The 72,089-nt window shown below is 37.0% G+C and overlaps 1 protein-coding gene, 1 long non-coding RNA gene and 1 pseudogene across 3 annotated transcripts; 2 read left to right on the top strand and 1 right to left on the bottom strand.

Moving 5' to 3' along the window:
• The first annotated feature begins 12,139 nt into the window (after positions 1-12,139).
• Positions 12,140-70,709, top strand: LOC149210417 (uncharacterized). Of its 2 annotated transcripts, XM_089396718.1 has the most exons (10): positions 12,140-12,917; positions 64,699-64,836; positions 64,941-65,254; positions 65,375-65,541; positions 65,643-66,679; positions 66,782-67,054; positions 67,197-68,402; positions 68,554-69,177; positions 69,293-69,790; positions 69,902-70,709. In XM_089396718.1, exons 1-10 carry the CDS (start codon positions 12,330-12,332, stop codon positions 70,451-70,453), a joined length of 5,397 nt encoding a protein of 1,798 aa, XP_089252844.1. In that variant the 5' UTR covers positions 12,140-12,329; the 3' UTR covers positions 70,454-70,709. The 2 variants fall into 2 exon arrangements, with proteins under 2 accessions (XP_089252844.1, XP_089252845.1); XM_089396719.1 differs by lacking the exons at positions 12,140-12,917; positions 64,699-64,836 and having other exon boundaries at positions 65,096-65,254; positions 65,371-65,541.
• Positions 18,481-22,515, bottom strand: LOC149210419 (uncharacterized; annotated as a pseudogene).
• Positions 22,811-24,442, top strand: LOC149210418 (uncharacterized). The gene is made up of 3 exons (XR_016252948.1): positions 22,811-23,731; positions 23,837-23,913; positions 24,026-24,442. It is a non-coding gene; the product is annotated as an uncharacterized LOC149210418 (long non-coding RNA).
• Positions 70,710-72,089: the final 1,380 nt, after the last annotated feature.

Genomic DNA, 72,089 nt, shown 5'->3' with positions numbered 1-72,089 from the left:
TAAACACGTCATTGCGATCGTACGCATCTTGCCTTGTCACCCTGGTTTTTTTTCTCGAGAAAATCTTCCTTTATCTCGTCCTCCAACTTCTTGACTTTCGCGTCCACCAGAGCGCTTTTCTTCCTTAATTGTATCCTTTCTTCTTCAAGTTCTTGGAGTTTGAGTGATCCAGGTGGATGTTGGTGGTCACCCACCTATCCCATTTGGACCCCCATGACTGTCTCTTTCAGTTTTTCAGTTTCTGTAATTGTAGCACAATTTACTTTTTTAGCATTTTTCCGAGTCCTGAACTTCCAGAGCCGTTTTGAGGCCCTAAACGGCGTTTTTTGGGAAATCTGGGAGACACATGCATCCACGGACCGATGTTGTTCTACCCAAATTTATATTTCTCGGATAGATCTTTCTAACGAGCTATTGTACGCGTCAAACAGAGATCGGGTGCCAAAGTTATGACCCCGGGAAATTGATGTACCAATTTACCCAAACGGGGCCCACAATTTGGCATTTCATATTCTAGGGTTAGGTTTTGGGATGTTAAGGGTTTTCCATCGTTTCTCAACAATAAATAGGCCTTCGAGCCTCATTGTAACACAGTTCAGAGGCATGTAGCCGCCACATCTCTTCTCAAAGATAGGCTACCATCGCCCTAGCTGGTTTATTTCCATTTCTGTTTGTAAGCATATTTCAGTATTTTACATTAATGAAATGAAGTATTATTTTCGCTGCATCTCTGTGTTTATGGTTATCTCTGTAATTTGTTGTGTTCCTGTTTAAATCCGGATCACTGAGATTTCCCTGTTTGATTTCTGCTTCCAAAGTTCCGCGAATCGTCATATCTACCAGTGCTTTCATGTGCGGTCTAAGCTCTCCAAGTACTATAGGGATTCCTTCAATTACTTCATACTCCAGCCTTAGCAGTGCCTGCGTGGTCAAGTTTTGGCACGCTATCCTATAAGCCCAGAGAACCGTTGGTACGCATAGTTCCCAGTCAGTCTGCTTCACATTGTGGACCTTGTTCAGCGCTTCGCGTACTTTGTTAAAAGCTTCTGCGTGGATATTCTTTTGCGGACTTGGTCTTTCCATACTTCGTGGTCCCATCCAGAGGGGTCATTTGCACCATTGCCTTATCCACACCTACTTACTGATCGCGTCTCATATCGCGAGGACTGTGTGCATTCGTACAGGTTTCACGCCATATGCTTGTATCTTCCTAGATAGGTGGGTGTGCGGTCCGGTTCTACTGTCATACTTGTCTTTCAATTGCCTCTGAGGCTTCCCAAACCACATGAGCATCATTATTCTGCATTTGTGCTAGTCCTCAAACTTCTTTGGTGCGTCCCCCACCATCTTGCGAGCGTAGCTCGCAGTACCCATTTTAGACGTCGAAACGCTGCTCTTCTGGTACTTCTCCTTCAAATTTGTTCAGGAAGTCATCCACTTCACTCAACTCGTCATACGTAGGCAAATCTCTTACCTCTGTTGCTACGTAGCACAGGGACCTTGTCATCATGTTACAGTTGAGCGTGGTTACCTCATGTAACCGGTTCTGCCATCGCTCTAACTCCTCGTCAAAATCTGAGGTGCACGAGCTTTCACGCTCCCATGAGATTCGACCATCCGTGATTCGATTTACTCAATCTTTCTCCCGCGCGGTTATCTTGTAGATGCAGTCTCGATCGTCGTCGTTTTTGTAGTCACGCACTGGCTCTGTGTAGCGCGATCCTTCTGCATGGTCTAAAGGTACCACTACACGTAGAGACGTTTTCTCAAGAATCATCTTGCGCTTCTTTATATTTATCACTCCATTCATGTCAGTGGCCCAATCTATTGCCAATAGCACGGGGTAGGGATTGTTGTCATCAACAATCTCTATCACTTCGAAATCCGCTAGCACGCTTGCTCCTTCGATCTCCCCATAGGTAGGATCTTTTGTTGGTTCACCATTCGCAGTTGGATAGGAGACCATTGCAACGCAGGCCTGCCCATGCGCTCCCATGTCTGCTTTGGTAGGACGTTCGCATCTGATCCTAGATCCAGAATCACTTGGTCCATCTCGTATTCCCCGATCTGCGCGGTCAATCTCATCTCCCTTCTTGTTTGCATCGTGTGCTTCCCGAGCTTCCAGACTACGTGCGGTTCTCCTAGTGCGGTCCCAGTGCATCTAGTTATGAGTTCTTGTAACCCCTTTATAGCCTTGTTGTCGCGCAACAGCTTCATGCATGTTTCCAAAAACGTAGTGAGCATCGATGGGTCCATTTCCGACTCTAGTTTGTCTTTACTTCCTGAAGTGGAGGCATCAACGAAGCTCCTCTTAGCTTCCATGAAGGTCTCCTTAGCGCGCTCCAAATCAAATTCTGGTTCCTTCGTTGGAGCCTTGCAAACCCAGGTACTTTCTTCAGGCTGCTTGCCTTTGTCATCCCCTATCATAATACCACTCCGGAGCACGATATTTACATTAGGGTCTTCCTCGCGTGGCTCAGACCTCATCATTTGCAGGTTCTGAGTCGGGGGAGGTTGGAGTGCTCCTTTATCGCGCAACCTCGCTATCAGTGTTGGACAGTCCTCTGTCTCATGATCAAACAATGTACAATACAAGCATGATGGCCGTGTTGGATTCATACAATCGCAGGCATAATGTCCTAGCCCTTCGCAATTGTAACATATCAACTGTTCGCGACCTCTTCCTGGTCCCATTCCACCTCGGCCTCGTCCGTGCCCCTGAAATCCGGTTCGTGCCATCCCTACGTTCTGGTCAAGGGGCCGTGTTTCGGCCTAAACTCTGTAGGTAGGAGTCTGATCCATCATCAACTCATAACTTCTACAAGTGCACTCATCATGGCCTACTAATCTACAGAAATTACAGAACAACTGCTGTGAATTCTGCGTATACTTCTGTAATAGATGGCAGTTATCTGTAGCATGCTTTCCTCCTATCTGACAAATTGTGCACCATAATGCAGGCGCCGCGCTTGGTCCTACTTGTTCCTCTGGTCTCAATGGCATTGGTCTTAATTCACGAAAATCGAGCAGTGGTCCTTGTCGTGCCCTTGGCCCTTGCACTTTATGCACCATACCTCGTCACGCACTTTTGGACGAGCCGTCTTGTCTTGTTTCAAACTCTGTATCTCAAGGCACAATTTTTTCAATTGCACATGGATCTGCTAGACTCCTAGGTTAGGATCTTGTATCAAAGTCTCGTGCAATCTCATTGTGACATCCAAAGCCTAAGCCTGAGTGGTTAGCCTTTGTTGCGACAGCGCGTTCCGTAGATGTGGTGTCAACGAGGCTACAAACCATTCATGGTGTTTCCCATCTGTTAAGGTCATGTTTGCTTCTCGAATTGTGCACTTCAGTCTTTGATCCAACTTCCACGGGGTTTCTCCTTGTAGCATTGTGATTTCCTTGAATCCAATGATCGATTGTGCCTCAAATTTTGGCCTGCTAAATTCCTTGTTTAGTGCAACTTGGATATCCGCTATCCCCACATTCAGACTGTCATTGGAATGCTTAATGTACCAGGCCATCACGCGATCCTGCAGAGCGCTGACCAACGTTGCCTTCTTTATATTGTTGTCCATGATACCCTGTGCTTCCCATACAGCTTTTACCACAAACAAAAATTGGTTCGGATCTTCATTCCCTACTCCCTTGAACATTGGTAGCTTTATCGCACTGGCCACATACTGCTTGGCGGTGGTGGCGAAGGTGGTATGGGTGAAGTCGGGGGTGAAGATGGTGAAACTGGTGGTGGTCTGGTATGCGCGGAATTCTGTGCCTTATCAGATTTATCGCACTTCTTGGCAAAACCTTCGCGAGCTCTTCTTTGCCTCCTCAAGGAGGTGAAATCAAGGGGCTAGTTTCTAGTTCGGTGCTACCTTCGTTTCTGTAGATTCTCCCACTCCGCATAGCCCCAAACATCAATTTATTCACATAAACCGCTTTTCAAACAGTAGCATTTTAATCCAAGTGTTCAAAGATTTAACGTACTTACCTTGCGATCCCTTGAGGAAGCGTCGTTCTGCCTCATTATAGCTTATTGAAGTATCTACCGCGAATTCCGTGATGAAGCCCCCTATGATTCGATCGAGTCAGTGATCGATAGCGCGCGCGATCTTATCTTCCGATGCTTCTAGTCTGCGCACCAATTCTGGAGTTCACACAATAGGTTTGTCGAGTTTACACGTTCCTTGACTATTTACTAGCTCCGCGGTCCACTCATACAACTCAGCACGAAAGGATGCAAAGAAAATTTCGTGGACCTCCGTATACAAGTAGCAATCTAACCACTCCTCCTTTGATAGTCGCAGATTCCTATTTTCCTGCGCCGCGAACTCGTGAACCTTTTTGTCCAACCAATATTCAATTCCTTTCTTTGTCGGATTCCAGTGATACAACATCAGACATCTCTATGCAGATCCCGGTTCCGACAACAGAACCATTTGTTGGCTTATTGGGGCCTGACCTAGGTCGGAGTTAATTAGCCAAACAAATCCTTGTACTACTGGCCCTTTCGGCAATAGTCCGCGGAGCGCGAACTCAGGTCTCACCCGAAGAAGTAGGAGAGGGTGCCAAAACTAGGTTTCTGCACCCTTGAGATCTTTGAGAGGTTCGACTAGCCCTTTGTTTGTTCCTACGAGCAGGTGGCTTTGCGCACCTTCCATTCCTCGTGGCCTGATACACTGCTTCACGCAGCCCTAACCAGGGGATCTGTTGTGCTCTACGCTTACTACCTGAGATCTTACTTATCTTCTAGTGTTAATTAACTACCTTTGCCTACTTGAATGTTTTATAATTAGCAGTACAAAGCATTCAACAATACAAAGCACTCCTACATGATCGCGTAGTAAATAAATAATGTATTTGCAAATTATATCCAATCATGCATTAAATCAGGAAAATATAGATAGAATTATAACAAAACTTCTCTTTATTGATTCTTCTAATGGTTACAGACTTGACCTGCCTTGCGCACTCAGCTGCAGGGGTCCGTGCACTCAACTGCAGACTACTAGGCCTCTGGGCACTCAGCTGCAGAGCCTTCTCCTACTCTACGACCCACAGAAACACTTTACACTTCGACTCAATCACTTAGACTTCTCATCCTTCTATTAGTTCCTTTCTTCTTAGTTCTCTTCTACACTTAGAGCCTCGCTCTATTTATACAATCCCATGGTCCACGGACCCTGGGTAAGTCTATTCAGTCGACATTACATTACAAAAACTAGGGTGGACAACCCTGTGACTCTATCATACTTTCGCGCCCCGCGCCCGCAATTCGCGGAGCTTTTACAACAAGATTCAGTCAAAACTTGGGCTTTAAGCCCTAAAACATGCCTTGGGGGGATTCCATGCCCAACACACATACCCTCACAGGAACGTAGCATTGGCGACATTGAGTCGTGGTCAAAAGACAGATAGACGAGCGTGACACACTTGGGGCAAGGTTTGTCAACACTTTGTACTCATGCATAGGTTGTGAGCAGTGGGAAATCTAGGATTAAGTTGATCCACTATTACATATACACTTTTTTAAGAAAATCCTTGGCATGGGTGAAATTAAAAACTGCCACCCTCACTAAATTTGTTGTCGCTACACATCTATGACACTTAATTGATTCTTTAGAGTCCACTTTGCAATAAGGTTAACATTATCTGCTAGAGATATTTGACATTCATTGAATCCACTTTATCTCAATGCAATACATGCTACACCAAGTTGCATTCATATATTTTATATATCTCAATTCTTTTTCAAATAATCTTTTTATAATATTTATTTTATTAAAAATAAAAGTTTTTATATTTGGAGTTGTCTTTAGTGCGATTTTTTGTAGTTTCCTGTGCTAGGCAGGAAAAAATTGTGGTGAAAACTTGATTTATGTTATTTAAACTAGTTTTTTTACTGTATATATGGATTCAACACCCTCGAAAACCCCTAGAGCACTTCTATTGTGCAGGGGTTACCCACCAAACTTGTGATTTCAATGAATTCTTGTCGGATTTTAGAGAAATTAGACTAGAGAAATCCACAAGAAAAACTTCCAAAAAATCACACTAAAAATAACTCAATTATATTTAATGATTTAATTTTTCAAGATAATCTTCTCAAATCTTTTATTCCTTTATTGTTCCTTGTATTTTTAAAGACCATTACTAATTATACTTAGATAGAAAAAAATAAACTATTAATTAATAATATAAAGTAAATAAACATTTTTTATTTTTATTTTGAGCTTGATTGAATATTTATTGACCCATGTTGCAAGATAGTATTTTATGCAAGATTTTTGTGGACACTTTAAACTTCCGTAAACTTTAGTATTTAATGTGGAGTTTCCTAACCTATTAATAACTTTTCATGTCCTATACTTACGGCTAACTAGAAACGTAACTATGTTAGCCTTAGTTTCACGACCAACTAAATTTAACATATTTCCTGTGGCACATTAAATTCCAGGCAACGTACAGCGTTCGGATAAACTGGATCCATCCTTGATAATGATATGTCCTTTTGCTTGGCAAAACTTAATGGATTACAGCTGGTTGACAGGACAAATACAATTTATCGTATGAATATGGGTGGATGAAACGTTAAGTGTAGTTGGTGGCGTGATGTGTTTTATTAGCGAACTTAATGGAATACAACTGACTGACGTGATATATGTATAATTTTCGATCCAACATTGAAGCGAGGTGTACCTATATAAATTAAATAAATTATAGGTATATACGACTAATAATTATCAATACTTATTCTATCCGTTACTTTATTAAAAAAAATAATTCATAAAAATTAATTAAATTATAATATTATTATTTTTGTGGTTCAAGGTATAATTTATTGAGTAATGTATTGATTTTTAAATTATAAATTAAATGATGGGTATATACAATTAATTATTATCAAACTATTTATTTTATCACTCATTTTATTAAAAAAAAACATAAAAATTAATTAAATTGTTATATTATTATTTCTGTGGTTCACTGCAATTCATTGGATAATGTATTGATTTTCAAATTAATTTAGGGTTGACTAAAAATCAAATTTACAATATACATTGTCTACTTTACATTTTTATTTTATTTTATTTATCTGTGTTTTGATTGGTACAAAAGGCTTGTCTCTTATTTCTCAATGATGAATTCTCTAGTTGGATTGTACATTTATAATTGTGCAATTTGTAATAGTGTACGTTTACAGTAATTTACCTCTACCTCCTTTGCCTTGGTCGTAGTTGTTTAGACGACCCCATGCAATTTTTTGACTGATTATTTTTCATTTGTACTCATCTCTCGATTCAAGAAATCAAATCTCTAAACAACATTCCTCTCTGCTCTTCTCCCATTTGTAATGATGTCAACTTCTTCTCTTCCTTTGGATTTGTCGTCACATGCTCGAATGTTAACATGCACCTTGTTCCAATGTATCATTACGCACCCCATGGAACTCGCAAAGTGATTCGCATATCCCCATCGAGAAACACGGATAAATATGGTTCCACATCATCATCGTTGATACTTGTTTGATTAAAGTTGAAGTAAAATTATTTAAAAAGTTAAAAACATTAAAAATTTAAATCATAAATTATGTAAAAATGTTTGTTAGATATCATTTTGGGATTCAATTGCGTTAAGTAAGTCATTCACGTATGACCATTTCCATGAGAGGTAGTCGTAACTCACTAATTTCTCATGATTTTTGAATAGTTCACTTAGCACTCATTGCATCGGATGATGCTCACAAGGGTGAAGAAGTGGGATTGAAACTAGTGAAATGAATCACATAGCGTCAATCATTACTTTCGGGGCTTGCCCCCGATAACCAGGACTTCCCGAGAGGTCACCCATCCCAGATCGCCTCTGGCTTAAGCGAGCTTAACTATGGAGTTTTCCCCACTATCAAGCCCACTTAACTTGCTACCCCATTTGCAAAACCTTAGCAAGTATTGTGCCTCATGAACCATTCAAGTAGAGATCCCTTCACTCTTTTTAAATTTAAGTATGGGGGTTTACGTAGTGAATTATATTAGATATCATTTTGGGATTCAACTGCATTAAGCAAGCCATTCACGTATGACCATTTCCATGAGAGGTAGTCATAACTGACTAATTTCTCATGACTTTTGAATAGTTCACTTAGCACTCATTGCATCGGGTGATGCTCACGGGGGTGAAGAAGTGGGATTGAAACTAGTGAAATGAATCACATAGCGTCAATCATTACTTTCGGGGCTTGCACCCAGTAACCAGGATTGCCCAGGAGGTCAACCATCCCAGATCGCCTCTGGCTCAAGCGCGCCTAACTATGGAGTTTTCCCCACAATCAAGCCCACTTAGCGTGCTACCCGATTTGCAAAACTTTAGCAAGTATTGTGCCTCATGAACCATTCAAGTAGAGATCCCTTCACTTTTTTTGAATTGGGGGGAAAACTCCATAGTTAAGCGCGCTTGAGCCAGAGGCGATCTGGGATGGGTGACCTCCCGGGAAGTCCTGGTTACCGGGTGCAAGCCCCGGAAGTAATGATTGATGCTATGTGATTCATTTTAATAGTTTCAATCCCACTTCTTCACCTGTGTGAGCATCACTTGATGCAATGAGTGCTAAGTGAACTATTCAAAAACCATGAGAAATCAGTGAGTTACGACTACCTCTCATGGAAATTGTCATACGTGAATGACTTACTTAACGTAGTCGAATCCCAAAATGATATCTAATATAATGCATTGTGTAAACCCCCATACTTAAATTCAAAAAGAGTGAAGGGATCTCTACTTGAATGGTTCATGAGGCAGAATACTTGCTAAGGTTTTGCAAATGGATTAGCAAGCTAAGTGGGCTTGATTGTGGGGAAAACTCCATAGTTAAGCGCGCTTGAGCCAGAGGCGATATTGGATGGGTGACCTCTCTAGATGTCCGATCTTGGATGGGTGACTTCAATGGAAGTCCTCGTTACCGGGTGCAAGCCCCGGAAGTAATGATTGACGCTATGTGATTCATTTTACTAGTTTCAATCCCACTTCTTCACCCCTGTGAGCATCACCCGATGCAATGAGTGCTAAGTGAAATGGTCATACATGAATGACTTACTTAATGCAGTTGAATCCCAAAATGATATCTAATATAATGTACTGCATAAACCCTATACTAAATAAAAATGTTTGTTTTATATATATATATTAATTTTTTTACATCGTTTAAAATTTTAATTTTTTTATGATTTGAAATTTATATATAAAAAAGTTTGTTTTATATATATATAAAATATTTTTTTTACCTAGTTTAAAATTTTAATATTTTTATGATTTGAAATTTATATTTATATTTATGAGAAAATTAAATTTTTATTTAATTAAATATATTTTAAATTTTAATTATTACTAATAACTAATTTTGATTTTAAAAAATATTAATTTCTATTTTAATTATTATTATTATTATTTTTTAATAAATTTATATCTTTTTTAGTTACAGTGATTTCAAACATATTCTAAATTATATTAATAATCAAGTCTAATTTCTTATTTAAAAAATATACCATAATTATATGTGAAAATTTTGATATTTAGTATCTAAAGCTAATGATGACTACCTCTCATGGAAATGGTCATACATGAATGACTTACTTAACGCAGTTGAATCCCAAAATGATATCTAATATAATGCACTGGGTAAACCCCATACTAAAATAAAAATATTTAGTTTATATATATAAAATAATTTTTTTACATCGTTTAAAATTTTTATGATTTGAAATTTATATATAAAAAAGTTTGTTTTATATATATATAATATTTTTTTACATAGTTTAAAATTTTAAAATTTTTATGATTTGAAACTTATATTTATATTTATGGGAAAATTAAATTTTTATTTAATTATATATATTTTAAATTTTAATTATTATTAATAATTAATTTTAATTTTAAAATATATACCATATTAATTTCTATTTTAATTATTATTATAATTTTTTTTAATAAATTTATATATTTTTTAGTTACAGTGATTTCAAACATAATTCTAAATGATATTAGTAATCCGGTTTAATTTCTTATTTAAAAAATATACCATAATTATATGTGAAAATTTTGATATTTCGTATCTAAAGCTAATGACTAATTTTTATAATATTCTTGTTTTATTTCCATCCATATCTCAACAACATTATAGACCGTTGGTGTTATTTCTATTCACATGTTAACATTATCCTAGATAATTGTTGGTCATAGGCACTTTTATGGGAAAAATAAAAAGGTTACATACATACATAAAAGATGTGACTCTAATAGAATAGTATTGTTTGGCTTGGATGATAGATTGATTTGTAATTATTGATGAAAACAATAAATGATTTGTTTTTATCTATTTCAAAAAAATTAAGAAGAGATAGAGAAACTTAACTAACAATTTATTATTGGATAGAAATAGAAGTTTACTTGAAGTTAGGGTTGTTGCTAATACACATTTTTTTCCTTTTTTATTTTTAAATAATTATTTGTAAAAATTATATAGATATATATATATATATATATATATATATATATAACCAAAAATTTTGAATAAAGGTAGATTTGACTTTATTCATGCTCTAATTTTTAAGTCACAATACTTCGTCAGATAAAATGGTCATTGGATATACTAGATAACAATTATACCAAAACTCCATAATATCTTTGTGTGAGACTTTAAAAATATGAATTAATTGTAAATAACTATTTTTTTTTTTTAATTATATATTTTTTTTATTGTTGCTCAAAGTGTGTATTTGAAGATAGACATGTAATTTCCCCATAAAATTAATCAAAAAAATAATTTTAATATAATCTGTTTTATAAAATTATAACTTAATATGTTTTATTATGATATATGTTTGATTTATTGTTATTATTTATGAAGGATTTATACATTTTTTTTAATATGAAATTAATATGTTCAAAAATAAGGAGTAAAGTTTCTTTAAATATTTTAAAATAATGATTGAAAAATTGTAATTTAACCATATATAATTCAACCATGATTCAATCATTTAATTTATATAGGTAAACTAATTCATATTCTGAGTCGTCCATCTTTTACTTTTTTACCTCATAAATCGATAACTTCTAAATAATAGGCTTACCCTCTATTCTACCTCTTTCATATCTTTAATTGGGATACTTGATAACTTCAACATTGTCATGGAGTCCCTATCTATTTTACTATGGTCCCCATTATTAATTATTATTGTTGGTGCCTTGCCTATTTGTCCCTTTCACCAGTGAAAAACAAAATCAGATTCTTTCATAAATCCATTCTAATTTGCTAGAAATGAATTAGACTAAGTGTAAATCTCCCATCAAAAATCTTTTAAAATACCTATTATATCATTGATTAAAACCTGGCCAATCATATGCTTCTCATAAATCACCACGCACTATTATATTAATTTTTCTCACAATATATTTTGGTGATATTTTATATTTATTTTTAAATAAAAAAATATTTTATTATCATTGAAATAAATAGAATAGTCTAACCATGCGGAGGAATTGCACGGAACGTCAGCCGATCAGAAAATTTTCTGACTCCGGCCACCGGCATTTTTTCTCTCAAATTATGCGATGTCTTTTTACTCGACAACTTCTGGTTGATATGACCCATAGAATCTGTAGCATGAAAACAGCGGGATGAAATGTTAAGTGTAGTTTGTAATGTGACGTCTTTTATTATTAGTCAAACTTAATGGAATACAATGATATGACATAAATATAATTTTTGGTCTGAACAAGCTTATCTACAGCTAATAATGCGATATGCTTTTACTCGACAAACTTTGTGGATCACAACTTCTGGTTGTCATGACACATGGAATCTTTCACTTGCGAAAATCTGAATGCAGTCTAGTGAGTTAGTTAATTAAACATATATATTAAATCAATAATGGTTTTTTTTATTTAATATTATAATATTGAATGAATAGAAGGAAAAGACAATGGGTAAGTAATCAATTTACCTCTAAACTGTATTAGAACCTTGAATATATAACTATTACTAATAAAAATTATTTTATTGTTTTTCCATTGTAACATCAAATAAGAATAATGTAATATCTAATAAAGCAATAATTAACTTACCCCTGAAAGATATGAATTACATTAGCTCTATTAAATCCATATGCGTGTAGTGCAGGTGATCTGCGCTGGTGCCCCTTGCAACTATATATAACATTCTTATGTTCAGAATCTTACATTCTTGACTTGCTGTGGGACGAATTGGAGCCAGTGACTGGAGTCATTTCTCACTCCTTACTTTTTCAGAGCTGCGCATCGTTGCATCTTCATCAAACATGTCTGCAAAGAAATGTTGCTGCTGCGGTTTACTCACATGCTTTCCATGCTTTTCTGATAAGAAATCCACCCTTTCTGCACAACCTGATTCATCTGAAATTGACCCACCTCCTCGCACTGTGATTACCAATCCTTCTCCTGTAGCAACTCTTACTATAGAATCTTCTCATCAATTATCTTCCTCTGCTCCTCCATCAGCGGCGGCTCCCTCTCAAGTCAATGCTTCTACAGTAATGCAGAATGACTCTCAACCTATTGCTCCATCAGATGCGGTGCCCTCCTCCTCTCGAGGTATTGTAACACCATCTGCCTTGATCCCCACGACTTCTCAAACCACTGCTTCTCCACCTACCCAGCCAGCATCCTCTTCGACCCCCTCCTCCTTGATCCCCGCGACTTCTCAAACTACTGCTTCTCCACCTACCCAGCCAGCATCCTCTTCGACCCCCTCCTCCTCCAGACTTCCAAAGGAGTCGGATTATGCTGAGACGATAATGGAAGCCGCTAAGGAACTTGATAAAGAAAATGTTGATGGCGATTTCAGTGACCTTATCAGCTACATATCGCGGCTTTTCGATTTCATCGAGGTTCATCTCTATCTTGATTCTCTTTGTGTTTTATTTGAAACAGATGAAACTGAGAAGATTTTCATTAAGGTAAATATTTGTGTATATTAATGAAAAAAATAAAGAAAATTATCGGTTTACGCACTCCTATTGGTTATCCACTAAATTTCAAAAACTATTAAGCACAGGAATCATAGCAAAGGCCAAAAGAAGAGTCCTTCGACACTCCCCTAACAAGAGAAGAAATAGAATTCCATAGATTCATTGACATTGACAAAGTGTCTAGGAAGTGGGGGCTTCGACCTCAACTTTTTGAAATTCTTTCTGAATCTGGTCCTAATGGTATCTAGGATTGTGTGCTTAAATTTCAATTTTTATACCAAGAAACCATAAACCCTATGTGATTCATAGATCTCTGTGATCTGGAAATCCGCTGGACATGATTCTTGTTCGGAAGAAGCAAGTCATATTTATGTAGATGGCTGGGTGACCATTCGAGGACACCCAGCTGATTTGCTGATTTGCCTTTGGGCCTTCCCACCATTTGGAATCTCTTTCCAAACTGGGGGCTGCTATATCCGTAGGTAGAGAATTATAACCCAAAAGCCATACGGGAAGAAAGTGGGTACAAGGGAATCACAGGCATAATGAATCATGGCAAGTACAAACAATAGTCTTTAGACACTTGATTATTAAGAGAGGAAATTGAATTTTATAGATCCACTGACCAAGTATTTAGGAAGTAGAGAGTCCGATCTTACGAGAAAGGAAATAGAATTTTATAGATTTATGACAGTGTTTAGGAGGTAGAGGGTCCTGAAACTGAAATTTTAATTTTCTGGTTCTTTTAAAATTCTATGTCACTCTCCTGATATTGTTATTGGAATTGTGGGTTTGAATTTTTTTTACAATAGATATATATATTTTTTCTAAGTAATACTAATTCTATTAATGAGATAGTAAATTTACAGTGAGGCTCTGGCCTCTGCGGTGCTAGAACAGAGTTATAACAAGTTGATACATCCAAAACACTGATTCAAGACTGCCTGTTGAGGGGAAACCAGTCCTAGAAACCTATGGAAAATGCTGCCCGCGCAAGGTTTACAGCTCAAAGTCCCAGAGAAAACAGTTATGGTGAATTACCAAAATTGACGACAGAATTTGAAAAATCATTTTAAAAGAAAGCCCCTAAGAATAGGAGCTGAAAATCGAAACCTGGCTGAGTTGACCCTCTAGGTGTCACTTGGTGGAGGAGGTTCCTCCACTATTAGACACCTGTATTCATCCCAATCATCCTCAGCTGCCTGCCTGCCACCACGAATGCCTTCAACTGCCTGCGTGCCACCAGGAATGCCTTCACCATGCTTGTTGCCATCCTAAATGCCTTTGCGTTTGCGAGAATCAGTGCCGTTGCCCGAGGCCTTCTGCTTGCTGGTGGTCGGCTTCTCCTGAGCCGCCTTTTGTTTGCTGGTATCCGGCTTTTCCTAAACAGTGGTGGTTTGCGCAGAGACCAGATGAGTTGCAGTGGTGTGAGTCTATTCATTCTGCGGGCGAGACTCCTCTCTGAACGCCACAGTGATGATGGCAATGATGGCAGGGCGGTTCATGGTGCAGTGGAAGTGGAATTGGGCCATTTGATGCGGCTGGGGAGGGGACTCAGAGAGGTTGAGCGTTTGGGTTGCAGCATTGACTAGGCCTTTTCCACTGCGGGTGGCGGAATATCTACCAGAGAATTGCGTTGTGGACGGGATGGAGGAAGGGGAGGACGAAGGGGTCATCATGGAAGGAGAGGGGGGGGTGAATGGCTCTGCCTTGGCTGCTGCCCCTCCTGCAACGCATTCGGTGGCGGAGTCACGGCATGGTACTGCGGGTGGGGTGGAGCTGACTGGTGTGGGCTGAAATGACGAAGGTGCTATCAGCGTGCGTAGAGGCAGAGGCAGACTCAGCGCCGGAATTCACAGGGCGATCCAAGCAAGAGACAGAGACCAGAACAGTGGCTTCAGTTTGTAGAGTGCAAAGAACATGCTGGGAAAAATGAATTCCATCCCCCCAAATCTATACAGCTCAGGAGTCGACAGCACCTCCCTGTTGTCGTGCGTGAGCTCGACTCCGCAACATGAGGGAGGCACGGGGAATTCAGAGGGGGTGGAGCAAAGGTATGCAGTTTTGCCGAAGCCATGGACTTAAGCTTGCAAAGGAGTCCTCGACTTGTGCACCAAAGTAATGGCGCCTGCAGGTTGACGGTGCCTCGCAATAAATCAGCTCGGGTGGGAATGCGGGTGTCTTTGTGATTAAGCCACTTGTCGTCCCACTGTCTAATCCGCATTAACGCGTATTTAACCACCTGCATGTGGGGTTTTACAGTAGATATTTAATTATTCAATATAAATTTATTTATTTAAGTTTGGATTTATTAAGTGTTTAGAGAGATTTTTCAAGACTTTATTTTTTAATAAAATTTAAATAAGAATTTACATTTTATAAATATAATTTCTTTAAATAGTTTATCAATAAAAAAATTAAGATAAATTTATGTTAATTTTTAATTATTTATTAGTATTTATATAAATTTCACATTTCTATATATAAAATATTCTATTTTTAATTATATATATATATATATATATATTATTTATTTTAATTACATATTTATTAATTAAATTTATTAATTTTTTTATATATATTATATATATTTTGTTATAAATAATTAACTATTATTATTTAGATTTATTTTATTGTACACCATTACACCACTTTCCCAAAAGAATAAAGAACCCCTCAAAACAATTATGCTATAACTATATTATTTTCTTTGCAACATTTTCTGACACTGCATGGAATTTTCCAACTTTGTATTTTTTAACATCTGCCTCTCAACAAACTATGATCTCAACAGTTTGACTGCAAGGCAAGTGCAAGTTTTAGTGATAAATAACAGCAAGTGGATGGCCATTTGAAACATCTGCCATGTGTTCACACAAACGCTCGTGTATGAATCCCAAATATAATATTCGTTGAAGGATAGACCATTGAATTCTGTTTCAGCGATTTAGCGAGGAGAGGGTGAGGGTAAATTTGGCCCTTGTGATATGATATTATGTAATTGATACAACTGCGCTACAGTAGCAAAAAGATAGAAAGAATCTTGGGTATGCCAAAACTCTGGTAACCAAGAATCACCTAGTCTTTCGCGGGTTGAGGTTATTCTAAGCATTGATCACTATTTTTTTATTTAACCAGGGTTGCTTACTGAAAAGGCATGTATTTAAGTTATTTTGGGGTTGATCAAGTTTGTTTTGGGTCAATTTTAATTAATTTTTTAAAACATGGTTAATTATAAGTAACGAAGCTGGTTATTAACACAACCACCTTTATTATTATTGAGATATTTTCTATTTTTTATATACTAATAGATTTATAAAAGTTATATAAATATATTTATATCAACCACACATTAGTAAATATGATTATTTTAATATTATATAATTAATACAACTACTAGGAAAAAAAAACCTTAAAATATGCTAGCATACTCTGGTAACCCTGAATCACCTAATCTTGAATATGCTACAACTCTGGTAACCCTGAATCACCTAGTCCGTAACGCGTTGAGGTCATTCTAAGCATTGATTACTCTCCTTTCATTTCACAAGGGGAGCTGCTCACTGAAATGACCTATACTCAAGGTTACCTAGGGGTTGATCAAACTTTCTTTGGACCAATCTAGTTCGCCAGAATTACTTCAACTCGTTAAGTGCTCTACATCTCCTCAGACGTTTGTTGGTTGTTTTTATATTTTTCATTCCGTAAAATGGAGTGTTGGGTCTCGAAGACCTTGAAAGAAGATTATTATTCTTATTTTGATTAACTTGGCTTGTCATGGAGCCCAGTGTTCTAATATATATAGTCATCTAACTCATCCTAAATTCAGTCAGTTTCATTATCTTCGTTAACAAGCCAATCTTAAACTCTGTGTTTTCTAATTGATTTGATCGGATGTCTTTAATTTCTTACTTGTTGCTGAAATATGATGCAACAAAGAAGAAAACACAGAGGGCATAATGATTAGCGTCTCCTTATAACAATACTGAAGAACAGACTTAATGAAGGTGCAATAGACAAATATAACTACTGTTTGGTAGAGGGCACATGGATATTAAAGTTATGCATGTGCCACTTTCAAGATGATCCAACGTATTTTCTTGTTTGATTAAAATGTATTTAAGATGAGCATAAATTCACACATGGTAAAGGTTAACAATTGTACTTTTTGGTGCAGGAGAGGTTTATAAAGTTATTAAATTGGAAAAAAATTACTTTGATTTTGAATAATAATAATTCTATTAAATGTAGTATTTTAGTATTATTTTCTTGTCTGCTTAAAATGTTATGAGCATACATTCACACATGGTAAAGACTAACATTTACACTTGAAAAAAAAATATTTTGATTTTGAATAATAATAATTCTATTAAATTTGATATTTTAATATTATTTTCTTGTTTGATAATTATATGCATGGTGAATTAGCAAACAGAAAAACACATACAATATAGTTAAAAAAATAATTCGAAATTTTTAAAATTTATATTTTATTTTATTTAAAAATTTAAAAAAATAATTTAATTTTAATAAAAAAATAAAATTATCTTTTAATAAAAAATAATTTTATTAAAATTTTTAATTTTGTTAATTCTATTTGGTTCAGATTAAAATACTTTATAAATTATTAAAATAAAATTTTATTAAAAAATGAATTCGATGAATAATCTATTTATTTAGATCAATTATGTTTCCATGAAAAACCAGCCATTGACACTTAGATATTTCAAGTCATTCTCCCTCAAAACACTGCTCCGAAGTCAAGTTTCTGGTAACTAGGTTTTGGACTATTATTTCAGTGACCGAAGTTCAAACCTGGGAATAGAGTGACCGAAGTTCAAACCTCGGAATAGAGTTGTCGGACAAGTTTTATCAAGATGTTAGGAAGCATGAAAACAAATTAATTAAACTTAAGTAATAATTTGTTATTTTGTTTCTTGTCCTATCATGAGGTCTGTCATAGATAAAATGACTCATTATGCTATATATATATATATATATAGATATATATATAGTTAAATTTAGGGAGAGGATTATTTATTGTTTTGTAGAAAAAAGAATGATTTGTTGTGCAAAGTTAGGTTTAACTTGGATTTTTGGAATTTTTAGATTTTTAAGAGAATTTAATTCCCTAAAAATGACTCCTGTCTTCAACCTCTCTCATGAAATTTGAATATCTAACCTAATAAGACTAATCCCTACAGAAACCAGTTAATCATAAATTTAAACTCCTATAAAATTTGAACACAAAACCTAATAAGACTAATCGCCACAAAACCTAATAAGACTAATCCCCACAGACACCCATTGATCATAAGTTTAAAATATAAAAATATAAATATTTGTTAGTTTATTTACCAGGATACTGTATTACATAACAGTTTGTGTTACATGTGCACGTCGACAAAAGTTTTTAATTATATTCAAATGTTGAAGTCCGTGTTTCCTTAGTGAGATGATTTTATGAATATATATATATATATATATATATATATATATATATATTAATTATTTTCTCTTCGAAAATGGGAACCTAAGTAGAGGGCTAGCCGAATGTTGGTAAAAAAACGAACTGTTATGCAACGCTAAGCGGAGCTTGGACCCCTTTAAATGGTTTAATTCTAGAAAAGTAACTCCCATTCCGAATCCTTCCCATGAAATTTCAACCTTTGAGATGATGAGACTGAACTCCAGAGAAACAACAAAGAGAAAGGACAAATTAAGTATGAATTCAAAAGATATAAATCTTAAAAATATGTAAGGAATGTAACGATTTGTTGATGTATCTACCAAGATACGGTATTAAATAGCGGTTTGTGTTACATGTTCACCTTGACAAAAGTTTTGATTATATTCAAATGCTAAAGTCAGTGTTTTATCAGTCAAATAAATTCTATATGACGAGAAAATACAACTTCAGGGAGGAAATCTTATGTTTCTTTGATTACAGGAATTAACTCGTCAAAATTGAACAGCCATAGAACCTGAGTTGAGAACATAATTTAGGTACAAATGCAAGGGTGTGTAGAAAATTCTTGTTGCTCATATAACTGGCCAGGTCCAAGCCTTCAGTATCTGTATAGCCCACCAAAATAACCAAGAAAATGCAGTCCAACAAAAGCCAGTGCTGATAACAGTGACCCTATGAATCTCACAGGTACAAATTAATCTCGCAAATCATTCCGGAAGACAAAATCAACGAGTAAAACTCTGGCAAGCCAGTGAGATGAATGTGAATAATGCAACTTAAAGAGGGGAAGATAATATGAAGCACATAGGAAATATATCTGTCGATCTGGAAGCTTATATATGAAAAGTGTCCAAATTGCAGATAGGAATTGGTTGGATCAATAGGGAACAAAAATGGCAGAAACAATGGTTGAAAGGCAGATGGAATTGTTGGAAAATAATAATGAACACCTGCAACATTGGTTCAATCAATAGAGAACAAAAATGGTAGAAACAGTGGTTGATAGGCAGATGGAATTGCTGGAAAATAATAATGAAATTAATAATAAACACCTGCAACATGATCACCAGGAGCAGTATTTGATCCCCCAACTTTTTGCTTTAATGATGATGCAAGGAAACAAGATATGTGATCTCCCTGGACCTGGAGATGGGTGTTGCCATTCAAGCAGTCTTTCTCTTTTTTGAGCATTTTTGAGCCGCAAATAAATCTCCCGTTATTTTCAGCTACCAGAAGATGTATAAGTGGTCAAATATGAAACGCCAAACAGAACAGAGTGACCCTATAAGATACCTTATAATAATAAAAATATATGCATATCAGAAGATTGGAAATTGGACTTCAGCCTACCAAAGTCACTTGTGCCGAAGTTTTTCATGATCCTAAGTCGTTTGACTATATGAAGAAACATTTTGCAAGTCATCTTTGCTCAGAGTCACAGTGTCCAATCACTGTTATCCAAAGGGGTGGCCATTAATCCACTTAGTCCACTTCTGTGTGCCCCAAGTTCAGGGCAGACTCTACCCATTCCTGAGTAGTTTATTGCTAGATAAAAGTTGGACAAGCATTAGAAATTGCTAGATAAATTTACAAGATTAATACTGAAATTGTTTCCCAAAAGATAGAAAGGACTGTGACCTTACTCTGTGATAGAAGAGTCATCAGGAGCTGTTGAGCGATCTATCAAATTGTGATCAAAGGTAGACAGTTGGCATGCTTCATCATAGCTCGAGTTGCAAAGGTCATCCATTCTAGAATGGTTTGTTGAGAATGACTCAAACTGTTTGGATGTAATCCAAGAAAAAGCTAAATGCTTAGCTTCATTCGAGTTACTCATAGGAGTTTCCTGTTGATTTTGTTTTAGTGTCCTCAAAGCACTGCACTGAACTGGCCTTGGCTGGGTTACAATTACTTCTTGGTAGCTCTCTTCAAACCGTTCCACTGCATCCACCATGTTCCTAGAATCAGAGTACATGTTTTGGTTTCTCTGCTTAGAGCTAGGGCTTGAAAATCTCTTCTTGTCAAAATTCTTGCCTGCTCCATTCCTCCTGTTAAAATAGCTGATTGCACTGTTAAGTTTGGGGGATTAGGTTGGGGGATTTCATGTTTGCTCTCAACATGGTTGATACACAGCGTTAAATCTAGACCCAAGTTGAGATCGATGTCCCATGACTTCCATTCTTATCAGAGCATTCGCAAGATGATATCTCAGTAAACCTAACATAATCCTCATTTTTATTGATACACTGCCTAATCTTGGGTTGTGAAGTGGAGGAGTTTCTGGCCTACGTGCAGCTCAACTCCGATCCCCGAGACATATCCATGCAAGATTGGTTTTGGCTTAGACTGTTACTGTTACAGGGATATAAACTCAGTGGACCCTGGTTACACAGAATTGTAATGCCTGCAAAGTAGATAGAGTAAAATATTAATACTATTAATATCTAGAATCAATATTTATTTAACATAATACTTGTCAATGCAATGATAGCCTCGAGAGTAACGACGAAAATAATTCAATATCTACCAACAAAAATAATTCAAGTTCTGGAAAAAACCAACAGAATTCTGACGAGGCCCTCTGTCAAAATCGTCACCTCGTCGTATTCATACTACATACATCAGCGAACAACACAATGAACACATGAGAACTAAAAATACAATGATGGTATGGAATTGGCCAGACCAGTTTGCATGACCTTGTTCAGACAAAGGAGCTTTGTTTGCATTTATACACATCATTTCTTTTGGGTTTTTCACTGATAATTAGAATTCTCTATTGACAACATAAATCATGAGGAATTTTCTAGGTTTTTTCTAGGTTTTCGCTAGCAAAGTCTTCTAATATACTGCGATTCCGAGATAGATGCTTAGAGAGGAAGGAGAAATAGGAGGGAAGGTAAAGAAGGTTCAATGTTTGAATATATAGGTGTTATAGGTGTTTTCTAAATTATATCTTTTATGTGAATCGATCTAACGTTTACAATTTGGATTGGTCTGATTTACTGCCTTACCCTCTAAGTCATGTATTTTTCATTGTGGACTCTCCTTACAGTATTTAGTTATCTAAAATTACAGGTAGATTGTCAAGCCAGGCAAGCACTTCAAAATGCAGTGCCAAATTTCTTTAGGCTTTTTTGCTATACTTATAGGCTTTATAGATACTTTTAATATATAGTTTTTAAGACACATCTAATGTAAGTTAGCAATGCACTCAAGTGAAAAGTTTCCTAAGGTTTTATAAACCCACAAGGTTGGCTTTAAGCAAAGTAATGAACATAAGCAATATTCAAAAAAAACTTTTTGCTGAAGCTAATCCCATGTTGATAACTGAAAATTTGTAGAAGTTTTTTGATGAAAATCTTTATTATGGAGGGACAATATAATGATAAAACAAGTGTAATATGCAGCCCTTAGTACCTGCTTTTTATGTAAAAAGTAATTAGTACCTGCTTTTTATTTAAAAAGTAATTGATAACTAAGTCACATTAATTTAAAAGGTTATAGAATTAAAAACCTCCAAAACCATCTACATATAGGTATGCTACATAGCAATCATAAACCCCAATTTAAGATAGTCTTGGATTTAAAACTTTTCTTATAGTTAAATTGCTATACATTAATTGTACAAAATATGTTACTGGGTAATCGAAAATCTTAGTTTAAACTATCTACATATAAAGTATGTTACATAGTAATCATAAACCCTAGTTTAAGGTAAACTTGAAATTTATGACTTTCCTAATTAATATTGAATAAAATAAAGAATGTGAAGTTTTTGATATCACTCACCAAGACTTAGACTAATTTAATTTGTTATAGAGTTAAATACCTCCAAAACCATGTAAAAGTGGAAGCCTATTCACATTACCCTTGTATATATTATGAAATGTTTAGGTTCAATAATGTGAGGTTTGGACTAGCTAAAGTACTATAAAGGTGAGTCAAGTATTGCAATTTGCAAGGATTTCATTTCATTGATACAACTTCCAAGCTAGAGTTAGACTTACAGGGTTGAGACAAGTATGCACTTCCTAAAGATTTCATTGGTATAATTTCTAATTAAGTATGAAGGCATATATATATATATATATATATATATATATATATATATATATATATAAGCTATTTAATTTATGCATGTAATTGACAACAATTTTATTAATTTGAATTTGAATTGTTAAAGATTTTTAAACTATTTGATAAGAGTGAAAATTTACTCAAATTTCATTAACAAAAAACATTATTATTAAATACTAAATAATAAATAGATTTTAAGTAATTGAAATAGATTTACAAATAAATATATGTGATTTAAATATCCATTAAATTAACATTTATCTATTTGTTAACAAATGTCCCTCCCTCTTAAGTAAGTAATTTTGATAGAATCCACAAATATCATAATTTTGATGATATGATTTTGTCATTTTGCAAACTCTAACACTTTAAATGAATTCCAGTATTTTCTTTATAAAACAATCGTTAGAGTAATTTCAATAATCAAAATTTATAACAATCCATTAAAAAATTCCTACTAAATTTATAAACAAGACCAAAAAAAATTAATATTATTCTAAAAGCAATTTCCACGTACTCTTCAAATCATCAAGTGATGATGTAATCGATGTAATCGAAAGTTCATTCATTACTATTTATAGGATAAAGCTTGAGAAAATTAATATAAAAAACAACTATTTAATTTTAATTTTTCCTATATCTCAAGTTGTCATGTCTCTATAAATCGGGAATTAATTTTTTTTTACGTGAATAAATATACTCTTAAGGTTTGCATGCCCGAGGATTAACTATGGATTAAATTTACACTTATTTACCCTACGCAGTTTATTCATAACACTATCACATAGCATTTAAGGGTTAAAATATCTTTGTATGGTTCGAACGCATGCTGTCCACGTGGCGTTTGTTCCGAAGGTAACTTTCCATTTCCCTTCAGCCTTCATGTGGCAACCCTATCCGATACTGTGTGAAATAATACCTGCTCTGCTTCGTACTGTACGAGGCCGGCAGATTGATCCGGATCACCTTGCATCAATGGTGGAGGGAGCACTTTGTAATCCAATGGTGGCAGATCACCTCCGCGGGCTGCCGCCTAAACTATTGCATGCCTTGGGTGACGGAAATCATTTGTGCGGGAAGTTTCATGCGGCTTTGCTCTGGTTCAGACCATGTGGCCCATTTCGGAGAGCCCAGCTCGCAACCCTCGCTCCAGTGCCGGAGGATTCAATCCCTAGCCCCTCAGGTAAACAAACACACTGTGTTAAGTTCCTTCTATGCTCTTTTGGCCGTGCGCTCTTTTGATTACTGATAAACTCCTGTTGTTGGCTCATGCAACATGCATTTGTAGGGTTATCCGACGTTGGGGTCCCTCTGCAACACTAGAAACGGGTGCAATTCTTTTGTTGTCTGGTGCTTCCTTTAGTGGTAAGTGTCTTACTAAAGGACGAGGAAAACTTCCCTGGGTTTTGATTTTATTGAAGCTGTATTATTACCACTGTTGACTAATGTTATGTTGCTCGGTTTGCTCCTTAAACAGGCTAGGCGACAGCTCCTCACACGGCCTAGCACTAAGGTAAAGCTCACCACCGTTCTGGATCCCAGGTATGAGGACTATCGGCTGTGGCTATGTCTGGATTTACTTTTAAATTTTCCCCTTGGGTTAGAGGAGGGTAATCCTCCAGGTCTTTTACTTTGGATGAACAAGGTTATGGAGGACTGTTTGTTTCCCCCCAAACTCCAGCGCCGTGGGCAAGATTAATGTAATTTAAGTTTGGGAATTTGAATGTCCATCCGCAATTCCATTGCTCAGACTATTGTGACTGTATGTAAATTTTAACGCACACCTTGCTCTTTTGTCACGGCATGCTAAGCTTCTTGCTTACTGAATTGTACTTATTAAAAAGGGTTTACTGTTTTCTTCTTAATCAACGGTATATAAATATATTTTCATCTATGCTTGTTATGGTTACCGCTCCGCGGCATCTTTGCACAGGAAATTTATAATTCATTTTGCTTAATGTACACATAATGTTACACAACTTTTGCCAGTTCACATTTTTGTTTAGATGCATAAACGTATACAGTTATATGTTGTTTTTATGACTTGTCTGAAGTGATTTTCCCTAAGTGTACTACTTTCCTTGTGTAGAGGGCCCGAGCCTTGCCCCTCAAATTCTGTATTTTTTCTATTAAAATCCTAAAGTTTTACCCCGCTAGCGTTCCTTGTATGCTTGGGAGAAAATTAAACATGGTATGACATTATCCTTAACAATCTACAACCTCGTTCTATGCCTTACCCGGTTTTTTCTTTGGGGTTTCTCCGCTTATTAGATGACATTCACGGGGCGGGTCTCTCACCGCGCCACACGGCTTATTGTTCCTTATTTCCGAGGTATTACTCAACCGCTCCTTAAACACCTGTAACAGTCTTTTTTTTTTTTGTTAGAGTCGCTGCAGTTCTGCGGCTACTTACACACGGTTTGTAATATTCACTTTTTATATATATCTACACTTATGTCTCTTAAAGGAAGAGCTCGGCCCAAAAGCCACAAGTCTTAATGTGTACTGCCGGACTTGATAAGTTCTATTCGCTTGTCTAATCCCGAGGTTACTTATGTGTTTACACAGTTTGTCACCGTTGCCCTCTACCGTCTCCCTGGTGCGGCTGGCCTAACTTCCTAGACTTTCTAGGGGATTCTCTCTTCTCAGATTGCTTTCGCTCGAAGAAGGGTTATTTCATGTGGTAAAACCTGCCTTGACAAGTTCAGGGTGACAACCCTCACCAATCACTAATAATGCCAAACTACCAGTTTGTCCTCAAACCTGACTTCTATGAAAGGAATTGATCTAACAGAAGCAATTTCTGTACCATTCTTGGCTGGCCCACTACCTGAGACGTGCTACCACTAATCAACCCGTCAACAGTTTAGATGAAGAGCTACTCGCCCTTCCTATTTTCTTTTCCTGTTAATGTAATTTCAATACTCATTGCACTGCTTTCTAAGGAACTGCAATCTTCAGAATATCAAACAGTGCCTTTCTTTCATTTAACTTAAGTCAGGACCACATACCTGTGCCGCTGTAAACGCACTTTCTTCCTCTGCTCCAAGCTAAAATCACCTTTGCTATTCACAGCTAGTCTTCCACTCGACCTTGAGACTGTCTTTCAAGACCAGAGTTCCCCCTAGCTGATTCAAAGACTACAGTCTTTGCAGGTTGCCAGCGGTCTGCGCTCTTACCATCTGATCATCACCAGACGTGGTAAGTTCCCTCATACCACACTGCCTGTCCTCTACAGCACAGTCCTCCTTTTCCCTCCGATCCCTTTTTCTTGGAATCCATTCCACGGTTAGGGAGGGAAAAGTGGTTAGGGCTTTTGCAACCGTTTCTTGATTATATATATTTTTTAATTATAATAACTTCTCTCCTTAGAAGTTACATAATGTTGCTGTTTCCAGGAAATCATTTCTCATTTCCATTTTCTGGAAAAAAAATAAATATTAATTAATTCATGCAACAGATAAAAATCATCATCCCTTTATTTGTGTCCTTTTAACTGAGGTAAATAAAAATATTTACAATAATTTGGGGATATGACATCTCCCCCTCCTGAAATTAGACATCGTTCCGATGTATTTCGGTACCAAACAGCCTTGGGTAAGCCTGTTTTATAAGTTCTTCGTCCTCCTAAGTGGCTTCATCAGGCGCTGCCACTGCACTTTAACTTGGGTAATATCCCGCTTCCGTAGCGTGATTTCTCTCCAGTCGAGAATGCTCAGTGGTTCGACTCGGATTTCTCCTTCCGGTTCTACCTACAACATGCAACAACCTGAGTCAATTTTCTTTTAAGAGAAAACATTTAGATTGATTTATCAGAGATAATTCTCACCTGAATCTCCTGCCAATTAATCACATGTTTAGGATCATAAACATATTTTTTTAACATGGAGACATGAAAGACGTTGTGGACTCGTATGTGACTAGGCAGAGCGAGCTGGTAAGCCACCGGCCCGATTCTTGCCAAGATCTGAAATGGTCCACAGTATCGAGGTGCCAACTTAGTGCACCCGCTCCACTGTAATGTGCTCCTTTTGGCTCGTATTCGCACATATACATGATCGCCAACTTGATACTCCTTAAACCTCCTTTTCCAGTCAGCAAAATTCTTTTGCCTGTCCTGAGCTGCCTTCAGATTAGATCGTACTTTTTTAACCAGTTCTTCCATTTCCTTAAGCATTTCTGGACCTAACATCAATCTGTCTTCCGGTCCACTCCAGCTCGAGGGGGTGCGGCACTTCCGTCCGTACAATACTTCAAAAGGGCTCATCTGTAATGATGTGTGGTAGCCATTATTGTATGCGAACTCAACCAAGTGCAGATAGTCCTCCCACTTGGTTGGTTGCTGCATCACATATGCCCTTAACATATCCTCCACCACTTGATTCACCCGTTCGGTTTCCCGTCAGTCTGAGGGTGATAAGCTGTGCTAAAGTTCAGCTGAGTCCCCAATTCTTCAAACAATGTTTTCCAGAAGACTGATGTGAATTTCACATCACGATCTGAAATTATCGTTCTTGGTAACCCATGCAGCTTAAATATATTTTGCATGAACACATGAGCGATCTGCACAGCTCTGTATGTAGATTGCACCGGTATAAAATGTGCTGACTTACTTAGCTTGTCCACCACCACCATGATGGAGTCATTATTTTTCTTTGACTTAGGTAAACCGGTGATAAAGTCCATGGAGATGGTTTCCCACTTCCATTCCGGAACGGGTAACAGTTGTAGTAAACCTGCAGGATGTTGGTGTTCTGCTTTAATTTGCTAACATTCTAGACATCGAGCCAAGTAACCAGCCACGTCCTTCTTCATACCCGGCCAATAGTATTCCTTTCGAAGTGCAGTGATCATCTTCTGATAGCCCGGGTGTCCAACGTAATGGCTCTTATGATACTCGTCCATTATTAGATTTTTAATATTATCCTGATTGGGCACAACCAACCTTCCTTTATAATATAACATTCCAACAACATCCAATGCATAATCCAGTTGTTTTTCTTTGCTGGACGGTTGCTGCACTTGCTGTTTTATTTGCTGATAAACAGTGTCTTGTTTGGCTGCCTTGTTAATTATTTCCCCGAAGGGGCTTTTCCCTTCACTGGGAGAAATCTCGTATAAGCATTGCAATTTTCGACTCAAAGCGTCTGCCACCCGATTCTCTTTTCCCTTTAAATATTTGATCTCAAAATCAAATCCGCTTAGGAAATCCACCCACCATGCTTGCCTCGCATTTAGAGTGGGTTGGCTAAAATAATTGGTCAGATTGTGATGATTTGGCAATAATAAAAATTTCCTCCCCATAAGATAATGTTGCCACATCTTCAGGGCGTGAATTGCAGCTGCCAATTCTAGATCGTAAGCAGAATATTTCTGCTCATGTTCTTTTAATTTCCTAGATTCGTATGCTATCACTCTTCCTTCCTGTGTTAACACACCACCTAGCCCTTCCTTACTTGCGTCCGTGCACACCACATATTCCTTGTTGGGATCAGCAATACTTAGAATAGGCACCATAGTGAGAAAATGTTTGAGTTGCTCAAAACTTCGTTGGCACTCAGGGGTCCACCTGAAAATTCTTCCCTTTTTCTGCAAGGAGGTGATTGGATAAGCTACTCTTGAAAATCCCTCAACGAACCGTCTGTAATAGCCTGCCAAACCCATGAAGGACCGGATGTCCGCCACATCCTTGGGTACTGGCCATTCCATAATGGTCTTTATCTTTTCGGGATCCACAACGACCCCATCCTTAGTGATAATGTGGCCCAAATACTGTATCTGCTCTTTAAAGAATTCACACTTATTGAACTTAGCATATAATTGGTGTTCTCGGAGGGTCTGCAATACTATCCTGAGGTGTTCTTGATGCTCCTCCATCGTCCGAGAGTAGATCAATATATCGTCAATAAAGATCAGTACAAATTTGTCCAAATATCGATGAAACACACTGTTCATCAGACACATAAAGGTGGCAGGGGCATTGGTTAACCCGAAGGGTAATACCACAAACTCATAGTGGCCATACCGAGTCCTGAAAGTTGTTTTAGCTATGTCCTCCTCTCTAATCCGGATTTGATGGTACCCCGATCGCAAGTCAATCTTTGAGAAAACTGTTGCTCCCCTTACCTGGTCAAACAGTTCATCTATGCGGGGTAGGGGGTACTTATTTTTAATTGTCAATTTGTTTAATTGGCGGTAGTCCATACACATATGGAGGGTCCCGTCCTTTTTCTTAACGAACAGTACCAGGGCTCCCCAAGGGGACACACTGGGGCGTATGTACTTTTTGTCTAACAACTCCTGTAATTGCATTTTCAACTCTGTCAATTCTGGTATGCTCATTCTGTAAGGTGCTCGGGAGACTGGGGCTGCTCCTGGCACTAGTTCGATGGTAAAATCTATGTCCCTTTTGGGTGGCAGTCCGGGAATCTCTTCCGGAAACACATCGACAAACTCTTGTATCACAGGAATATTCTCCAACACGGCTGTTTTATCTTTTGCGTTGGCATACCCCACCTGAACGGCATAAATCTGACACCCTTTTCTAATGCATTTGGCTAACTGTGAGGCAGTTATGGGCCGAATCTGCACTGGCCGCTTAATCCCCTGCATTTCTTGTTTTATTCCAAGTTCATCCTTATAACTGATAGTCTTGGTTTTGCAATTAATTATGGACCAGTGTTTTTCTAACTAGTCCATACCAATCAATACGTCGTATGAGCCAAGGGGAAGCACATTTAAATCTGTTGTAACAGATTGTCCTGCTATCTTTAAAGGGCAGTTTTTGACCTTAGCTGTTACTCGTCTTTTTGCTCCCGTTGCCAACTGAACTAGCCAAGGGTCCCTAAACTTAACTGGTTGCAACTTACATTGCTCCACGATTCTAGGACTAATATAACTTAAAGTTGCACCAGGGTCAATTAAAACAGTTACAACAAGGTCTAAGAGTTTACCTTCAAATTCCACCATGGTCGGCTGGTACTCCGCCTGGCGGTCTTCCAACGCGGCATTAATATTTGGCAGACTCCGTCCTACATCGCCGACTGTAGAGGCTTCATAAACCTGGGAAACCTGTTCTGCTCCTTTTCGCTGAGGACAATTTTTCACATAATGGGGTCCACCACAGCCCCAACATTGCACTGGGGGCCTTGCTGTCCCTTCGTTGTCTACCCTCCCGGTTTGTTCATTGATCCTGGACTCATTAGGGGGCTTTAACCAGAGGGTATTCTTTTGTGAGTTTCTGTTGTTTTTCCCTTTGGCAAATCCTTTGTTACCTCCACTGCGATTACCTTTAGTACTTCCAGCCAGCTTGCTGCTCCTCTTATCGACCCATTTCTTACCCAGATTATCCCCCTTCTGCTTACTCTGCTGGTAGCAAATTCTGGCTTTGCGTATAGCCTCGTCCATTGTCTTTGGGTTGTCAAATTCGATTCTCTCCCTCATACTTGCAGGGAGACTACTGACAAATCTCTGCACTTTTGCTTTCTCTTCTCGTATATAGGGCACGTAACGGAGTAAGGAAGTAAAACGAGTAATAAATTCGTCCATAGTTTGCTGCCCCAAACGCAGGTCATGAAACTCTCTTGCCTTCTCGTCATAGAAGCGTTCTGTTAGATACCTTTCCTTAAAGTAGTTTTGAAATTTCTCCCACGTGATATTCTGCTCACTTACTCCTTTCACCATTTTAACCTCCTCCCACCACAAGGTGGCCTTTCCTTGTAATTGGAAAATGACCAACCGTGCCTTGAGGTTATGATCGTATTCATATAGCTGGAAGTATTTGTTCATATTAATCAACCAAGCCTCAGCTGCTTCCTCCTGTTTTCCGTCAAAGTGTGGTGGCTTGATTTTACGAAATTCCCCTTGTAACTCTATCCGCTGCCTTTTGGATGTCTATTGTTCGGAGGCATTATCCGAGCATTTCTCTTCCCTTCCTTCGGACTCATCGTGTTCTGAGTCGTGATTCTGTTTTCCTGACATTCTTGGTTGTTCAGCACTGGGATTCAGTGGCTGCTGATTCTGTCTGTCGGATAGGCTTTTTTATATCCTCTCTTGTTCCATAGTTAACCGTGCATTATCTTCCCGTAATCGAGCCATTTCATTTTTCAGTTCTTGTGCTGTTTCCAAAATTGCTTGATTGGTATTACGCGCCTCCTCACCCAGCTATACCCATAATTCGGGATTATTTCCAGGACCTGTTGCTGGTCCCTGACCCGCCACACGCCTGTGCGACGCACTGTCTGTTCCTCTCATCTTGACAATCCTCTGTCTTCCTGTGCTTATCACAAGACAAGTAACAGTGGAAAGATTATCACATTATCTTTTTTTGAAGTACTCAAGAAAGATGCAATAAATTGTAAATACATAATTTGTTGACAATTTTCTATTCCCAGAGGCCACAGTGTTTGTAACTTCGCTCTGATACCACTTGTCATGTCTCTATAACTCAGGAATTTTTTTTTTTTACGTGAATAAATATACTCTTAAGGTTTGCATGCCCGAGGATTAACTATGGATTAAATTTACACTTATTTACCCTACGCAGTTTATTCATAACACTATCACATAGCATTTAAGGGTTAAAATATCTCAGTATGGTTCGGACGCATGCTGTCCACGCGGCGTTTGTTCCGAAGGTAACTTTCCATTTCCCTTCAGCATTCATGTGGCAACCCTATTTGATACTGTGTGGAATATTACCTGCTCTGCTTCGTACTGTACGAGGCCGCCAGATTGTTCTGGATCACCTTGCATCAACGGTGGAGGGAGCACTTTGTAATCCAACGGTGGCAGATCACCTCCGCGGGCTGCCGCCTAAACTATCGCATGCCTTGGGTGACGGAAATCATTTGTTCGGGAAGTTTCCTGCGACTTTGCTCTGGTTCAGACCATGTGGCCCGTTCCGGAGAGCCCAGCTCGCAAACCTCGCTCCAGTGCCGGAGGATTCGATCCCTAGCCCCTCAGGTAAACAAACACACTGCGTTAAGTTCCTTCTATGCTCATTTGGTCGTGCGCTCTTTTGATTACTGATAAACTCCTGTTGTTGGCTCATGCAACATGCATTTGCAGAGTTATCCGGCGTTGGGGTCCCTCTGCAACACTAGAAACGAGTGCAGTTCTTTCGTTGCCTTACTAAAGGACGAGGACAACTTCCCTGGGTTTTGATTTTATTGAAGCTGTATTATTACCACTGTTGACTAACGTTATGCTGCTCGGTTTGCTCCTTAAATAGGCTAGGCGACAGCTCCTCACACGGCCTAGCACTAAGGGAAAGCTCACCACCGTTCTGGATCCCAGGTATGAGGACTATTGGCCGCGGCTATGTCTGGATTTACTTTTAAATTTTCCCCTTGGGTTAGAGGAGGGTAATCCTTTAGGTCTTTTATTTTGGATGAACAAGGTTATGGAGGACTGTTTGTTTCCCCCAAACTCCAGCGTCGTGGGCAAGATTTAAATGTAATTTAACTTTGGGAATTTGAATGTCCATCTGCGATTCCATTGCTCAGACTATTGTGACTGTATGTAAATTTTAACGCACACCTTGCTCTTTTGTCACGGCGTGCTAAGCTTCTTGCTTACGGAATTGTACTTATTGAAAAGGGTTTACTGTTTTCTTCTTAATCAACGGTATATAAATATATTTTCGTCTATGCTTGTTATGGTTACCGCTCCACAGCATCTCTGCACAGGAAATTTATAATTCGTTTTGCTTAATGTACACATAATGTTACACAGCTTTTGCCAGTTCACATTTCTGTTTAGATGCATAAACGTATACAGTGATATGTTGTTTTTATGACTTGTCTGAAGTGATTTTCCCTAAGCGTACTACTTTCCTTGCGGAGAGGGCTCGAGCCCTGCCCCTCAAGTTCTGTTTCTTTTCTATTAAAATCCTAAAGTTTTACCCTGCTAGCATTCCTTGTATGCTTGGGAGAAAAGTAAACATGGTAAGACATTATCCTTAACAATCTACAACCCCGTTCTATGCCTTACCCAGTTTTTTCTTTGGGGTTTCTCTGCTTATTAGATGACATTCACGGGGTGGGTCTCTCGCCGCACCACACGACTTACTGTTCCTTATTTCCGAGGTATTACTCAACCGCTCCTTAAACACTTGTAACCATTTTTTTTTTTTTTTTGTTAGATTCGCTACAGTTTTGCGGCTACTTACAAACGGTTGTAATATTCACTTTTTTTTATATATCTACAATTATGTCTCTTAAAGGAAGAGCTCGGTCCAAGAGCCACAAGTCTTAATGTGTACTGCCGGACTTGATAAATTCTATTCGCTTGTCTAATCCCGAGGTTACTTATGTATTTACACAGTTTGTCACCGTTGCCCTCTACCATCTCCCTGGTGCGGCTGGCCTAACTTTCCTAGACATTCTAGGGGATTCTCTCTTCTCAAATTACTTTCGCTCGAAGAAGGGCTATTTCATGTGGTAAAACCTGCCTCGACAAATTCAGGGTGACAACCCTCACCAATCACTAATAATGCCAAACTGCCAGTTTGTCCTCAAACCCGACTTCTATGAAAGGAATTGATCTAACAGAAGCAGTTTCCGTACCATTCTAGGCTGGCCCACTACCTGAGACGTGCTACCACTAATCACCCTGTCAACGGTTTAGATGAAGAGCTACTCGCCCTTCCTATTTTCTTTTCCTGTTAATGTAATTCAAATCTCATTGCACTTCTTTCTAAGGCACTGCAATCTTCAGAAAATCAAACAGTTCCTTTCTTTCATTTAACTCAAGTCAGGACCACATACCTCTGCCACTGTAAACGCACTTTCTTCCTCTGCTCCAAGTTAAAATCACCTTTGCTGTTCACAGCTAGTCTTCCACCCGACCTTGAGACTGTCTTTCAAGACCAGTCTCCCCCCTAGCTGATTCAAAGACTATAGTCTTTGCAGGTTGCTAGCGGTCTGCGCTCTTACCATCTGATCATCACCAGACGTGGTAAGTCCCCTCATACCACACTGCCTGTCCTTTACAGCACAGTCCTCCTTTTCCCTTTGATCCCTTTTTCCTGGAATCCATTCCACGGTTAGGGAGGGGAAAAAGTGGTTAGGGCTTTTGCAACCGTTTCTTGATTATATATATTTTTTAATTATCATAACTTCTCTCCTCAGAAGTTACATAATGTTCGTGTTTCCAGGAAATCATTCTTCACTTCCATTTTCTAGAAAAAAAATAAATATTAATTAATTCATGCAACACATAAAAATCATCATCCCTTTATTTGTGTCCTTTTAACTGAGGTAAATAAAAATATTTACAATAATCTGAGGATATGACACAAGTCAACCATAAAATTGTGTGCTATAACATAACATATTTATAATTGTATAATATACAATATGACATCAATTTCATCTTTTAAAATATACATTAAATTTTTATTAAATATTTTTAATAAAAATTATAAAAACACAAAATTAAATCTAATAAATATTATATAGATTATATATTTACTAAAAAATAATAAATAGTGTACATATTATATATTTTGCATATAGAATTATACAACAATTGAATTTATTTTTAACAAAATAAATAAATAATATTCTATGTATCATTTTCTGCACTCAAGGATACACCAACGCATATCTTTTTGTAATTTGAAAACTCTCTTGATATGTAACCACTCAACCCTATTTTTAATGGAATAGTTGAAAATCGATTTACCTTTACTTTAAAAAAAATGCAAGTTGAAAATTGGTGAACCTTTATTTTAAAAACAGATATGTTTTTTAATCGAAATTTTTTAGTTCTACGTGGCACTTGGTACAGTTTACATAAAGTTTTAATCAGAGTTATTTTTAATCCCAGGTGGCACTTGCTTTAGGGTGGCACTTGCTTTAGCTTCAAGGAAAGTGAAAATCCCTTTAATATCCTTTAAAAATTCTCCAATTTTTACAAGCCAGCTGGATGAAATAATACGTTTAAGTACCGCTCGATAACTATTTGTATAATTGTGCCCCAAGGGTTTTGAAAGATGGACATTCCACCTCACATGATCATAGTATCCAACGAAACTACCATTGCCGCCATGTCATTATAGGTTTAGTAAAAAACCCACTAAACCCTTTCATGGGCGGAAAGCAAACTACAATGTGAACAGCAACGATAAGCCTCCCCACCATGTTCAGTTATAACAGCTTGCAAAATATGGGCTCCATAACAGTTGAGTTGGATTTCGTGTTCATCATCGTGTTGGGTTTGACGACGTAGCCGCTGCATTATATATATATATATATCGTGTTGGGTTTGACGACGTAGCCGCTGCATATTATATATATATATATATATATATATATTATTAAAATTTAATATTAAATTCTTTAAAATTAGTCATGAAATAAATGAATCATCACATAATAGAAATTCAGAATTAAAAAATTTTAAAATTAATTTTTAATTAAAAAAATTGTTAAGAAATTGAATTTATAGTAGGGAAAAATAAATTAAAAATTCATAATTTTCTCAATATATGTGCAAATATACATGCAACTAATAAGTAAAAAAAAATTGTGAGCCCATAAAAAGCTCTTCAACTTGTCTTTTAAGAATTGATTCATTTCAATCTAACAATGGGCCTCAGAAATCTAAACTCTTAAATTGTTTGAAAGCCAATACAAGTAGAAACAAACATTGTGGTAATGACAAGAAAATTCGGTCTCTCGTTGTTTCTGTGATTGATGATTTCTCTCTCCTAGTGAGTTGCCAACATGCTTTTATGAAACAAGCCAGTGTTGCTCAGATGTCTTCCCAAATTTCAAGGTGAATCCGCTTGAGTATATACTCCTCTGAATGTAGTTGGCCTGGTTTAAATAGTATATGCTTGTTGAATGGCATTGTTGTCTAATCCCTTTAACTGAACAACTAATTCCATGTGTCCCTTCAATGTATGCAGTTCTCTCAACCTGCACAAGTACTATTAGCATCAACATGTTTTTCCATCAAAATGGTCAAGTGAAGCACAATTCAAAGATTCTAGATGAATAACTTGAGTATACTTTCTTGCATGAAGCAAATGGGAGGGATCACTCGTGTGCAGTCTTTTAAAACAATAGTTCTTTCCTAAATAATAAAACTTGTGCAAAAACAGAGAGAACACACATTTTGCATGTCATGGTATTTAGAACCTTAAAATCATTTTCAAAATGCAAAGATTCAAATCAATTTGGTTTTTTTTATGAAATAGGATTAGGGCGATAACAGAAAGTCTAAAAGCATTATGCATTTCCATGATTTGTTACCTTGCAATTGTTGCACGTCTTTTTGCATTAGGAGCAAACATGCCATGTATAGTTCTCTAAGCAAGTGCCCATTTGGCTTCTCTATCCTCTCTCCCGTAATCCTTCTTTGTTGTGAAAGTTGTTTGCATGATGTCATTGTTACCAAAATGAGTCTTTGCAATAGAAGAATATATGCTCCAGGGAAACTTTTCTGACACAACAAAACATAAAACCTATGAAGAGTGGAGAATGCATGAAATTGCCCTTCCTCTTAAAGAGAAATTCCCAAGTTTGTCCACTAAGAGTGTAACACACTGCAAACTTGATTATATCTAAATGAACATAGAATACCAGATTGTAAATCCAGATCACTCCAACCCATCCCCAGTCGATGCCTTTTATGGAAGCAAATCCGCAGTGTGCATATACTGCTATGAACATTGCAATTTGAAATGAAGATATTTAAACACAAAATTTGCACAGAGAGATAACACTGGGACTGAAAGAAGGAACCACGCAGAAGCAGTGACTGAAATAATATTTGATCTGAATCCTCAATGTTTAATGATGTTTTTTAAATGGACACTCATATTGTATTGATTTTAGGAGTTTTCATGACAGGAGTGGCCTTGATAATGGCGAGGCGACCACAGATCTTGTATTCAAAAGAGCAGTCATGCATATCAGTGTACTTGTGTTGAATGCAAAAAAAGGTCACCACAAGGACTCTTAAACCCGGTCAACCCCACCTGCCTATTGCACGCAAAACACTTCTCACTCTTCCGCGGTTGTTCCTCCTCGTCCTTCTCATGTTTCTCCACCTTTTGTTCTGTCGAGTTGGATGGGGCGGTGCCAATGACCATCTCCACTACTGCTACTACTTCCACCATCGGGGTGTCGCTACTTGAGGGCACCGACGACGTGGGAAGCAGAATCAATGGGTGCTTCTCATTCAACTGCCCAAGTATCGGTTGCTGGGGTTTCAAGTTCATGGTGGTCGCGCTCTTGAAGAAGCTGCTAGAAAGGAAGAGGACAAAGCATAAATTCACACACAAAACACACAAGTTGCGTCTCTTCTATTGATCACACAAAACTTGATTAATACAATGAACCCGATGAAGGGTATTTAAACCTTTTCGACTAGCGAATCACCTAAAATATCTTAACATCCACACGCACTTAACTGAGTTAACTCACTCTAAATATGGACTGCACTTAACTCTTCATCCATCACTTGACTTGACTCAACCTTCAACACTCGGTTAACTGATTCTCTCATTTTAGCCAACTCTTCATGCGAGAGTAATTACAATTTCTAACACTCCCCCTTAATTACGACCATATGACTCAACATAACTCAAACATGACTCAACATGACTCAACTATGCCTACTAGGCTTACAATAGAAATTGACTCAATTATCACTCAAACATGTCTGTTGATCTATGTCTCAGCTAGGCTTACAATGACTCAAGACTTTCACAATTTTGCATTTTCTTTTTCTCTTCTTCCAAATTTTATATCCTCGAAATTGTTTCATTCTCTGTTGTGGGTTCTTGTTGTAGGATCCATATTTCTTTATTTGTTGCTATTGCAATTTTTCTTTGACTTTTCTTGAATTTGTGCTGAAACACAATCTGATCTTGCCTACTACACCTTCTTCTTCAAATATTCGTTCAACCATGGACTGTTGCCACAACATTGCATCTTCAAACTGTCTTATTTTTTCTACTTCTTGCGCTTCATATTCCTGACTTTCTTTCTGCCATATTTCTTGATAGAGAAATTGTATCTCTGCTTGACTCCACTGTTGAAAAATGGTTTCAATGCATTCATCTTTGCCTTTCATATCATTCTTTTCACTTTCATCATCAGGTACTGCTGTTTTTTTTGTAATCTGCACACTTAAGATCAATATTCACCATTTCATTCAATTATTTTATTCAGTTTCTATTTTAAGACTCGCATCAATTTGTTCTATTGGTTTCTGAATCCATTCTTCAAAGAGCTTCAAATCTGCATCAAATTTATTAACAATCTTGTTTTCAACTTTTTCGCCCATGCTATTTTGAACACCTGCATATTCAAAAACAATGTTAAAAACATCTTTATTATGTTCTTCAGTGAGAGCTTCCTGCTCTACCTCTTCCTTCTCTGCCTTCTTTTCAACTTCACTGAAACTATCTTCCACTATTATGTGATTAGTGGATATTCTCATCAAAAGATCTTCAATCACTTTATCATGTTCTTGAACATCAGCTGTTGTTATATGACATATTGCTTCATGAGCAGTTCCAACTGCTTCATATCTTGCTACTACAGTGGCAACTTCAACCTTCAATGCTTCATCAAACATGGCGCTTCCCATATTGCCACAATCAATCATTGTTTCGAAAAAGAAACCACACATATCATCAACATTATGTTCATCCACACTATGGTGGGATATCCAAGCATGCATGTGCTCATTGTCAATTTCAACTTCACCAAATCTATCAGATGTGGCTGGATTCACATGTGTCTCATCACAGTGGGATTCACCATCATCTGTATCATCCACATTACAGTGGCGTCCTTGAGCATTTATTTTCTCTTGCTCTATTTCACACATAGAGGCTTCAACTTCTCTCTCTACAATATTTGTTGAATCTTATTCATCCATATGCATGCTTGCATAATGGGTTTCAATTTTATGGTCTTGACAACCATCATCCACTTTTGAGTGGGGTTTTCCAAGTTATGTTTCCCTCTCAGAGTCTTGCTCATATACTCTTAGATCCGCCACTGACTTCATTGCTTGTGACATAACCTGATATTGCATGTCACTCCCCCTTGCGCCAAATTCTTCTTTGTCTTTTGATAGACTTCTTAGTTCCTCTGTTGCGGCCTAAACCTTTCTAAATATGGAAACAATCTCCATCTTTTCTTAGTCTCATTCAATCACGCTTTGCGACCCATGATTGCGGTCTTTCCTCTGTTTTATAGTTTCTTTCCTGACTACATGAGGCTATCTTCCATATCGCCCCCGAAAGAAAATATGATTTTCAATATGCGCCCTCGTAAGGCACAATCTTCACCCAAAACACTGTCATGCTTGACAAAAAACCAAATAATTTTATAGACTAACGGATTTTACGAAGCCCTAAACTCTTTTTCAATAAAATCCTTTTCTTTCTTAATTCTCTTTCAATTAAAGAAACACTTTAAAAATCTTCCCAAAAAAAATCTACCTCTAGAAACCTTATGAAAATACTTTATAAATCCTTTTAAGAATAAACCCTTTATAAAACCATGAAACATGCTTCATAAAATTTCCATGTAATCGCGCCTTGCAAAAAATATTTCGAAAATACTGTATACTATTATAACCGTGATTTTAACTTTCACATGAGATTTTATTTTAAAATCATTCAAACTTTATGGGAACCTTTCAAATAACTTTACTTTGTCAAACGTTTTAATGCCACGAAACATCAAGTAATATTATATGGCAAACCTTTCCCACATGGGCTTTGGCCATTTCTACTACTTATGACTCACTAGACAGAAGAAACCGCTAACTATGGACGCCTTTAACTCATCAAAGTGGCTTCCCAAAATTCTCAACCGCTGCGGCAACTACAACTACGACCTTTAATCTCGCATGCGTGTTTTCTCGTTGGCTTCAGTTGCGCTTTCAAATAAACCTTTGAACCTTGCCCACGACTTTTCCTGGCTGCAACGAATGTCTATATAGACCTAATAGATTCTTATCTCTATTAACATGGCTTGTCTTATGATGCACTGCATGCTAACGCTATCCATGATATAATGCCCTAAATTCCACTGTAGGGTGCATGCATTATAGCTCAAACAAGAGGAAAAAATATCTCTCTTCTCTCTCATGGATTACTGTTGATCCTTTCTCCTTTGTTCATTGTAAACTCACTCTGATACCAATTTGTTGGAAACGTAGAGGAGTCAAAGCACAAATTCACACACAAAACACACACGCTGTGACTCTTCTATTGATCACACAAAACTTGATTAATATAATGAAATCGGTGAAGGGTATTTAAACTTTTTCAACTAAAAACTCACCTAAAATATATTAACATGCACACACACTTAACTCAGTTAACTCACACTCTAAATATGGAATACACTTAACTCTTCATCTATCACTTGACTTGACTCAACCCTCAACACTTAGTTAACTGATTCTCTAATTTTAGCCAACTCCTCATGCGAGAGTAATTACAATTTCTAACAGAAGCCGCAGTTGTTCAACCAGCGAATGGGCCCTTTTGGCACTTGTCTCCCACTCCCTTCCTCTTGCATTTTTGAGCTCTCCTGTGATGCCATTTTCCAGATGCTTCTACTGTATTCTTGAGTCCCATGCCCTTCATTTCAAATTCTCTTGCAAGGTCCTCCTTGCAAGATTTGATCAACTTCTCTTCACCGGTTAAAATCAAATCATCAACATATAAGACAATAATCAATAATCTACCTTCCACCACAATATGATAAAGGTTTGCATCTGTTTCACTTTTGGTGAATCCCAACTCGGTAAGATAGTCGTCGATCCTAGTCTACCAATCACGGGGTACTTGCTTGAGTCCATACAATGCTCGCTTGAGTCTACACACATGTGACTCTCGATAAAAGGTCTCAAAACCTTTTCGTTGCTCAATGTACACCTCCTTCTATATAACTCCATTGCAGAATGTTGTCTTTACATTAATTGGGTGGATCATCCATCCCATCTGCGCAACCAGTTCTAGAATTGATCTAATAGATGAGTACCTTGCTACTGGAGTAAAGGTCTCTTCATAGTCAATTCCCTCAACTTGAAAGAATCACTTGGCCACAAATTTGGACTTGTACTTCTCTATTCTTCCATCTACTGATGCTTACCTTGAAGATCCATCTCGAACCCAACATTGATTTATCTTTTGGTCGTGGGACCACTTTCCAAACATTGTTCTTTATAATGGAATTATATTCCTCTACCATTGCATCAACCCATACAGGTTGCTCTACTGCTTCCTCGAAATAGGATGGTTTAGTCTCTACAAGCTCAGTCATTAGACCCATGTAGCTAGTGTATTAATCCAGTGACCTCCTCTACCTATGCTGTGAAGTGGGTGCTCCCACATTCTCTCTAGCATCATGCAATGATTTGTCAACTTCCCTAGTTCTTTTCCTTCCTTCTTGATCTGAAAATCACTCTTGAGTGATCTCAGTTAAATAATTAATGAATGAAGGTATTACAGACTCATGTATTGGTCTGTGTCTATGTCATTTTAGGCAACAGATCGATCAGATTGCAAAATACACAAACACTGGAAAATGGAAAACAGTAAGAGAAACACAGTAAGCAAATACAAGAACACAACAAATTAATAAGGAGTTCACCCTATTCTCTAGGGTTACATCTCCGGTCCAGCTTTCAATGGTGGCCTTCTTTTATTGTATTTTTAAAGCAGAGATTTACAGTGAGGAGCTCATTTGAGTCTCTTGAAACAGATAATGCTTGGCAGGGTGGTTCTTGGATTTCCCAAGCCACTAGAGTGCACAGACTCTTTTCCTTTCCAAGTCTTGATCTCTTTGGCCTTTAATGGGAGGAGCCCAATGTGGTACTCAATTCCTGATAGATCCTCACAAGGATTGCTTGAACCTCTCAAGCCTTCTGTCTGCTCGATGCTGCCTCAGGTCAGCTCAGCTCTCTGTTTTTCTGCTTCTTACTTCACTGTCTTTTCTTCGTTCTCGCTCTCTCTGTCTTCGTGTTCTGTTCTATCTGTTCATGGCTTAAAGCCAATTTGTCTTTGACTGTTCGCTTCCTCTTTCGCCCCTTCGGATCGCCTGCTGCTGTTCGCTTGGAGTTCCCTACCTCTGCGTCATCGCCAACGTCTCACAGGGAGGTGGCCACTTGTCCTCTCACGAACTGCGCCAACTCTTTCCTCAACGGTTCAGTATTTCAATTACACTGTGGAATGACTCATCCACCAACTCAGCGATCAAATCAGACTTCAAACTTCTTTATGTCGCGGCTTAATTCCCCTGTCAAATCTGGTTTCTCCATCGGGCACAATCTCTCCTGTCAGATCTGGAGCCCCCAGATCCTACGGTGTTCGCTCATTTCACGTGGTTGACTTGCTTCACTATTAGCGCGCGATGAGAGGCGGTTTTCTCTCTCATCCGCCGGACACGCGTCATGCGATGAATGGAATCGTTCGTTTTCTTCCAAATCCGCTTATCGCCCAAGGATGCCCCCGATATACCGCCGATTTTGGAGTGCGGGACCCACCTTTCGCCTTAGCGCTTTCCCTACGGTTTCCTGGCTTCCCATGCGACTGAGCGCTCGGGGCCTTTCCTTCTCGAGGGGTTTTACCCAGCGATGGCGCTAATCACACATCAGAAATGGCCTCCGTTTCCTGATCCGGGCTTCCCAACTGCCAGTTTTGCCTCTTGCGCGGTCTCCATGGGCCTCGGTCAGCGCGCTTTGACCGAGGTCCTCGTCGTTCCTTGTTGGCTGAAAACTGCCACTGTCTAGAGGTCTCTCTAATAGCATTTTGTTCATAAATTCGAAGTCTGTCCTGATTTGATACAGTCTTGGTATTTTGATAATTTTCATGGATCCAATTTGGATCATGGCCTTCCCACTGAAAAATCTTTTGGACCACCAAAAGTTGGTTTTCAAGCATCGACTAAGTGGGTACAATTGTCTCACTTGTCCAATCTCTATCCACTTTGCACTGCTCGGCTTTGAACCCTTGAGCCCAATTCTGAGGTACTCAACATCTCCTCTGCGCATCGTCCTCACCTTCCTGTCCAGAACTGTGTCTTCCTGCAATTCATTAAGATATTCAAGTAGCAGGTCATCAATAGAATGCAATTGACTCTGCTCTTCGGGATCCTCAATTAGTGAGGGTTCAAATAATCTCAAGCAATCTGAATTTACGACTGAGTAGATGTGCATGTAAGCTGGTAGATCAAGGCGAAAATCATTCTCACCAATCTTCTCAAGTTTCTTGAAGGGTCCATACCTGATAGGCTTTAGCCTTTTACCTTCACCTTGCATCCTGTCCTTGTTGATATACAGCCAGACTTGGTCACCAACTTGGAAACTATGCTCCATCCGATGCTTGTCATGCCTTGCCTTGTATTTGGCTTGGCTCTTTTCCAGCTGTTCCTGTACTGCCTGGTGGATCTCTTGGATTTGTTCAATGAACCTAGTTGCCCTGTCCACATCACTGTGTCCCCCAACTATGGTATCTTTACCAAAGACAAAATCCAAAGGAGACTTTGGGGTGAAACCAAAACAGGTCTCAAAAGGAGATCTCTATGTATAAGAATGTTTTTCTCTGTTGTAAGCATGTTGCACATAACACAAATGTTCATCCCAAAGCTTAGGATGTTTGCTGCAATATCCTCTGAGTAACTGGATCACTGTCCTGTTAACTACTTCTGTCTGGCCATCAGTTTGTGGATGAAAAGCTGTGCTTTTCTTCAGTTTGGTGTCCATCAGTTCCCACAGACTTGACCAAAACTTCCCCACAAATCGGGTGTCTCGATCAGATACAATGGAAGTGGGTAATCCAAAATGAACCCATACATGTTCAAAGAACAGTTTTGCAATTTGTTCAGCTGTAATTTGCTTTTTTTTTTTCTTAGTAAAATTAAACTATTTCTATTGAGTAAAATATACTACAATCAAGAGAGACAAGAAACCGGCCGATCGGAAATGATGAAACTATCAACCTCGGTCCCGGAGAAGGGGTGAACCATTCACGGAGCTACAACAATTAACTTGAGAGCAAAAACTGACTTTTACCCCACAGGGGCAGAATTCTCAACACGATGTCTTTTCCCTTTCTTTTTATTGACTTTTATCTAGCCATCTTGGGGAGTATGAGCTAAAACAACTTGAAGACTAGAGTTATCCAACAGGGGTATCTCCTTATTTGATTCAGAAGAGGAGGTCTCATGGACGCGTTTCTGGGAGATTGTTGTGACAGTGGTATGCGCAGGAGTATCAGTAGACGGATCCATCGTCTGAGGCGCCTGGTCCAGTTCTGCATCGCTCTCCTCATCTTCCGAGCCTGAGGAATCAGAGCTCACTGCTGGCGGCAGAGAACAAGGGGTCCAACGCTTGGGTTTGGTCTTTGCAAAGTTGCCCTTTTTCGAATTTTCAGGCAGCGATGGGCATGAGTTCTGCAGGTGCCCTGTTAGGTGACAGTGGCGGCAGCGGAAGGCAGTGTTTTCGTAATCTAGGTTCTGGGTCCAAACAAAGTCATTGAACTTGAGAATGATTTGATCTGGTAGTCCCTTGCTTAGATTTAGCTCCACACATAATCTGGCATATGTGTAGAGGCCTTGATGTTCCCGCCAGGAGTCTCCCATTAAAAAGCTGCCCAAGGTGTTTCCTATGCTCCTAAAGACTGCTAAATGCCACAGGTGATCTGGAAAGTTTGAAAGTTTGATCCAGACAGGCGCTTTGGTGATGACAGCAGATGCTGGGTCAAAATCTGAGAACCATGGAGTTAAGAAGAGTCCTGATGTACCCATAAACCAAGGACCTTCTTCTAAGGCCTATTCATAGTGCTTAGGATTGTCGAACAAAACTATAAAATATCCTTTTGAGCAGAAGCAGACCTTGCAATGGTGAGTCCAGTTGTCATGGATCCAGTTCTTTTTCTTTAATATTATATATTTATAGTAGATACAAATTTCTATATTAAGCTTCTGTGATCCATAATGAATTAAACAAAGTCTTTTGGTAGAAATCACATGAGAGAATTTTTTGGTTGACGCGTTTCGAACCAATAAGTGTTTCGAAACACTTGTTGGTTCGAAACATGTAGGCCAAAAAATTCTCTCATAGATACAAATTATTATCATTATTTAAATTATTTATTATTATTTAATTAATAAATATTTTTAATAACAATTTGTCTTATTATTTAATTAAATTATTTAAATATTTAATATTAATATTTAAATTATTATTATCATTATTTAATTAATAAATATTTTTAATAAGAATAAGGTGCATATTTCCTTCAAGCCCCTCAACACTATCCGAAGCTCCCTCAAGTCAGTTAAGGACCAGGTTGACCCCAAAGATATGAAAGGTGTCTACTTAGTCTCTTGCTCATGCAGAACACCCTATATTGGAGAAACGGTTCGTTCCATGAAGCAGAGGATTCAAGAGCATGTGGCAGATATTAGACATAATAGGTCCCACTCGTCTGCCTTCGCTGAACATGTGTCTAATACTAAACACCACATATGTATTGAGGATTCCTAGGTTTTAGCCAAAATCGATCACTTCCATCATAGGAAGTTCAGAGAGGCGTTAGAAATTGAGAAGCATTGTAATAGGGATGAGGGTTGGAAAATTAGCAGCAACTGGATCCCTGCTCTCCATTCTTAGTTTTTATTTATTCCTTGAAATTTCTCTGTTTATCTAGATTTTGATTTTTCCCCGGTTCATATATATATAATACTAATTTAATATTATTATTTATTTAATTTACATTTTACATTTGTTTATTTTTTCTATTAGTTATTTATTTCTTAAAATTATTTAAAAATTATGATTTATTTATTTATTTTTAAATTTGTTTTTTGAAAATGTGTTTGATTCTTAATTATTCATTCTTAATCTTCTTTTATTTATTTATTTATTTAATATTATTATTTATTTATTTTACATTTTACATTTTTTTAAAGTTTTTTTGATTCTCAATTATTCATTCTTAATACTTATTTATTTATTTTATAATTTATTATTATCTATCTATTTTATTTTATTTATTTTTTATGAGGATGTTTTTAAACGTTTGTAACTACTTTGACTTTATAACATTTAATTTTTATTTAATCAATTTTTATTTTTGACTTTCTAACGGACCAATTTATATTTGGAAGCATCTCCACCTATATATATGGTTAATGTTAGATCAGATGCTCCACCTTTGCCCTGATGATGAACCACAGTGGAGGGTTCGAAACATTGGCTCCAATAAATTATTTGATGTGATTTCTCCAGAAAATTTTCTCTCTACACAATATTATTGTTTGTATTATTATTTAATATTATTTAATTATTTACTAAAAATATTAATTAATTATATCTATTTATTATAATAAATAATAATATTTTTATTGTAATAGGTTTTTTTTAATATTAATTTTATTATTATATCTTTATGTGTAGTAGATACAAATGAAGCCTTTGATTTGTATCAAACATTTAATTACTTAAATATAGTTATACTAATTTTTAATTGAAATTAATAATCCACTATGTAAATGATTTCTCTTGAATAAATAATCATAACCAAACATATATAAAATTTATATATATTATCCATCTAAAACATTATGATATTTTTAATAATATAAAATTCAACAAATTGACAATCCACGTAAAACGCTTCAAAGTATATACTAGCATTTGCTCCAAAAAGTGCAAAGAGTAGTCGATAGGTTTTTTAAATTGGAAAAATGGTATGAAATTTGGAAAAATGGTATGAGGGAAGCATTTGTAGATATGTGTACCACATGTATTCGCAAATTTAAATTTTATATAGATATTGTAAAAGATGATATTTTAGTTATATATATATATATATATATATAAACACTAATTTGATTTACTTATAATAAAATACTAAAACTAGAGAATAACGGTTGTTAGAAACTACCCTTTAAATTCAATTAAAATGATTGGGTTATAAAATCTACAGTTTAAATTATATTATTAATTAATATTTTTTTTTTTCTAAAAATTAATTAAAATTTATTTACATTGTATTTTAAATTACATGTGAATGATAAATGGTGCTATTTTAATTTCATATATAATCCAAATTAAAATACAGAATAATGAGATTTTGTAATGAAGATTAAGCCTTGGATGAATAAAAACCATAAAAAGGCATTTCAAAAGGCGATTTTGTGTACATTTCCTCAAATAAAAACACAAAGATTATCTTAAACTGTGGCAGACAAGAAAATGAAAATGCAAATGACAACAATAGATTTTGTCAAACACTTATATTTACCTGGAAAAGTTTAAAACTAATCCCTTGAATAGTTTGCAAAAGGAATATCCAACCAATCCACACAATTGAACAAGACTAGTAAATTCGTAACAAAACTTTTCCACCAGTGCTTAGTCTAAAGAGCCCACAGATTCACCCGAAAAATAATGGAAATTCTGGCAAGATTATGACAAAATCCAACAGAAAATTTTGAAAATCTTGGTTACCACTGTCAAACTTCAGGGTTTGGGTTTCCCCAGGGGTTCTTGATGGTGTTGAATCCATTTTCACCATTCAAACACTCCAACATTCTAATTTTTTCTTTTTTTGCTAGAAATTTGTCGTCCAGGAAAATTTGTAGCATCGAAGATGTTTCATTTGATTGGTATAAATATTAAGAGCAACATTTGATGATGATGAAAAGAGCTAATTAATTTGTGCACAATTCTAGTATTTTCAGATTGAAGCGAATAATTCCACATTCGAGTTGGTGTTTCCAAGTATGCAAAGTCTACAATGAAATTACAATAGAATAGAATGTGAGGAATTGAGAATAGTTTATGCAATCCAAGAATCTTGGCACTATATCTTAGCTAACTTCTAAGTATTTATGTAAACCATTAAGCTCTTTTATATTTAACTAATAAATCAGTACTACATTGAGGGATCTATAGATAACTACTACTACCAGAATAATTTATTGTAGATTTAAACTATATTTAACTAAAAAGTATTATTTATTAGCAACTTTAATACATCTATTGTTTGGGAAACCATTACAAAGAAACAAGCATATCAATGTTTAGGAAAATAAATAAACTAAAAGGAGCTAAACTAATATGTAGGCACTATTCTATATGAAATAAATAATTATCGTGCCCCAGATACTGCTCACAACTTCACCATCCCTGATAATTATAGATGTCGATGTCATAAGTTCTTGTATCTTGAATTTCAATAGGTGATGAAGGCACCACCCTAAACATGCATATAGATCAATCAACTAATTCACTAAAAGAGTTGTCTTCTAAGAAATGCTCAGTGCCCATCTTCAGATTGGTCGACCAATTCACATTAGTTCAATCCAAGATGGGTTGATAAGGTTTGCATGATTAGTCCAAATTACATTCTTAATAATACAAGTCTCGTCTTGAGAATTGACAGAAGATTTCAAGGTTTCCTTCCAACCAAATAACCAACGTGTTTTCATTGACAATTCAAAATTCTGGCTGCACCCAGATGAAGTGAGCACATCGATGCTTGTTTATCCTACAAATTAAGATTGATAACTTCCAAAGCAAAGTTGAGACATCCAAACAATTGGCTTCTTTGCCATTACAAAACAAAGAGGGTAAATCCAATGCTTGGTGCTTGGACATCCCCATCGGATTACATGATACCTCATATTGATTTGGAATAAATTTCTAAGGATAAGACAGATGTGGATTTCCTTGAATCTATAATCATGTATGCATGATTTTAATCCACACTTAGTAGGTAATCTATCTAGTGCATCATACATGTCTCTTGCGAGTCCACCCACCACTTTTCCAAAGGAGAATGTTACTCTGACTCCCATGTATTTAACATTTTGGAGCAAGACATTGCATAACTGTAACACCATAACGATCAAAAGATTATGGCAGGGAATTCTGCAAGAGCTCTAGCTAAAATTTGGAGCAATGGTAAAAACTTAAAAAGTTGAAAACACATTATTGCCAACTTTATCCCAGTCTCTATTGGGATCAAAGACAACCTTGTCAAATCCTTTTGTTCTTGTCTTTCAAATGGTGTATATTGATCATTTTGGGAGATGCGAGCCAACCATCTAAATTGATGCTCTTTGATAAAATTTTTATGTAGCTCCACAAAATTCCATAGGAGAGGAAGTAAAGAACAAGACATGGCTTTAGGAGTGTGCTCGATTTCAACAAGCATATGTTAAGAAAAAGAAGCATATGCATTCATTGGCCTCTAAGAAGTTTTTCCAGCATTGGTGTCAAAAGACTAATTAAGGCCATGAAAATACTTTGAATCTTTCAATAACCACTACCTAAATGGAAGTCAATACCCTACAAGATTTGTGTACACAATTGATTCAAAATCTCAGATCTTCATTTCATAGATCCATGGAAAAAATCAAAGAAAAGCATTCAAGACAAGCATCACAAGCTACCATTGCCTGCATACTCTTATTATAAGCAAGAAGATAAATTTGGAATGCTAAGCAGCACATATTATTCTCTTACTAAACAAGAATGAGCTTAGCATTTGAGAGAACCCTACAAAGACTACAAAGACTATTAAACTTCTTCCTTGGTTGGTGGCACATGCAAGATATGAAATTTCACCCTATCCTGGTTGTTATTTTCACTTAGAAAAAAGAATCAAGCAATTCAAATTTCTCTTAAAAGGTGAAACTAAGACCAGATGGAACAATGGAATGGAAAAATGTTGGTATTTTGGGTTTTCATAACAAATGCAATGACAAGTCTAGCTTTTGCTCATCTGATGGGAAAACCAATCTAGGCTCAGAAAGATGGGCATCTCCTTTTCGAGCCCTTTTCCAAGAAGAACATGTTCCTCGACAATCAAACATTTCAGAGACATCAACAGGAAAGAAACTTCCAACATTGAATTGATTTTCAACAAGAGGGCAAACCCATCCATCTAGTCATGTTCCTCCCCCCCTTGAAGAGTTGTAGAGTGAGCTCTTATACGAAGAGACCTATTCAGAAAGCTTGTAATTGGAGTAAAATCAGAGGACGGAACAGGCGGTGAGGTTGCTAGGCTACAAAACCTTTGCTGAATGTTCATATGATATTTATGAGCTCTTCTCGTAGCAATTCTCTCCTTCTTGTGAGCATTATGGTGTCCACCCAATGCTTGAGAATTGTACAACTTCCTAGAACAAAATAAGCACGAGTAAATGCGAGCTTCCAAAGATCCCCGCTGCAAAGAGCTCGTGCTTTCACCAATTATTTTCAAGAATTTCCCCACACCTCTCAAAGTAGATTTTGCAATTGCCAAATAAAATTTTTTCTTGCACTCTAAAAACATTGCCATGCAAACAAAATAGGAAAGGCCTCTCCAAGAAATTTTATTTCTGGTAAACCCCTCTAACTAGGGATGTCATTTGTAATCTTTCTCTCACAATATATGTGATTTTGTTCTTGTTTACAAAAGAACATAAAGGTATAGAAGAATAGACCTGTGTGAAAATAAATCAAATCCAGTTTCAAATTTAAATAAAAATGTAGGGCTATCTATCGTGATATTGCAAGTCTTTTGAGATAGAGAAGGCCCACAACAATTGCAGAAAATGGATATGGGAAAGCCACAAGCCCATGCTTGAATAACAGAGATGAACTAAACTGTCTGATGCAACATAGATTCTTCTGACTTCTGTTCAACTTCCGGGACAAAATACTGCGGACGCTGGAGCTTTACTAGGACATGCGAGGGATGAATGGGAAGGTCGATGAAAGTCGCAGAATAATTTCCCATAATGGCGTTGAGAAAAGAAGCCATAATTCCACAACAAAACACGCACACGAGTTTCTTTAATATGCACCCGAGTTGTCTTGTATATGTAGTAAAATCAGAGGAAACCAGAATTGGTGGTCGCTGCCATCGATAGAGCCTTCGTCGTGTAGTCGTGCACCATAAAACTATGTTTAGTGCCATAAACTCCACGAAGAATTCAAACGAACTCTCTTGGAACTCCGACGTAAAAGGCTTCGACGTAAATATGGTGCACACTACAGATGGAGAGAAGAAGGGTGTGTAAAAATATATGCATAGATGTCAGAGGGAGACAAGAAGTGTAAACGAAAACCAAAGGTGAATTGATTCAAAAGATAGGCCTATTGACCTAAATATATTTGAAAATTATATATATATATATATATATATATATATATATATATATATAATACTAATTTATTTTCTAATTTCAATTTCTTCATAAAATAAGAGGTTTGCATATTAAGAGATTTAAGTTCTCTAGACTTTTGGTAAATCTAAGTTAATTTAATTATTAATTATAATTAATTATTAATTTAATGATGATGATTATTATTATTAATATATTTATTTTTAGTTTTATGTAATTTGACCCAATCAAAATGTTTTATTGATAACTATAATTGTTAATTATTTTATTTTATTTTGACAAGTTAAAATATTTGTAGGATATTACATTACATTACAACATCTCTACCATACTAGATTGGAAAGCCCCTCTAAGCCCAAAAATATTTAATGAGTTAAATAAGATTACCTTGAAAAACTATTAAGTAATGAGTTAAATAAGATTACTTTAAGAAACTATTATGTAATGAGTTAAATAGGATTACCTTATCATTGCTTTTTCTCTTTCGTGGAAATGGAAAGGTCTTCCATTCAAATTTTCCCTGATTTAGCATGTAGTATGAACAAACAAACCATGAATAAATAAATAGTAGGAAAAAAAATAAAAAATGAATATGTTGAAGCATTATAACAGGGTTTTCTCCCCCCTATTCGAAACTTGTCAAGGTTTTAGAAGTTTACAATTGACCAAAAAGTGGTTGTGGAGGGCTGAGCTCTATGTACAGTGTTCAACACTCTATGTTGGGTATGGATCTGTAAGGGTTTTCTCCCCCCCTATTCGAAACCTGTTAAGGTTTTAGAAGTTTACAATTGACCAAAAAGTGGTTGTGGAGGACTGAGCTCTATGTACAGTGTTCAACACTCTATGTTGGGTATGGATCTGTAAATTTCTGTATTGTCTACTGTATATCATTTATTTAGGAGGCGATAACCATAGTCTATCTAGTTTTATGGGAATTAAAATACCATTTTTCATGCCCATCTTTGATCTATGGGAATTATTTTGAGGTATTTTCATGGATTAGTTTAAGCTTGTCGAGAATATTGACATTCGACTTGTTTGATTATTATATGATTTTACTGTGTGTTCCTAGCTACGAGAGCCCTTGAGCTTTTTCACCGGCTTGGCAAGGTCTTCCACAAATTTCGAGGTCTTCTATGAATTTCACATCTGCTAGACACATGAATGATTACGACTTGTTGCTAAATTTTTTTGGACAAACCCCTCCTGCAAATTACTCAAACAAACAACCAAAATCAGCGAAATATTACAACATACCTTGTTCGAAATGCAAACAAAGCACTTTTCTCAATCAATAAATTGTGGGCTGTCTACTTACTTGCAAGAGGGAAGGCTGTGTTTGATAGATTTCATGTGGAAGAGAGGGCCACCATGGAGTAACAGTGGAGGTGAGGAAGCCCGTGAATAATTTTCGTTCTCTGTCATGTCGTCTGAGGAAGCCGAGGAGGCCATCGAATGTTTAGAAAATAGATTTTATGAGGGCAAAGGAACTCAGAAATTGGTTGCGGAAAAGTAGGAAAGGTCAACTTCAGTTGTGGAAAGGTAAATCTTAGGTTGAGGTAAGGATATCGTAATCACACAAGGACTTAATTAAAACAGCCGAGGAGGCCATCGAATGTTTAGAAAATAGATTTTATGAGGGCAAAGGAACTTAGAAATTGGTTGCGGAAAAGTAGGAAAGGTCAACTTCAGTTGTGGAAAGGTAAATCTTAGGTTGAGGTAAGGATATCGTAATCACACAAGGACTTAATTAAAACACAGAGTTCACTCACGACAAAATAGAGTAAAATAAAAGAGGTTATGGAAATTTACTTGTGTAAAATTAAAACCATATTACTGGGTTGTGGAGTAAACTTTTGTAAAACTCCGTAAAACTGGTTTTCACGCGCCCACCAAAATTTCCTCCATGATTTTCTCCTCACTACCTCATAGACTCTCGCTCCCTAACTTGCCCAACATGCCCAACATTACAAATGACTTTTACTTGCATATTTATCCTAACATATGAATTTCACATTAATTACATGACAGACAAAATATTTAATACACAACATGGGCGATTTTACATAGTAAATGATTTTATGAACTTGCAGGTGTTGTGGAGTGTGGGAAACAATCGCGGAATGAATGTTTTCCCATATCTATTTATTAAACTTCATTAAATGCTTTAACCTCTGTGATGTGTTGCGGAATGGTCCGCTCTGAACTTCTGTTCTGACCCCTGTCCTTCTGCTTGTAAACAAAATCGTAACCGTGTAGTGGTTGGCTGCGCAAACATGATGGTTGTTAGTGTGTTTAAGGTGGTGGTTGGAATTAATATTTCCAACGCTCCCCCTTAATAACAACTGTTGCCATTGACAATTCCCAAACAATCTCTGGGATAAACAAAACTTTCACGTGCCAATAGCTTTGTGAAAATATCAGCAAACTGTTCGTGTGACCTGTAGTGCTGCAACACAATTTCATCAGTGTTAATCAACTCTTTGATAAAATGATATTTAGCATCAATATGCTTGGTCCTATTGTGAAAGACCGAATTCTTTGACAATGCAATTACAGATGTGTTATCGCAAAAAATAGTTGTCGCTCCCTCTTGGTTGCGGCAAAGATCCCTCAACATCCTTCTCATCCAAACTGCCTGACATGCTGCTGCTATTGCAGCGACATATTTAGCTTCTGTTGTTGACAATGAAACTATTGGCTTCTTTTTGGAAGCCCATGAAATGGCTCCTAAACCCAAATGAAAAACATAACCCGACATGCTCTTTTTATCATCGACACTTCCTGCCCAATCACTATCGGTGTAATCAACCAGCGTAAAATCATGCGTTGAGGTGTACAAAATGCCATACTGTTTTGTCCCATTGACATACCTTAGTATTCTTTTCACTACTTGCCAATGTGTCTCCTTGGGTGTCTCCATGAACCTTGACACCAAACTCACTGCATACATTATATCCGGCCTAGTGGTGGTCAAATACATCTAGCTGCCTATCATGCTCTTGTATAATATCAGATTAACATTGTTGCGACAATCTTCTTTGCTCAACTTCAACCCCATGACAGTTGGAGTTGGTGCAGGCTTGCTATTCTGCATTTTAAACCTCTCCAACATGTCCGCCACATACTTTGCTTGAGAGATAAAAATAAAATTTTCTATTTGCTTTACTTCTATGCCCAAAAAATATCTTAACAACCCCAAGTCAGTCATTTCAAATTCATTCTTCATGACTTGTTTGAAATCAGCGATGAGAAAATCATCACTGCCTGTAAAAATTAAATCATCTACATATAAGACAACAATGAGAATCTTACCATCATTCTCTTTGATGTAGAGAGTAGGCTCACCGTCACATTTGTCGAAACCATTGTCCAACAAGTAAGCATCTATCCTGCTGTACCATGCACACGGTGCTTGCTTCAGCCCATAAAGAGCTTTCCTCAACCGATACACTTTGTCTTCTTTTCCTTCTACCTCATAACCAGGCGGTTGCGCAACATACACTTCCTCTTTCAACACTCCATTCAAGAACACTGATTTTACATCCATTTGATACACTTTCCATTTATGTTGCACGGCAATCGCCACAACTGTACGCACTGTCTCCATCCTCGTGACTGGCGCAAACGTCTCTGAATAATCTCTTCCATGTTGTTGCTTGTATCCTTTGACAACTAGCCTTGCTTTGTGCCTTTCAATCTTCCCATCAACATTGCTCTTGGTCTTATAGACCCACTTCACTCCAATGACTTGTTTTCCTTGTGGCAAGTTCACTAACTCCCATGTGTCATTCTTTTCTATTGCTTCTATTTCTTCCTCCATTGCCGCAACCCATTTTTCATCTTTGACTGCATCTTCAAAATGGATTGGGTCATCTACATGAAAAAACAAAGCAAATAATGAATTCAAGCCGGCGTTGCTATCAACTTCATCTTGCTCATATATTTCATTCAAATTTATGAATTTTTGTCTTCTTATGCTTGCTGAAGATGGGCTTGATATGTCACTTGGTGTTGTGCTTTGCGGCGTGCTTGGAGAATCACTTTCTTGACTGCGTCACACTGTCCTATTATTTGTTGATGGTGTTGTTTGCTGCCTGTTTTGTTGAGCTTGAATAGGAGTAGAGGGAGTCACAGTTGAGGAATTACTTGCTGCTATTAATTCCACTTTGTCCTCATGCGGTATACATACTTTCACATTTATTGTCTTCTCTAAACTTCCATCCCATGCTTCCTCTTCTATGAACTACACATCTCTGTTGATTATGACCTTCTTGGTTAATGGATTGTAGAGTTTGTATGTCTTGGATTCATCATTGTATCCAACAAATATACATTTCTCCCCCTTGCTGTCCAACTTCTTCCTCAATTCATTTGGGACATGTGCATATGCCACACATCCAAAAACTCTCATGTGAGTGACACTATGCTTCCTTCCACTCCATGCCTCTTCAGGAACCACGTTTTGGACGCTTTTGGCTGGACATCTATTCAAAGTATATGTTGTACAAGCGACATCTTCAGCCCAATAATCATTTGGCAAATGCTTTGCTTTCAACATACTCCTTTCCATTTCCATAATGGTCTTATTCTTCCTTTTGCCACACCAATTTGCTGAGTTGTATATCTTGTTGTAAATTGCTTGTGAATTCCATGTTCTCTGCAAAATCAAAAGAAATCATTTGAGATGTATTCACCACCTCTGTTAGTCCTGAGAACTTTGATGTAGTGTGCACTTTGCTTCTCAATAAGAGCTTTGTATTGGCGAAAGCGCTCAAAGACTTCACTTTTCTATTTTAGGAGATAGACCCATGTCTTCCTTGTGTAGTCATCTATGAAGGTCAATACATAGTGTCTGCCACCAATTGATGGTGTCTACATTGGTCCACATAAATATGAGTGGACAATCTCCAAAGGTGTCTTTGCCCTTACTGGCTTTCCTGCTGAAAATGTCTCTCTATGTTCCTTATCCAAGATGCATCATTCACATAGGCTGTTCGGTTTTTTTATGAGTGGTAATCCCTTCACCATGCCTTTCCTATGTAGCAAATTCAAACCTCTAAAGTTGAGATGTCCAAATCTCAAATTCCATAACCAGTTTTCATCTTTGACCTTTGCTTGATAGTTCACTTGTGTGACAGTTGCCTCTTTTCTTCCATCTTCTTGTGAGTTCATTGAAAGTTGTTCTTGTGCACCTTCTTCTTTCAAATCTGATCTTATCTTTAGGGGAAACACTCTATTATTTATCATATGAACCTTTGCAATCAACTGTCTGCTTGGAGGCCTATCCAAAATTGTGCACACATCATTTTTGAAGAAGACATTGTAGCCCTTTTGCATTAGCTATGTAATGCTTCATATCGGGGACAAAGTAAACATCTGAGATGTACTTCTTCTCCCCCTTATTTGTTAGGATATTAACTCTTCCTTTTCCCATGACAAAGACTTTGCTATTAGTCCCTAATGTCACTTCAGATTTCACACATTCATCTAGATTGAAAAACATATCTATGTTGCTTGACATGTGGTTGCTACACCCTGAATCTAGATACTATATATCACTTTGTTTTCTTGTGCTACATTACAAGTTAAAAACATGCTATCATGGTTCTGTTTTTCTTTTGTGAAATTCACACTTGGTTTGTTACTAATGTCATATTGCTTCTTTCTACATTCATTTGCATAATTTCCATACTTCTTACAATAATGACATTGAAATTGAGATTTATCATACCTCTGACTTTGTGCTTGATTTTGACTTGGATTTTGATTGTTGCCTCTTCCACTTGAGCTTGAAGGGCTGCTTCTTCCACCTCTGTGTGGGCTTCTTCCTCTTCCTCTAGCATATGATCTTCCTCTGCCTCGACCTTGACCAAAGGAAACTTGTGTCTTGAAGGCATGCTCCAATGAGGAGTTTGTTGCTCTATTCAGTCTATGTTCATGAGAAATTAGTGATGCATGAAGCTCATCCACTGAGAACTGTGAGAGATCCTTTGTCTCTTCTATGGCCATAATTATGGCATCAAACCTTGCTGGCAAACTTCTCAAAACTTTCTCAACTATTCTTCTTTCCTCAAGTGTCTCACCATGAGACTTGATTTGAGTAACCAACCCAATTACATGTGTAAAAAATGAGTCTACATTCTCAGACTCTTTCATACAAAGTGTTTCAAAATCTCTTCTCAGCATTTGTAGTTTTGTTGTCTTCACTTTTGCCATGCCTTGGCAAGCTGTCTAGAGGGTGTCCCAGTGTCCCATGCTTGCTTGGACTTCGTTGCTGTTGCAACCCTGGAAAATACTTTCATGCACTGCTTGGAAAATATAAAATAGGGCTTTTGAATTCTTCTTCCCGTTGTTCCTTAATAGATCTCTTTCTTCTTGAGACAAGACATTGTATGTTGTTGCATCTGCTGGTTCTTGAAAACCATTCTCCACCAAATCCCAAATATCTTGAGATGAAAACAGGGCTTTCATTGTAATAACCCAATAATCATAATTTTTTTCTATTAAACTGAGGTATTTGAGGATTAGTCAAGCTTGTGCTTTATGTTGTCATTTCTGAGTGTAAAAAAAACACTTGTTTTTACACTAACAATATTTAACCCATTGTGATACCATGTTAGAAAATAAATTTTACCAGGGCAAAGGAACTCAGAAACAAATTAGGCAAGGTCAACTTGAGTTGCAGAAAGGTAAATCTTACGAGGATATCACAACCACACAGGGACTTAGTTAAAACACAGAGTTCACTCATGGAAAAACAGAATAAGAAAACATAGAGTTCATTCACGACAAAATAAAATTAAACAGGACTTAGTTAAAACACAGAGTTCACTCATGGCAAAACAGAGTAAAAAAAACATAGAGTTCATTCAGGACAAAATAAAATTAAAAGGGACTTAGTTAAAACACAGAGTTCACTCATGGCAAAACAGAATAAAAAAAACATAGAGTTCATTCACGACAAAATAAAATTAAAACTATAACGCAATTGACCACACTTTATATTATATGTCAAAAGATAAAGAAATTACATTGGGCTGATAAATGGAGGCTTCAGTTGCAAGTGAAAAACACAACAAACTTACTTTTATGCATTACTGCGTATGTCAAAACATAAAGAAATTACATTGGCATGATAAATGGCGTGATAAATGAAGGCTTCACCTGCAAGTGAAAAACACAACAAACTTAGTGCCATTTATGTATTACTGGGTTGGGGAGTAAATTTCTCTAAAACTCAATAAAACTGGTTTTCACCGGCCCACCAAAATTTCCTCCTTTTCTCCCCACTACCTAAGAGACTCTCTGTGAAAATAATGTAGAAATAGATTTAGTTATGAAGCAGTTGAACAGAATTAGTTATGAGCAGTTGAACAAGAATTAGTTGTGAGTTTTCCTATATAAGTGAGATGTCATTAAGCAATTGATTTAATCAAGTTGTGTGAGCTTTGTCTCACTTTTGCTGGTGTTTCTGCCTGTGTCTTTGTTATAGATTTGTGTTGTAATTTGTAATTTGGTATCAGAGCTCTCTTCTGTCTGCGCCTCTCTCCTCTTCGCAGGGAGTGAATGATTCTGCCATTAGAGTGTGCGCAGTGACAGTATGTTGTGTGGATCGGTCTTGTTGGTTTATGACCAAGAAGCCCACGATTGATCGCCAAGCCAATTTGATTGCAAGCTTCCGCCGGTTCCGCTGTGCTAGGCGTCATTTTGTCTAGTTTTCCAGGCACTCTTGTCCCGGTCAGGCCTTGTCATGTCCGGTACCTTACCTGCAGAATACTTTTCATTTTGTTTTTATTCGCCGATTTTCGCAGAGCTAGTATACTGCCGTGGTCATTTGTTTTTTTCCAGTCGGCCTTATTAAACGGCCTCTCTCTGCTCAGGGTTGCTTACATGCGATAAATGCGTTTTGGACATCTTTGTCATAAGTTGGTATACATCAGAAATGAACATGATTCATCCCGATTGTTTTGGGTCTTTTTGCAGTTAAAACCGTCGTGTGCAGATTCTTTGATTTTCTTGAAACCTGTGTGTTTTTGTTGAGTCAGTAATTCTAATTGGGTATTCTTTGATTTCCCTGAAACTGACGCTTATTAGTCGCTGGTAATGGTTTTACATCGCAATTGATATGCTTTTTGAAAGCTTGTAGTGAAAACTGAAGTGGGTTTGGTCCAGGGATTCTGCTTCGCCATTGAGGATTCTTTCTTTTCCTGAAAACCAATATCGGTGTTGATTGAAAAGGGTTTTGTCTGGTAACTTTTGTGTTTTGAAGACAGTTTTTAAGGCGATGGCTAATCCCCTTGCAGATTCATATTTAAATGAGTCTTCAAGACTTGATGGCGAAAATTATGTCAATTGGAAATTTAAGATCACAACGGTATTGGAGGCATACAATCTCTGGGCGATTGTCAAAGGTGATGAGACCAAGCCTCAACCTCCTACTAATACTCAAGATTGGGAGAAGCGTGAAATGAAAGCAAGGGTGCTGCTACGCATGTCAGTGAAGGACAATATTATTCCTCACATTCGGGACTGTGAAACTTCGAAGGCGACATGGGACACTCTCAAAGGTTTGTATGAGACTACTAATGCAAACCGTATTTTATTTTTAAAAACAAAGCTGCTATCTATCAAAATGGATGCCAATGAAAGCATTAGTAACTTTCTTTCCCGAATTAAAGATTTCAGTGATAAGCTTGGTGATATTGGTGAAAAGGTTTCTAGTACAGATTTGGTAACTGTTGCGTTAAAGGGGTTAGTCCCCGACTATAAAGTCTTTATTTCAGCTCTCTCAGCTAGACCGACACCTCCTACATTTGAAGAATTGGCTGGAATTCTTCTTCAAGAAGAAGAGCGCATGAAAATTTTTGAACTGGAGTCAAATGGTTCTGATTTGGCTTTGACTGCAAGAGGCCAAAGATCATTCCGAGGGAGACCATGGGACAAAAACAGAGGCCGTTTTCAAGCAAAGCAGAAAGGTATGGCCCCTCCTGATTCTTATGATAAAAGGAACATTCAATGTCATTATTGTGGAAAACCTGGACATCTCGCTAAAGATTGCTATAGGAGAAAGAATAATGAATCAAATCAAAGACATCGCAGGCATAATGGAAACTACATAAACAAAGACACCTCAGTGAATGATGGATTTAAAAATCTTAAGTTATTTCTTTCTGATGCTGCATTGTCTGCTGAAACTGATGATGAGAATGCTTGGTTTATAGATTCTGGTGCATCAGCACACATGACTTGTAATAAAGAATGGTATGATAAATATTATGAGAAATCTGATGGTACACACATTTACCTAGGAGATGATAGGTCACTTAAAGTTCAAGGCTATGGCATAGTAAATGTGTACTTACCTAATGGACAAATGCGACAGATTCATAATGTGATGTATGTCCCTGCTCTCAAAAAGAATTTGCTATCTGTTTCCACTATCACTGATAATAATTTAAAAGTAGAATTTGGTAAATTGGGGTGTATAGTGAAAGATGTTCAGGACCACTACAGGATTGTTTCTACAGGTACCAGGGTTGGAGGATTGTACAGATTGGATGTGACAGTCAAGCGCCATGTTGCATTGACATCTCAAGAGACATCGACAGCAGAATTATGGCATCACAGGTATGGGCACCTCAATTACAATGATTTATCGTTGTTACAAAGGAAATCAATGGTTGAAGGTCTTCCTGTTATGAAGTGTGAACATTTACCATGTGAAGCTTGTGCACTTGGTAAGCAGCATAGAGAAGAGTTTCCTGTTCATACTGAGAAACGAAAGTATGATATACTTGAATTAATTCACACTGATGTATGTGGCCCTATGCAAACTAGGTCCCTTGGTGGTGCTACATACTTTGTTATTTTTATTGATGATAGATCTAGATATACCTGGGTCTATTTCATTAGAAGGAAAAGTGACATATTTGAGTATTTTAAAGAGTTTCGAAATATGGTTGAAAAACAAACAGGAAAGTGCATCAAAATACTCAGATCTGATCAAGGGGGTGAATATAAATCAAAAGCATTTAACACCTATTGTAAATCTAATGGAATTCAACAATAGTTCACAGTGCCACATACCCCTCAGCAAAATGGTGTTGCTGAGCGATGGAATAGAACCTTGGTGGAATCTGCTCGTAGTATGCTGCAAGGTAAGAACATCTCTAATGGTTTCTAGGCAGAAGCCATTAACACTGCTGAAGAATCGATGTCCCACTAAGAAATTAGTTTTTCAAACTCCTTTTGAGGTTCTTTATGGTTATAAACCTGATGTGAGTCATTTCAAAGTCTTTGGATGTACTGCTTTTGCTCATATTCCTAAGGCTAACAGAAGCAAACTTGATGCCAAGTCCATCAAGTGTGTTTTCGTTGGATATTGTACGGATCAGAAAGCCTATAAATTGTTTGATCCAAGTTCCCATAAACTATTTGCAAGTCGTGATGTATTGTTTCATGAGCAGACTGATAAAAGTAACACAAAGAATGATACATGGCATATTTCTAATGATGCACATCTCAAGCTTGATACTTTGATTAAGCAGGAACAGGAACAGGTCCAGGTACAGGTACAGGATCAGGATGATAGCAGCAGTATGAGCACATCTAGCAGCAGTGAGTCATCACAAGGAGGTGATACACCTCAAAGCCAACGAATCATGGATGGAACACCCACACCAAGAAGGTCGTCCCGACAGACTCGGCTTCCTGAAAGGTATAGAGACTATCCCTTAATGTCTAATATAATGAATGTTGAAGAACCAATTGATTATGAGCAGGCTAAACAACATGAACCATGGATTAATGCTATGAATGATGAGTATGCTTCTATTATGAAAAATCAAACATGGGAATTAGTGGAACTTCCTGAAAGTAAAGTTCCAATTGGAAGCAAATGGTTGTACAAAACAAAATTTAAAGCAGATGGTACAATTGATAAATTTAAGGCAAGATTAGTAGCAAAAGGATATGCTCAACAGGAGGGCATTGATTATGAAGACACTTTTGCACCAGTAGCTAAGTTGAATACAATTAGATTACTGATTTCCTTAGCCACAAAACATAATTGGAATATACATCAAATGGATGTCAAATCTGCTTTTCTAAATGGTGATTTACAGGAAGAAGTTTATTTGGTTCAACCTGAAGGGTTTGACAAACAGGGACAAGAGCATCTGGTTTGCAGGTTAAGAAAGGCATTGTATGGTTTGAAACAGGCACCAAGATCATGGTATGTAAAGATTGATACTTTCTTTCTTCAGAATGGGTTTGTGAAAAGCAACAATGATCCTAACTTGTATGTTAAGAAAGATGAAAAAGGAAATGTTGCTTTAATATCTTTATATGTGGATGATCTCATTATAACAGGCAATGCTCACAAGTTAATTGAAGAGATTAAATTTCAGTTGTCACAGGTTTTTGAAATGAAAGATTTGGGTGAAATGCATTACTGTTTAGGCATTGAGGTATGGAGAGAAACTGGTAAAACTTTGATCACTCAAAGCAAATATACAAAGGAGATTCTTAAAAAGTTCAATATGACAGATTGCAAAGCTATGTCCACTCCCTTAGAACAGAATGCAAAGTTGTACAAAGAAGATGGTTCGAAAGAGGTAGATGGAACATTATATCGTCAGTTAGTGGGAAGTTTGAACTATCTCACCACTACCAGGCCAGACATTGCATACTCAGTCAGTATCCTTAGTCAATTCATGGCTAAGCCTTCAGGACATCACTGGAATGCTGCGAAGAAAGTTCTCCGATACTTAAAGGGAACAGTGAATCTTGGTATTTTGTATACTGATGAATCTGATGTTGCACTGACAGGTTTTTCTGATTCAGATTGGGCAGGAAATCCAGATGACAGACGATCTACCTCTGGTTATGCATTTCATATTGGATCAGGGGTCGTATCTTGGAGTAGTAAGAAACAACCAACTGTTTCTTTATCATCAACAGAATCAGAGTACAAAGCTTTGACCAATGCCACCTGTGAAGCCATTTGGTTGCGAAGAATTCTTGCAGATCTTGAAGAAGCGCAAAGTGGTGCAACATGTATCAATTGTGATAATCAGAGTGCTATCAAATTAGCACATAATCCAGTTTACCATGCTAGAACAAAACATGTTGAGTTACAATACCACTTTGTACGTGAGAAAATTATGTCAAAAGAAATTGGATTGATATTTTGTAACACCAAGGATAATGTGGCTGATATATTTACTAAGCCCCTTGGTAAAATCAAATTTGAAGTTTTTAGAAGTCAGTTAGGTATTGTAGAGAATCCATTTCTCCATTAAGGGAGGATGTGAAAATAATGTAGAAATAGATTTAGTTATGAAGCAGTTGAACAGAATTAGTTATGAGCAGTTGAACAAGAATTAGTTGTGAGTTTTCCTATATAAGTGAGATGTCATTAAGCAATTGATTTAATCAAGTTGTGTGAGCTTTGTCTCACTTTTGCTGGTGTTTCTGCCTGTGTCTTTGTTATAGATTTGTGTTGTAATTTGTAATTCTCTCTCGCTCCAAAACTTACCCAACATGCCCAACATTACAAATGACTTTTCCTTGCATATTTATCCTAACATATGAATTTCACATTAATTACATGACAGACAAAATATTTAATATGCAACATGGACAATTTTACATAGTAAATGATTTTATGAACTTGCATGTGTTGTGGAGTGTGGGCAACAATCACGGAATGAATATTTGCCCATATCTATTTATTAAACTTCATTAAATGCTTTAACCTCCATGATGTGTTGCAGCTCTGAACCTCTGTTCTGACCCGTGTCCTTTTGCTTGTAAACGAAATTCATTCGCCCATATCTATTTATTAAACTTCATTAAATGCTTTAACCTCCATGATGTGTTGCAGCTCTGAACCTCTGTTCTGACCCGTGTCCTTCTGCTTGTAAACGAAATTGCAACCGTGTAGTGGTTAACTCGACAAACATGATAATTGTTAGTATGTTTAAGGTGGTGGTTGGAATTAATATTTCTAGCATCGAATTGGCTGGAAAAACAGAAAAAGAAGTAAAATAAAGATAAATCTCATAAATGTCCCCACTACTGGACATATATCATCAAAGGACAAAAAAGTAGACAAAAATAGAGATCCAGTCATTAAAAAAAAGTTTATCCGCCTAATTATTTGAAAACTTAAACCAAAAAAACAATACAACGGACTTTGAGAAGTGGGTGAACCCAATCACTATATCATTCTGATGAAGTTTTAGTCTTCTTTGTAAACCAAAAATAGAGATCCACTCATTTAAAAAAAAAGTTTATCTGCCTAATTATTTGAAAAATTAACCCAAAAAACAATACAACGGACTTTGTGAAGTGGGTGAACCAAACTTAACCCAAAAAAAACAATACAACGGACTTTGTGAAGTGGGTGAACCCAATTACTACATCATTCTATTGAAGTTTTAGTCTTCTTTGTAAACCAACATGGTTTAATATTGGTCTATTTTTACCAACAAATGATCATTTCAATGATTACAACAGAGATTATGTAAATATTTAAATGGTTTTAAGCTTTACCGATAAAGCCAATGGATTTCCATAAGTGTTTGCTGAACTGATCCCGCTCGCCACTAACACGTCTGAATCGATACGCTCACCACTAACACGTCGCCTCGAATGGCTGAACCGATTCCCCTCGCCACTAACACGTCGCGTAGCCACTTAAATATTTATTAAATAAATGTTTGTAACGCGCAAGCCGCTACCCTCCGTGCAATCACAGCGGTCAATCAGGTTATACGATGCAGAACATTCTGTTAATATTCAATCGTGTTTTGATTTATCAAAAAAATTAAAAAATTTGAAGCCCACATCTCGAGGTTGAAATAAATAAATAGACTCGTATCAATTTTTTTATTATTATCTTTAAACATTAGATTTTATGTTTTTGTCGGTAACGCATTTGATTTTATTTTTACGTTGATAATGATTTTCACAGGAGAAAGAGAAAGAAAAAGAGAAAAAGAAGAAGAAGGGAAATAGCCCGTCAAAGCCGGAGGCTACCAGAAATTACTGGCCGAGTTCCAAATTTTTTTCGACATTAAAAGAGGTGCTCGCGGAGGGAATTGAGGGCATCGTACGTATTGAATATAACTCAGTTTAATCATTAATGATCATTACTTGATTTTATTTAAACGTTCTACTTTAAAAATGCTCTTACTTCTATGTGTTAATACACAGAAAGAGGTTCCAACTGGCGACGCGATGACAATCACTCGGGATATTGTTAAGCGAGTGGGCATGGCACACCTGGGTGCCGCAGGTCTTATTGTAGTGGCAAATATTTTGGAGCGGTACGAAGCCATCTCGACAAATAAAGAAGCCTGCTTCTCCCTACTTAAGGAGATGGATAAATTGGCCCGACATGTTAACGAACTTCGAAAACGGCCTGAATTGAAGGAATCGATGGTGGATTCTATCAGGGAAGCAATAGCGTTGATAGTTGAAGCCTCTCTCGCTTGCTGCACTCAAATTAATGCTACAAAATTTTCTAAGTGAGTACTCACTTAACATACTTTAGTCTCATTCATTAACATTGTGTAAATGGATTCTAAATTCTAAATAAATTAGACCCCTTTTATCAAATAGTCATCTAAATAAATTTCTCAAGGCAGGTTTTTCTCAACTACTGTGAATGGAGAAGAGTTGGCTAAATTTAAAACAAGGTTAGCAGAAACAGACACCCATATGCAGAGAAATTTTAATCTATGTCTTTACGATGCCATTGTGCGCCGACAAAAACCTATGGAGCTACAGTATCCAGAACATCCTAAAGGCGCAGGTAAATTGCGTACTGTTGAAAAAGATGTTATTTTAAATATTTGTATAGTTTTGGAGTTTATAGAGGTTTATGATCTTTTGTGTTTAAATATGTTGCAACAGTTGGCATCGAAGATCCATTGAAAGAAGTTATTGAACGGCTAGAAATGGGAAGTGACAAAAATGCTGTAGCAGTAATGGTGCATGGCTTTGGTGGCATGGGAAAGACTACCCTTGCCGATGCCGTGTTTGCACGGCTGCTTAATGCACAAATAGAAGGATATAAATATTCTTATGTTAGATTGTTTGATACTATAGCATCAACTCCAAATATAGTAGAGTTGCAAAAATTCATAATAAAAGCTTTGAGGATGGGAGAAGAGCCAAAAGTTGAGTTCCAAAGGTATGAAGAAGGACAAGGACAAATTAAGAGCATCTTAGAGAAAGAAGTGGTTTTTATTTACATAGACAATGTGTTGATTAGGGATGAAGTTCAAGAACGTGGAGATGCACTTGATCAGCTTCTCCCTAAGAATATGGGGAATGCCAAAAAATTGAGGTTGCTCATAACTGCACGAAATAAAGATGCAGAGGGTATAATAGTGCCCAAAAAAGTAAAAACAGAATGCTACGCTATTCAAGGCCTTCCTGAAGCAGGGGCAGCGGAACTTTTCAAGAACACACTGGGTGACAAACGGGAGCAACTAGATCCTAGCGAAATCGATGAGTTAGTCAAGATATGTGGAGGCGTACCAAAGCTTTTGACGGTGGTAGCAGGATTCATAAGCGCCGAAGAAAACACGCTAAATGCTTATAGAACAGTGATAAAAGAGACCAAAACAAACTGGAAGGGTAAAATTGGGGAGGACATAAACTTCTACGTCTTTGCCTATGAAAATCTTCACCATACCTTGCAAGATCCATTTTTGGATATTTGTTCCTTTTTTGAAGGATGGGACTGGAAAACACTTTCAAATATTGTGGGAGACTCAGAACTGGAAAAGCTGGAAAAGAGAGGGCTAGTCACCCAACATGCGAAAGGTATGACTGCAAAGGTACACGACGTCATCTTGGCAATTGGTCTCCAGAAGACAGAAGGACAAAGGTTCAGATTGGCCAGTGCAAATGACATTCAAGAGTTTTTAGATAAAGAAGATGAGGTACGCAATCTTTCAACTAAAATATTTATCATATACAGTTTTGTTTCAAAATGTGTCTCTCTGGACTCTTATGACTCACTCTAATATTTAATAAATATACAGGACCTTCGAATGATCAAAGGCATATGGGCGAGCGACAACAAAGATCCACTGCGTATACCATTTGAAAAGCTAGATTTGATGTCTGGATCTTTAAGAGTTCTTAAACTCGGACCCTTAACAGATGTGGAGGGCAAATGTAAAAATACATTTAAAGAGCTGGTTTTTTTCAGTGCCATAACTTCCCATCTCCCTTTTGATTTGTCAAACCTAAAGCGGTTCAAGAACCTCAGACATTTATGTTACAACCCGGAAGATTTACAGAATCTACTTCAAGTAAGTTCACTTAAAATATCTGGTTGGTCCCAGTTGTTTCTCTTCTTATTTTTCATGGAATATCTAAAACACTATATCATGCGCAGTTTTATTATTTTTAATGGTTAGAGTATGATTTTCATATATATTGCATAATATGCAGATGCCTTCCAGCCTCAGACACATCGAATTTCAATTAAATTCCGTTCCCTTCCGTATCTCTTCCACCTGTATTAAGCAACTAAGCAAGTTGCGAGTACTGACACTGGCGAATGCACAGTTCAAAAGCTTACCTCAAGAGTTAGGAGATCTGGGAAATAGTTTGGAGGAACTATCATTTTCAGGTTGCCAAAATCTAAAGGAATTACGGGCGTCAATTTCAAGCCTGGGTTCTTTAAGAGTGTTGAGAATGAATGGCTGTTCTGGTTTGACGCAGCTGCCAAAAGGTTTGGGATCATTGAAGAATTGTCTGCAAGAACTCTATTTGTACGGCTGTCAAAGTCTAGAAGCGCTTCCTAGTGAGCTTGAAAATCTTACATCATTGCAAAAACTCGATTTGTCCTGGTGTGAAAGTCTAAAAGAGCTTCCTAGCAGCGTTGAAAAGCTCACATCATTGCAAGAACTCCGTTTGTACCACTGCACTAGTCTAGAAGCTCTTCCTCCAAGTCTTGAGGAGCTTTCATCATTGAGATTATTGGACTTATCCTGGTGTACAAACATTAAAAATCTCCCTTGTGGCTTAGAAAAGTTAACATCGCTTGTTGAACTTGAACTATATTGTTGTCTGCGACTAAGTAGTGTTCCTGGAAGCATTGGGCAACTGAAGTTGAATTCAATCAACTTAACGTCTGCCCACTCTTTGAAAGATCTGCCGGATGGGTTTTGCAATTTCTCCACTTTAACAGAGCTTGTCATGACTCGCTGCGACAGTCTAGAGAGGCTTCCGGAGCGATTTGGAGAAGTAACAAGTTTAAGAAAACTAATTATGAGCAGATGTCGCAGTCTACAGAAGCTGCCAGAAAGTTTCAACCAACTCAAGTACTTGGAGCACTTGGATTTATCAATGTGCTCGACTCTTGAAGAATTATGTAAAGAGTTCGAAGGTCTCTCACTACTGCGAGTTCTATCACTGAATGACTGCTACAAGCTAAAGAAGCTCCCTGAGGATTTCCAATGCCTCAGCTCATTGGAAGTGCTGGATGTAAGAAATTGCTATAAGTTGGAAGGGAAATGGATAGACAGCATGCTAAAGATGGAAAAGCTACAAATTTTGCGCATCGCAGGAAGCAAGTTGTTGGAGGAAAGATGGGAGAAAACTCAAGCACAACAATGCAATCAATCATGGTCGTGTGCTGTGTATACAGAGCAGGTGATTATAGCATCCACATTTTCAAACATGTTTTCTGTTCCGACATTATAATTAACTCTTTTAAAGTTTAGATCCTAAAACACATCACAGGGGAAAAAATTGCAAAGCATACATTATTTTTCCTTTCCACTCACTTTAGCTTTCTCTTCAGGGTTTATCAAATGAGGAGAATCTTCTAAAGCAGTTACAATCAAAATTCGACAGCATGCTCACTAATGGAGAAAGAGAGCCACTGAATATATCTGGTCTTCCTCTGCACACGCTGCTGCTTGTTATGTTTGATGGCGAACAGGAATTCCGTCCTGATTTTCCTTTGCCTTTACTTGAGGAGAGTATAGATGATATTCAAACACATTTCGAAATGGTTTATTTTGGCAATCATTGGGATCAGTTGCCTAAGAAAGTGGCGGATAGAATACTGGGGCATGCTCCGGCTAACGGGGACGCTAAGACATTATTTCAAAAACTGATCCCATTAGTTGATATCTCACGGATGGACATTGACAGGCTACTTACCAGCAGTTTCCAAATGACCGCGGAGATTGTGAGTGGGGAAAAAGGTGATAAATACCTTTCTCGTTGGAAATTTTTCAAATATGATAATCATAAGGTGGAGGACTTTGTGGTGACGAAGTGCGGAAGATACCTTAAATTGAAGCAACTGGCAGAAAGACCCGGAGGGAGTCCTATAGATTTGTTAAGAGAGCTCTTCGCAGGAGGAGAAGAGGAAAATTCTCTTTCCTTTCTTAAGGACAAGGATGGTGAATCCACGAAGGTATTAAGTTCTATATTTTGTGGATAACTCTTCCTTCAAATATTTTAAAATAAAAGTTTCAAATTCCCTTTCTTGATTATTGATTATTTTGTTTTGGTTTATATGAAAATTGTAGGTCGGAGTCGACGAATTGAAAGGGAAAACGATTTTATTAGATATCAGGCCTGCCAACATGTGTTATGCTATTGGTCTTCGCGCTTTAGTGGAGATGTACAATGTGGAGAAAGAGAGATTTAATTTTGAAATTATAACAGTTCCAATAATGCAGGAAGACACAACATTGGATGTATCTGAGAAGTTTTCAAGAGAGGTTCCATGGTTGGTCCTCCAAACTCCGTGGCAGCTGAGAAATGCAACCAAGTATTTTCTCGTTGAAGGGTTTCCACGATGGTACACGAGGTACTGTAATACAATGAGGATAATAGAAAGCGACGGGACAATCGCACCGTATAGGAATCCTGGTGTACTGCATATGGTGAACACATGGGGGGCAGCAGCTTATCCTTTTACGGCGGAAAAAGCGGAGGAATTAATACAAAAAGAAAAGACACAAATGGAGGCTATGTCTCATGCAATGTTTCTTTTCCAGCATTTGGAACGTGTGGCAGAGCAGGTCAGTAACTACCTGTTATTTGTTTGCTTTTTGTATATTTTGAAAAGGAAAAAGAAAACGATTTTCATTTCTAATGTTTTTTCTCCTCTCCTTGTCCTTGATGATGAAAAGTTGAGGGAGGCAACGGGTCGGCAAAAAATGATATGGTTATGCTGCTGTCCCGAAAAGGAGTTCACAAATTCCATGAAGAATGTGTTGACAGAATTGAGTGATATCATTTACATTATTTATATTCCAAATTTTCATGAAGCAGGACGACAATTGGGGTATTTCACTTTTAGAATCTATGGATGTTATGATTTGGAACTTTCCAAAATGTCATCAGAAGAAATGGGAGGAATCTTTTCGTTAAGTTTATCTGAGTATGAAGCTATGAGATTTTGGGCGCGTATTCGCTCTTTGAAAGAGGGAATTAAAGCCAAAGATCCAATTCAGTTACTGGAAATGCTGAGGATTCCTGTTGATAGTCTTTCTAATCCTTCTTCATGGATGTTTATAATGGATGAAGATGGAAATTTGATAACAACAAAGGGGAAAGATATTGTAAAATTGTTATCTGAAAAATATTCAGCTGACAGAGTAAAAGAATTGAAGCAACAATTGCTCAAAGGTGCTCAAACAAGTTGGAAGAAGACGCTGCTTGAATTAGACGAAATGCTATAAATTGATGGCGAAGATAACGAGGGTGATGCTGACGATGATGATGTAGATAGCGAGGGCCAGTGACCTCCTATAGGCGAATGCATACCTTAATTAGGGAACACCTAGCTCATTTAATGATGATTCAATATTGTACACTTCTTAAGGGTAAGATTTTTCATTTCCAATGATTTTAGTTTTGCTTAGTAATTATTGAGGTGTAGTATATACTTGTACCTTTTCAATCTTCCATTTATTGAGCTTTTAGGATGTGTGTATTTTGAGCTGTTGTATTGTATTTTTGTATAAAAGATATTTAGTTGTTAAATAAATTAGGTTATTTTATTTTAAAAATAGTGATATTTTATAGATTTTTTAAAAATATTTATAATTTATAGATTTTTTTTTTTTATATTATTTTGGGGAGGTCAATTGGTAATGGTCATGGAAATAAAGTCTTACCCAATTCGAAGTTCTTGGGTTCAAATCTTGTGATATCTCTTCAATTGGGGTGAGAAGTTAGACATGATGAAGATATAGTCCTACCAAGCTTATAATTTTTTTTTCCTTATATTAAAGCATAAGTTTTATTTCTTTACTATTTTTCCTTATATTAAAGCGTAAGTTTTATTTCTTTACTATATCTTCTTCTTTTCTAATTTTGAGGTTACGTCATTTATGTATTTTTATCTCAAAGTTAGTTATGTCATTTTTTATTTCCAATTTAATTAAAAACTATTATAAAATTAAAGTGAAATAAAATATAAATAAGATATTTTGATTGTGAAATGAGTTATGGTTGTTTGGGCATGTGGCATTGATAAACTATGGTATTGGCCCATGGTATTGTAGCAAAAATTATTTACAAATTAAGAACCTCCATAAAAAAAAATAAGGGTGAATCTCCAAGGTTAAGAATCTTGTTACACGTTTTTTTAAATGTAACTCATATTCACTCTTTTTATAACTAGTATTTGCACATGTTGCAAAGGAAACACCCTAAGACAATGGCATAAGAAACAATAGCATAGAAGAAAGAAGTCAAAATTTTATAGAATTTTGTTTCTTTACTGGTGTTTCTTTTTTATCATATGTTATGTTTGGAGATTCCAACTAGGATAGGTTCAAAGTGAAGGTAATGCACAACACTTCGGTCTAAAGGATTTATGAAAATGCTCTTCATTAAGATTCGGAACCGTTATAAGTAAATGCTTTAAATCAAACATTTCATAACAAAGTAATCTCATATCACCTTAATTCACAATGCAATGGATAATAGTTTTTTTTCATTAGAAATTAGCCTAATTTTATGAGGAAATCTTAATAGAAAGACTTTAGTAGTAAGGGGTTCATTAATAAACTGCCTCATTATTTGTTATATGATGTTGTTAATTTAGTTACTTGTTTCTTCTTATCCTTATTTCATTTGTGTAAAATGTCCAAACTATAGAAGAATGGTATTATTTCTTGTCTCTTTAGACCATTGTATTTTATCTAACTCAATAATTTCCATAGCCTCAACTAGGTTCGTCATTCTCTTTCCATAGTGACTCAATGTCTTCAAATGCATTTCATAAATTTGGTTCAATAAATGTTGGTGGAAAACCAATATATTGCACTTTGTAGAAAGGAGTGTACATTGGTTGGAACAAATTGTATT

Source organism: Pinus tabuliformis, chromosome 1_2, assembly GCF_031772625.1.
Source record: "Pinus tabuliformis cultivar Carrire ecotype Pingquan chromosome 1_2, CPIR1, whole genome shotgun sequence".
Classification (NCBI taxonomy): domain Eukaryota; kingdom Viridiplantae; phylum Streptophyta; class Pinopsida; order Pinales; family Pinaceae; genus Pinus; species Pinus tabuliformis.
The sequence above is the reverse complement of the archived record's forward strand: the minus strand, read 5'-3'. Positions and strand labels throughout refer to the sequence as shown.

What these genes read in the sequence shown, in the direction of transcription:
- LOC149210417 (XM_089396718.1), top strand. Translation starts at nt 12,330, where the DNA reads ATGTCTGCAAAGAAATGTTGCTGCTGCGGTTTACTCACATGCTTTCCA. An exon ending in GGCTTTTCGATTTCATCGAG is followed by an intron (nt 12,918 to 64,698) that starts GTTCATCTCTAT and finishes TGATTTTCACAG; the next exon opens with GAGAAAGAGAAAGAAAAAGA. An exon ending in AGGATGGTGAATCCACGAAG is followed by an intron (nt 69,178 to 69,292) that starts GTATTAAGTTCT and finishes TGAAAATTGTAG; the next exon opens with GTCGGAGTCGACGAATTGAA.